The sequence below is a fragment of the Juglans regia genome, chromosome 7, assembly GCF_001411555.2.
Source record: "Juglans regia cultivar Chandler chromosome 7, Walnut 2.0, whole genome shotgun sequence".
NCBI classification, from domain to species: domain Eukaryota; kingdom Viridiplantae; phylum Streptophyta; class Magnoliopsida; order Fagales; family Juglandaceae; genus Juglans; species Juglans regia.
In genome coordinates this window covers 50,943,491-51,004,438 of record NC_049907.1, presented here as the reverse complement: position 1 = coordinate 51,004,438, position 60,948 = coordinate 50,943,491, and the positions used below count along the sequence as shown (strand labels likewise).

The window sequence follows — 60,948 nt, the reverse complement described above, 5'->3', positions numbered from 1 at the left end:
CATGTGAAAAAGAAGATATGATCGTATGGGCGCGAGAGTTTTTAGATTGGGTTTCATTCATGTGCCAAGAGAGAGAACTAAAAGAACCTTTATTTCAAAATTAGAGCAAGTTTTAAAGGACTTTTTTTTTTTTAAGGGTCTCATCACATGTAAACGATTCCTTTGCCTTTGGGACACTCAATGCCAGGCCCAAAGTAGAAAAAAAGACGTCCTTAAGTATCTTTCACCGCCTTGGATTCTAATTAAAGTCCCTAAAAGCATGTTATTTGGGGCTCTTGACTCGGGGCCCCTCCTCCCCCCGCAGGTGTGGCAAATGCATGGCAATGCTAACCTGTTCTATAACTTTCAATATCCAAGTCCTTCGATCTAACTCCGGAAACTGTTTGGTCAACCAGAAAATAATGTCACCCTTGATGATCTGGACCGGAAACTATAAAATAATTAATGTTGGGTAGTCAATCAATTGTTATGGTTAAATCATTTCCTGGAAAAAAAGTTCCTATTCTAAAAGGTTAACTGAAGCCTATATGTAATGATAAAAAAGTTTCAAACGATGAAGTTGATTGTCAGTTAGATAGATATCTAGAAATTGAAGAAGTCTTTATTAACAGGCACTGTTTTATTTGCAATGGTTGCTAATAGCTAGCTAGCAACCACTTGGTTACGGCCTGTAGGTCATTATATTGTGAACAGAAGAAGCATCTTTCAGGTTGTGAAAACCAAAGTGCAGAGAGAATATGTGCAAATTGATCTTATGATCCCCACCCCCAACAATAATAAATATAAAAACAAAACCACTGACTGACTTAATTACATATATAAATTGAGCATTAGAATATTCTTTTCCCCTCAACTAATATGTTTGAATATATATGATCATGTGTGTCATGTTGTTACTTGCACAATTTCTATAATTTACCAGAGGCAGAACTACCTAAGCTGGAAGATTTTATATATAGGTGTTTGCATATATAGTCCTGCATATATAGCTCATGCACAAGATCCCCAACACAGTTTAATTACCAAAGCTAATGCTCATGTAGTTCTAACATATTCCCTGGAGATCTCTTAGTTCAACTACCAAAGTTATTGATGTCCCTAGCTTACACAAGTGCATATTATATATTGCATCACTAAACTCGTAAACTGTGTACTGATCTATGGAATTAATCAACTGCATGCGAAAGATCATCTCTAAGCTGCTTCGACAGAGCTAGAGAGGTTACAGTTCTTTTTCTTTTACCAAACTCATATGGTTGTGTTATTTAATTGAAAACCATATATCAATATGAATTCTTTGTTTTTTAATATTTTACTTGTGAGAAAGAGAGAAAGATTACATTCACACCCATATATACCTGTAGTACTTAAATATGTAAATACTAAGAGGCAAGAGGTGGCCTCAGCTTGGAGTTGGGAACGTTCTCGGAGCGGATCTCCGTTTTTAGGGCTGCCATATTCCTCTAAAACCAGATCCAATAATCCATTATCTCCATATATAATAGATTTTGGGTTTTGAATGACGACTTTTATCATAAGGAAATAAATATATAATGAATGATGCTTTGTTGAAAAGAATTAGAAAGGATATTTAGCATTAGATGCAACAAGATTATTGGAGATTTTTAAGAATAAAGTGGCAAAAGTAAATAAAGATCTAGAAAACAAAGTTTGTCATAGTAAAAATTGTGGAATTGATTGCAAAGGTGAGCTCTTGGTGATTAGTACTAAGAAAGATAGACAGAAGGCTAATGTGAGCAAGTGGGCTGTAGAGTTATCGGTGACTTACTTGATTCGGCCGGAGAGGGTTTGCATCTAATTAATATTTGTCTTGAAGTTGAATACATGGTGAGCTTTTCTCCATGGAGTTTTGCGAGGGTACTACTGGCCAGATAGATAGGTCTAGTACTACTCATGCATGACAAGAGGCTGTGCAGCACAGTGCACTGGACAAGTTAATTAAAAGCTACCAAAGGAGGAATCCAAAGGGATAGCATGATCCAAAATTCTGCGAGATCATTACCGCAAGCTTGGGATCAATGCGATCCCTTTGGATGCCTCCTCTAGTACTTGCAGTAGAAAACCCACAAACTTCCTTCAACCTCTCTCTCTCTCTCTCTCTCTCTCTCTCTCTTGTAGGGGAAAGTGGTTTGAGGGAGCCTTCAATATAAAAGAGGAGGCTGAAGTGCTCTAACAGTGACTAGCTAAAATTTCCTCTTTATTTTTCTTTTTGAAGAAAAAAAATAAAATCCATAGAATTCTTTAAATTTACCAAATCATCACAAATTTTTCAAAAGATATTTATATGCATGTAGACCCCATTCTCTAACAAAACCAGGCACATGGAGAAGGTTTTAGGAGCAGCGGGTCAGCAATCGTTTCTTAGAATTTCCCAACAAGGTGGGTACCGATATTAATAGTTTTCTTTCTTATATATTTTCCTTTTTTCTAATGAAGGCTTGTGGTCCAGTCCATGTTCCTCTTTTGACACCAGGCTTTTCGTTTCACAAGGAATAAATTCTCATAATAATATATAATCATATCTTTTAATTGTATATTTAATTACATTTATATCTTAAATATTTATGTATATATTTATATATATTCATAATATTGGCCAATGCTGCGACCATATATATGAATGACCCGGAAATACATATTATATATATATATATATATATTTATTGCTAATGTCTTGTTTCTCATGTATTTGGACCGAATTTCAACAACTCAGATCTTGAGTCTTTCACCTACACACTTAAGAAAACACGGAGAGTGGGTAGCCTTAGTAGTGGCCGGGAGTCTCCGATACTAAAATCAGTATATCTTCTTAGTTGTTCATACGAAAGCTTAGAGGAATCAGAGAGATTTCTTCGTACCTAGGGATCAGCTTTTATATTAGGTTTCTAGATGGGGACAACTCACACCTGGCTTTGGGAAGTTCATGTCACTTCAACTGTTTGCTTAGTCATAGTCCTTTAATGTGGCGTGGCTTATGGGCAGCATCATTAATGCAGCCTAGAATTCGGGAAGTGGTGCCATTAATGCAGTGTAGCTCCCTGACTCACTTTTCCCTGCAGACTCTCCCTGTTAAGCCCCTCTATGCTTGCTGTCAGGAGATCAAGGGTTCTCCATATTTCCCTCCCACTTACCTACGTAGGTTCTCGATAGTAGGGTGTCATCAAGGTGATGTCAGGGGCGACGAGTCTCATTTGCCTCTACCGTCAGCTTTCCCTAAACGTGGGTTGCTTCGTGGGTGTGTTTTGCTTGTGGGTCGAGTACTCTGCAGAGGTCCACTGATTCATTTTAGTGGAGGGTCGTTCATCGTTGGGCTTGACTGGGCTTGCCAGGATTCTCTAACTTGCTTCCCCTGTGATCCCTTTTGGGCTTGCTATACGGGTCAATAAGGGGGGAAACTCCCTTAGAGTCATCCCACCAATTCTCATTAGATTATTTCGATGGGAATTCCTTCTTGTCTTAGTCTTTATGCTATATATTTTCTTGCAGTCAATGTAGTTGATGTCCTATTCCCTAGAAATGGACTCTTATTACTCTCCCAACTCTTCTACTTGTCAGGTTTCGACCTCTAGATTATGCCCGTATGGCTTTTTCGTTATTTTAAAGATGTCAAGTGATGGTTCTCCTCCCGACTTTATTAGCATGTTTTCTAATAGTTGGATTTTTCACTTGATTGTGCATTTCCAATTTCCTCAATATCGATGGTGTCAGACAACTCCTTCTATCCACGTCGCATCTTTTAGTATGTGCCACGGGATGTATGCACTTCTTGTTAGCTTCGTGGGGCACTTGTGGTTTCCACGACTTTAGGATGCTAATCGTTATCAGGGTCTATTTGAATTCCCCTATTCGTCGTTGGAACCCATGTCGCACGTTTTACAAGATTCGAACCCTTTTGCATCCCCCGTCTGACACATGGGTACGATAGGCCAACCGTCACCTCCCTTTTATATAAACACTGTTATGCCCTCTTTTTAGTCCCCTTTACTACATCCTTGCCTCTTTATGCTCTAATCTTCTCATTATCTTTGCTCGACTCCTTTTCATCTCCGTTGTTTTTCTTAACTTCAATCTTAATGACTCCCAAGAAGACCGTTCAACCCAAGATTCCCGGGGAACTGGACTAGCTGGAGGTTCGCACCGCAAAGCAATTCTATATTGGCCATAACTGACATTCAAACATCACCTTAGAGTTCTTGTCGTCACTAGCTTCCACCTTCCATGTCCTGAAGAATGTGGTTTTTGAGGTATTTGGACCACGAGAGGGGGTTGTTGCCGATGAGGGTTATGTCTCAAAGGTTGCCCTCTTCACCAGCATGTTCTTCCCTTTTCTTGTACCTCTCTAATGCTGAGGTTGCCCGTCCCTCATCTTGTCCGCGACCTATTAGATCGTCTCGCATTGGCCCCCTCTCAACTCTACCCAAATGCTTGGAGGATCTTGATGTGTTGTTGTGTCCTCTGGCGGCAAGCTTTCTTGAAGTCAAACTTGGATCATGCTAACCTTACTGGCAGCGAGTTTCTCTTGACCCACAACCTCATAAAACGTGAGGGAAACATTTGCAGTTTTAGGGCAATGCACGCCCTCGTTTCTTTGAAACTGTGTTATCAGAAAGTCAAATATTAGACCCCTAAATTTTTCTTCGTGTTTGGCCAAGGGTGGAAATTTCTGATCGGGTAAGTAAATCGATGTGAGTTTCCCGTTAAGACCATATTGGCTCGTGGGCTAAGTATTCTGCAAAGACGCACTGATTCCTTTTAGTGGAAGGTCGTCGGACTTGATTGGGCTTAGTTGGATTCTCAGACTTGTTTCCCTTCATGTGATCTCTCGTGAGTTTGCTATACGGGCACCCCTACATATATACTATGGGAAATTAAAGGTGCATCATCTACATGATCAGTATGGTTCCCCAGTCCGGCGGAATTATTTTATCCAATAAAACTCCGGTTCTATTGGAAAATGGAACGTCTGTAGTTTTCGTTTAAAGTTTCTATATATGAATTATGAAGAGTGCAGTATTAGTACTACATGATGAGCTAGAATAAGTACAGCTTGATCATAAGTAGGCGCGTCTACAACTGAATTAATTCCCACTTCAGCAGCTTATTGGTTCCAGGCAATTAATTCATAAAAATGCATATTAATTTTACATGCTAATTATTTCACCATAAAATATAATAACCCGGCCAGGACCATTTCCTTTCCCGGTAAGACCCTATAAATGACGCACATGGATAGGCATTAAATAGGGTGCATTATATTAGTCTTACCAACAAGAATATCTTAGCTGTCCTTTCATCCAAACCAAAACATTCCTCCGATTAGCATACAAATATATAGCTTGAAAGTCTAGCGTCTAGACATCAAAATCCCAATAAAAAATTGAAGGTATAGGCTAGATCGGTTTCATGAATTTTATATATGCGAAACGGTCATTTAAATGCTGATCATCAATAAAACGTACGGTCGAGTATTTGTCCCCATTCTTTCAAATTAATGACCTTCTTATTGCATATATATATATATACTTATAATATAAAATCCATTAAAAAAAGGTAGAGTGATTCACAAGGTAGATGCCATGATTCCATCACTTGATTGAGTTTAATTCACTGTTCAAATCCCACTTCAATTATAATAAAATCCCATCGCACGAGAATTTGAAAAGGGGAGACTTCTCTGTCTCTCGACCAGAACTAACTTTTTCAGCCTTCTGGTTAGTTTCTAACAATCATGTGAGAGGGAAACTAGTTCCCTAAAGTGATCATCAGCATTGTCCACTTTGCATGTTAAATGAGTACTCCAAATGAAACTCTTTGTCACATTCTAGCTCTTACCAAACGATATACTTGAAATTGGGAGAAAATTCAGTCTAGTGTTTGGCATCACCATTTCTTCCTAGCTAACAAGTCATCTCAGCCATTGATAACCAAGGTCATCACAGGTTTCTTGATATCAGATCGTGATGGGTGGTGCTAGATCTTGTCCACACTAGTGAAGCACAGATGGACCACAAGCACAGTGCATTCTTTTTCTCTGGTGCGCATAGACCCCACCACCATATGTATTTACTCTCTAGCACATAATGCATAGTGGGGTAATTTGTGGCTGGCTGATACTGTCTGATGTGATTTGAAACTGGGGTTGGGTTCACTCCTTGGACATACATGTTCCTGATTTTTAGGACACAAATGTTATTTCCACCCAGGCCTTGTAACCCATCCAGTGGTGCACAAGGACCTTGGATGAACCTGCCATTTGCTAGCTGCGATCTTCATCTTTCACAGATGAACTAATATTATTTAATTCGCTAAGTGCCAGCTTTCAACTCACAGTTCGTTCTTGTTTGGACTCACTTTGAAGATTGGGATGGAATAGACCCATCAGTTTCTGTTGCTAGTGTCATTGTGACAATAATTTCACACGTTTAATTATTCCATTCAATTTTCATGATGCGCGCGCGCGCCCGCCCGGCCGTCCTGGTGAAGTGACCACATGCTTGACCTAGTTAATTCATGTGTTGCCGACCCAATTGTTCCCACTCTTAAAGAAATCAAGTAAATAAGTTATAATAAAACATCCAAAGGCTCTCTCTCTCTCTCTCTCTCTCTCTCTCTCTCTCTCTCTCTCTCTCTATATATATATATATATATATGTATGGATGCATGTATGTATGATATTTGTCGAGATCCAATTATTCATTGGTGAAAGCGGTTCTCAAGTATATATATAATTTCGTTTCCATTTGCCGCAGTACTCTTGGGGGGCGGAGGGTGGTAACCCTTTATGATCTCTTTATTTCCCTCCAAATTCCTCCACCCTTTTGACGTTTTTAAGTCATTTAAGATGATCAAATGGTGGTCCTAGCTAGAGTGGCTACCCTTACTTCTACACCAGATCTATATATTGAATGTTTGGAGTTTTGGACCACATGAACCGCTTGCCAAACATTTCAGTCTGTACATGTAAAATGAAAAGAATTTAGTGTGCATATCTAACTAGACAAGCTAGTGACAGAAAGAAAGAAGATAGTATTGCTATTATTATTATTATCATCATTTCCACCCGCGTAGTCTTGGAGTCGCAGACCTTTTTCCCCTGACCATGCCAGACCTTATCTTCCTGGTATTCTGAACCAAATGAATTTTCTTCTGGTACGTACTGCATGTAGTAATATAAAGTGTTGTAGTCCTCAAATCATCAGGCCGTCGACCCGGGACCGCGGTACGTACGCTACGAATTATCCATGATCTGGTGTTGTTAAAAGGCCGCAATAGCTACTAGCACTAAGCATGGTGATGTAAAGTATTGAGAGAATGACATGACTTGATATATAGGCCAGAGATCACATGTTGATTTATTGTCCAAGATAGAGAAGAAGAAAACGTACTACAGAGAGTGAAAATCATAGTACTGGCAATTTGAAATATTTAGACTTCTGTGGTGACTCGCTATAAATTGCGGGACTTGTAATTAAACTTTGAAGTTAGAAAGAAAAATCCTTCATGATTTCCTCGGTTGATTGCCTTATCTACGGCATATCGATTAATGCGACGAATGGAAATGATCTTCGTTCCTCAAAATATCAACGTACGTACGTTAACAGGATTTCAAAAGGTTCATACCCGTTGCTTTCTAACTAGTACATAATTTGCAATATCACGTGGAGTCAATTAGGAGGTTCTCCCATAAAGGACAATTCAATTAGTGCTAAGGACACCTACTGATACCCCACATATCGTCTCTACCCTACACCTATTTGTTTGGCATCAAAGTCTACAGCTTTGCAATCTGGTTTGTGTAAGAAGTGGGACACTCGGTGTCTGATAAGGAATTAGGTGTTTGGAGTTTGGACCCTCACATGATGCAGAGGATTATGTGTTTATGTATTTTCTTTAACTTGTTTTGGTTCGTTTAGTAATTTTTTTTATTTATTTATTATAAGATATAAAATAAATAATAAAATTTATATTTTTTAAAAATTTTAAAATAAATAAAAATTTCACATAATATCAGAGTAGAAGTCTTAAATTTAAATTCTGATTCTATACTCTATTATATTTAATTAAATATTTCACTTATTGAACCTATTTATTAAAGGAAAATTTAGTTTATAAATAAAAAAATATTAAGATATAAAATAAATAATAAAATTTATCTCTTTTTATTAATTTAAATTTTTTTGACAAGTGGTAATCGAGAACATAAATCACGACTTAATTTGTACGTGACTCTAGCTGTCACATTGGATCCCCTGGTACAGTTCAATACTTTCGGTAATGGGCTCTGATTTCTGCAATATGTTTCTTTCTGAAATAGGTCGACCAACGTTGACGTTTGGTGTCGAGTCTTTTCTCGATCGATCTGGTAGTCCAAGGCATCTTTGAAATAATTCCATGCTCTCTTTGATCAGTAAATATTTGACAATATACAACGATGATCTCGGATTTCTTTAGCTGGTAATCAATTATCTGATTTCTTTTTACTTCCAGTGGCCTGATGGCCGCGGCCTGCAGCTTATAAGAGCTAGGTAGGTTGAGGAAAGGGTATGTGATCTGAGCCATAATATTAAAATTACGTACGATCCATGCATCCTAGCTAGCTAACTCATGATGATCTGTGAAATATTCCTAGCTCAGATATGGGTCAATCGTGCATATAATTTTAGCTATCATATAAGTGGAGTACTACCGGAGGCCACAATATTTTACCCACCATGGGAATTCAACTTCTCACGCACATCCAAACACTTTTATAAATTTCCCACTTGGTCACAAGAACTCCATGTTACGTACGGAGCTTGTGTCGGCCGGGGAAAAAAAAGGAATAATGGTTGAGAATTTTCTATATATATGATAGCAAGAAAGAGACATGACCATTTACATGAAAAATTGATTATTTGTTACTAGTTATTTTGTTATGAAAATGATTATTTTCTATTAAAATTAGTCTATTTTTATAATAAATTATTTTTTTCATCTCAAACAATCTGTAGCAAATTCTCGTTTTTCTTGTACGTATATGTAGGTTCGGAATTGGAAGTATATCATTATTAATGTAGCTAGCTTGGCTACGAATTAACTTACTAAAACCAATTTACCATGCATATAATATGCTAGCTAGCTCCAATATGCATATAATATACCAACATGCATGTCCGCAATGAACATATATTAATCCAAAATGATCATATGATAAGAAAAATGCTAATTAATTAGCTAGACCGCGTTATTACTTAATCAACTTCATGATCACCAGATCAAACGTGCGTAGCTATATATATAGCCTTTGGTCTTTATAAAAAACCTGATATATATATATATATATATATATTATAAGTGGCTTGCTAGCAATTGCATATATACATATATATATATATATGTATGTAAGTATATGTTTGTGTTTTTATTCCCGTGCTTTCTCCATCTCAAATAAACAAACAAATAAATAATTGGAATGGGTCTTGGGACCCGTGAAAATATTGAGCATAAAGATTGTATATATGTGGCCTCGTCAAGACATTCTTCTAAGCCAATAGACACAATTGTGGAAATCCTAGTCACGTACGACGTCAGTGAGATCGCATGCCACAAATTCCAGCGCGGGAATCGCCATAACGAGCGAAATTGCTTAGCATTTGTGCCTGTCCAGTACTAAAGCTATTGGCCCTTAATTGAGCGCACCTACTTTGATGTCATGTGGTCCTTTTGAGTAGCAATATTCTGCAAAGAAATTACTTTGGTCCATCCATGCACTTTGGTTGGTTGGAAAGCATGCATGCATATATATGATCATCTATCTCCTTTTGGTGTTGTCACCTGCAGCTTCCTTCTTTTCTCGTTTTGCCTTTATCTATTATTATATCTATATATTATATAATTTAGTTTTACGAATTAAGAAGAATATATATATATATATATATTATGCTATTTTTTTTTTCCATTTTATGATGATCCACAAGATGTCAACATGTATGCTAGCTTCTCCTAATTTCCTCAAACCTTAATATATTATATTCGAGGAAGGTCGAAATTAATTAACTCATGAATTAATTAGAAGATAAGAAGCAATTAATATAATTAATTGAAAGCTAGCTAGCCTGGCCAAATAAGTTTATGCAAATTATAAATGCAGGAAGGGCTGGGACCATGTGAAGAGTCCAGAGAGCAGAGATGATGTTTGTTCTTTTAATGCATATACGTTTCATTACCTAATCTTATCTACAGTCATAAATATATATTAATATTGACATGATCAGATCATATTCCATTATGAAAAAGAATGATAGGAACACATGCTTCTTGAGCACCACCTATCTAATTAATCAGACATCATTTAACACTTTTTATCCCTTAATATACAGCAATATTATTTAAGCATTAGTACTAATTTTTCTACCTATGTACTTTTAAAATAAAATAAAAAAGACCATGACCGTACTTATTAAGTTTTAAAATTCACGTCATATATTACGTACCAAACGCAATATATATATATATATATATATATATATATATGCACTTCACACACATATATTATATAGAAATTGAGAAATTCTATTAATTGTATATATATAATGATCATGATCTCTCATATATATTCTATATATCGCGATCTAGTACTACTCATGATGATCATGACTAATATCTTTCGGACTTGATCATGAACATTTAATTTACAGATGCAAGTTGTCCTTAGTTTTCGTTTTATGTTATCTTAATTCATGTTATATAATTATTTTTAATAGAATTTAAAACATAGGGTGCAAATTCGATCGCAAGTATATATCAATTATATCCACGTCCTTTTCCATGTGTTTTGCTTTCATCTGTCACCGCAGCGATATGGGACTCGTGTGTTTCTTCAGTGGGTTCCCTCTCACTATCGTCCTAATTAACTCTCTAGATGTATGTATGTCATCATGTGTGTGTGTGTGTATATATCTTATAAATTACCGGGGATTCGATTAATAATTCTGTTTAATTTTTTAATTATATATGTATGAAAATTACCAGCAGATGAATGGGCTTGATCATCTATATTACACACAAAAGTGAATTAATGAGAATTTCCGTCTGAAACAATATTCATGCATGGGATAATCGAAACCACCTTCGTTTAGATATAGGAAAGACGAACCAGCAAGCTGCTTACCCTATTATTACAGGTTTAACAGTTTTTTACTTGTATTTTAATGACGTACGTTTTCCCTCACTAAATTGAAAGGGACTCGGAATTTTATGTCTGCCACGAAGACAAGTGACTTGAGTTACTCAGCAAGTTGCAACTTGTACCATTGCTTACTGTAGAGAAAGCAGCTCAATTACCTAAAATCTCTGGCCCGTTAATGATTTAATTGGGCCTCTCAACATGCAATTTAACAGCGGTAAACAAGTCATACAGCTAGTGGACTTGGCCCAATTTAGAAATGGCTTTTTTTCAAAACTAACACACACAGCATGGGACTTGGGCCTATCCATTTCACATACAGTGAGTTGGAGACTTAACTCAGGGGTAAATGAAATGATACCGCTACTAAAAAGTTATCAGCTTTTGGGAAGTTCTTCGCCGGAGGCGGTTTCGTCAGCTTTTACCCAAAAGCGTAGGACCCCTCAGAGTTTAAATTATGAAACAGGACTCGTTTGTTACCCAACACAAACTATCTTATTTTATTTAATTATTATAATTTTTTTAAATTTTTATACAAAATATAATAAATAATTTAATTTTTTAAAATTTTAAAACAAAATTATATTATAAGATTATAAGATTATATTCTAACAATATTTTATTTAATTTTTAATTTTCAGATTTCATCGGATGTCATCTATATTTTACTAAGCGAGGGGTCTAGATCTTTCAACCATAGTACAGTTCACATTGCATAATTTGCATCTTCCATAAAACGACGGCGTCTAGATCTTTCAACCATCGAACAGTCCATATTGCCATAGGGTCATGTCTGACAATGTCACAAACCGCCTACGAAAAGTCGAAAACCGAAAAAAAAAAAAAAAAAACAAAAGAAGAGAGAAAGGAGAATGCGGAACATTTGGGCCCTCAGAAATCGCTTAGTTTTTCGCGTGCCATTTTGTAGTTAAGAAGGTAGGTAAAGGTAACTGCGACGCAACGAGGGAGACCAAAACTGACTAATAAGTACCAAATTCAAAACCGCCATGATCGAAGAACAGCAAGGCACCGGCTCTCCCGCCGCCAATTGCATCTCCGACTCCGGGGTCTGTGTTGCTGATGATATCGAGTCCGTGGGACGCGCAGATGGAGAGGTTAGTGGGGATATTGTTGGTAGCAAGGGAAAAGTGAAGGGCCCGTGGTCTCCCGATGAGGACACGGTGCTGGGTCGACTGGTGGGCCAGTTCGGGGCGAGGAACTGGAGCCTCATCGCCCGCGGAATTCCTGGGCGTTCCGGGAAGTCGTGCCGCCTCCGTTGGTGTAATCAGCTCGACCCCTGCCTCAAGCGCAAGCCCTTCACTGGTAACCGCCATTACTTCACCCCATCCGCACATGTATGTTTATGTATGTATGATTCATTCTCTTTATTGTGGTATGCGGAATAGATTTCCATTTTGAATTGAGGGTTGTTTCTATTTTATTTTAACTAGGCATCTCATTTAATTTGCGATTTTGCTTCAGTGTTCTGATGGCAGAACCATGAAGTCGATTGAGTTACCATAGCTTTCCATCATAGCTGTGAGTTGCTCAAAAGCACATTAAGGCACAGCTTGTTGCCGAGAAAAACTAAAATATGTCTTCTAAAGACGTGATTTTAACAGAAACTGAATTGTATGGTGGTAACTAATATTAGAATAAAGAAACGATTTAGGCATTAGGAGTTCACGTGGATTAGCTGATGTAAGGTTTTGGCGGGTGGGTCATGTAGCCGGGTTTACTTCCTAGGAGTGAATTCGAAGAACATGCTTTGAGGAGATTCCATGTCATCGAAAAAGATATATTTCTTCCAGTTTTCAATGAATAGCTGGCATTCATTATAAAAGACTTCCCATTCGTAATGGTGAGAAATGAGCAGGTTATATTTTGTACTCGGTGGCTTCAGCCGTGACTTGAACCTATAGTTTGGCAGGGGGAAAAAAAGGTTCAGCTGAGCAGTATTTGCAATGTTCTTCTCTGTTAGTATATAACCGAATGACAGGTTTTTAGGTCGTAGGATTTCATGTCGGCTAAAAAAATCCGAATACGTCTATAATTTGGTTCAGAGTAAACATAATTTTTTAATCTAAACAATGACATTCTTCTTGGTTGTTTCAGCCTCTATAGATTTTTTTCGTCTGATGTTATAATTAACTGCACTTTGCTAGGCCTTATATGAAGGCCCAAAGTTGGGCAAATTATATCCAGTTGCAAGATGTTTTACCTGGGTGCTTGTGCAAAAAATGAGATTTTGGCGATGGGCGGGGAGATTATAGTTATGTATTGGTTCGTGATGTTTGAGGTCCTGTTGGGTCCGCTTACCCAACAGCCACAACCCCCACCCCTAGGGTACTATTGTTTGTTTGCAATTTGTTTTGTGCTGTTGTCACATAATATTGCCATTGATAGAGGTTATTTGATGAATAAGCTATAGCCATAATATTTGCATAATCTTTTTCTTTCTTTTGTCATTTCCTTGTTATTACTAGGAAAATAAAAACTTGAATGACAAAGAGATCGACAGCTTGATACCTGTAGACTCTTTTGTTTTCTTCTCCTTCAATACCTTGTTAGCTTTTAGGCAAAACTACGCTCTCTACCTCCCATTTATCAGAAATTTCACACCTTGCACCCTGAACCAGCAAAATAAATAACACACTCATCCAAGTCTGACTAGTAAATAGATGAATATTAAGTGACTTGAAAAATATTGACAGTTGGAGGGTGCAATGTATTAGTTTTAGTAATTTTGGGTGCAAAGGGTAAAACGTCTGGTAGTTGGAGGGTGTGAAGTATAATTCCCTCTAGTTTTTCATGGTTTCATGTTTAATTAGTATGATTCACTTTATTTATACTGATTAAAGAAGTATGATTCACTTATAAAAGAAAAATAGTATGACTCACTTGTCATTTTTATTGTAAGTACAATGCATACTCTGCACTTCAATGAATTATTATAAAACTTGATGGCTGCAGATGAAGAGGACCGAATTATAGTTAAGGCCCATGCAATTCATGGGAACAAATGGGCGGCAATTGCTAAGCTCCTACCTGGTAGAACAGATAATGCAATCAAGAACCACTGGAATTCCACACTGAAGCGCAGATGTACAGAGCTTGGAAGGTTAAAACCGACCGGTGCTGAGAAGATGGAAGATGGCAGCTTTGACAGAACAAGGGTATCTTCAGAAGAAACTCTGTCGGTGGGGGCTGTCGATTCATTCAATGCCCCAGAAGGAAGAGACATTCCAATGGTGGATAGACCTCGCCCTTGTGGTCAAATGAAGGAGGATCATTTTGTTGCTGAAGCAAGAGAGCATCATGGAATAGACGTTCCAAAAGTGGATGGACCTCACCTATGTGGATATAAATTAGTGGAGGAAGGTCATTTTGTTGATGAAGGAAGAGAGAATCCTACTCTTTCTCGTCCAGTGGCTCGTGTTAGTGCATTCAGTATTTATAACCCTCCTAGTGGACCAAATGGTTCTGTACTTCCAAAGATAGTTCCGGCTCAAGGGCCTTTGATCCAAGCTTCTAAACCAGACTTTGGGGTCTGCAAATTTCTTGAAGATGCTTATGGTGAGCCTATGGTGCCTTCACAATGTGGCCATGGTTGTTGTGCAGATTCTAGTGGGGGCCAATCTCGTAGTTCATTGCTGGGGCCCGAGTTCGTTGAATTCGCTGAGCAACCTTTCTCTAGTCACGAGTTGATTTCAATAGCTACAGACTTGAACAATATTGCATGGATCAAGAGTGACCATGAGAAGAATTGCGCCCAAATACCAGACAACGTGGGAAGCCAAAGAGTGTCTGAAACGGCGGGTGCAGCCTCCCTGATGGGAACATTTGAAGTGGAACAGAGTCTGAGGAATGAGCGCATCTGCGTTGAAGAGGGACAGAACAGACTGATAGACATGATGACAGAAATGGTATCTACCCAGATGCCTAGGCAAACCTTTGGTTTGCCAGCCGAAGTCAAGGGCTTGAGCTAAAAGTCATGCCTGGCTCTCTGTTTTGTTGCAGTACTGCAAAAGCAGGTGGTCAAATATTGAATCGAATTGAGTGGGTCGTGACAATTGTCTGCAAAATTATAAAAGGCATAAATTTAATATTGTGGAGAGTGGCTTTCGCATTCTAGGTGAATATATCGAAAGATTTTGGTTTACAAAAATGCTGACTTGTTTCTCAAAGTAAATATGTATTTTGTGGAGAGACTTTCCTCATTGCAGGTGAAGAGAATCAAGACATTTTGGTTTACAGAGTTTGAACTTTTAATAATATATCTACTCAATCTTCACAATCCACGTTTTTTAAATTTTTTTGGTTTTATTTTTTTTGAATTTATTGAATTCTTCTACTTATCATCTATATGTCACACATTTTTTTATCGCTTCATTTGACTGTTCAGTGATTTTTTTTAACTTAAAGATAGAGGAAGTGATTTTAAGTATATTGATATTTTTTTTTAAAAAAAAAATATTTAAATATATTAAAAAAATGTGAATAGAAAAATAAAAAAAAGTTACAAAAAGAAATTAGCGGTACCGCTCATTGCCGGAATTAACTAGCTTAGAAAATTTTCAACGCTATGGAAAATTATTGCTGAAACAGTTTGTTTATTACTTGTAATGTGTGCGTGTGTTTTCATTAGCTGTGCAGTTGCGCGTAATTAAGAAGGTTCGCCTTCCTATTCATTTCTCCTAACGTACAAAATTAACAAGTCAAACTTACCCTTCGAATATCTGTGTCGCGCAATCATTGCAAAGGGGCAAGATTAACCTTTCACATATTGAAGTAGGGCTAACCTTAGCAGCAGCATCAGCGGCCCTTTGATTTTAGAAACCAAAAAGCAATGAAGAAGACAAGAATAATGAACAATCTGCTTTTTGACACCTAATTTCTTGCTGAGCTGTCTGACTGCAAACCAGAACGGTTTTACGGATAATGATAGCATTCCAACTTATTTACCATCAGTTTATTGTTTATAAATAAAAATAAGAATAATATTAGAGGAAAGTTATTATAATAATATATATTTTATACTTATTATGTAATTATTTTTAATTAATTATTTTTAGCATTCATTTAAAAAGATATATGATCTAAATAATATCACATCATGTATATAAAATAAATATTTTTAATAATGACTTCTATCTATATTTATTCTAAAAATAAAAAATACTATTATACCACTTAATAGTTACCACTTTATTTGACTGTTAACGAATTTTTCTTATTTAATAATAAAGGAAATGATTTTAAATATATTAATATATTTTTTTATTTTTAAAAATATTTAACTATATTAAAAAAATATGAATAAAATAATAAAAAAATTATAAAAAAAATTAATAGTAACAATTAGCGGTACTATTCTGTCGTTTAATAAAAATTACATTTTAAAATTATAAAATAATTTTTATAATACAGTATTGTCCTTCTTTTTATTATTTTTTATTATTTATTAGTTAAGTTGTAAAGAGATTGTAGGTGGACTATCATTATTCCAGTTTTATAGGGTCATCTCAACCAAATAGTTCCCTAATACCCACATTCTTTTTTCTTCTTTTAATAACGAGTCATCAACCCCATCAATAATCCATTCCCCAAAAGAAGAGAAAATCAAAGTGATAAAAAAAACTAAAAAATAAAGAGCAGCCCACGTTCTACTTAATTGTAAAAAAAACAAAAAAAAAAAAAAAAAAAACAGAGAATAGCTTCAAAAACACATTAGATCTTTCAGTTTCTCGATCTTTTTCTCTCTAGTAAACTTCCGGGTTCTGTTCAGGAATTGACACACGACAGAAAGCTCTGAGAGATCACCCACCACATACAATACCCAGTTGTCAATTTGGTTTTGGTGAGGTTGACAGAAACCAAAAGAGAACTTCTCCTTCAACCTTTGTGGGCGTTGATGAGCTCGACCTCACAGACCCATTACATGAAGATCCTCTTTCTGGTTCTTAACGATGGCAACCATAGAGAAATCCCATGTTGTCGATGTGGAGGTAACTGCTAGCCAGAGCTCCGTCGCCGGAGGGCGTGACGTGTACTTCGATACCGGAGACCGTTCAGATAATGAGCAGAGGTGTTCAAGCGGGTCTGGGACTGAGATTGTCGGGGTGTCTGATAAGGAGAGAGGGTCCTCTGCGTCGGAATGTTCTGCGGAGGTGGATCTAGAACGTGGACTGCCCGAGATTAAGGTACATTTGGCCAAAGTGGAGAGGGATTGTAGGATTTGTCATTTGAGTTGGGATGCCGCCAATCTCGAATCTGGGGTTCCCATAGAGTTGGGGTGTTCCTGTAAGGATGATCTGGCTGCTGCCCACAAGCAGTGTGCTGAGGCATGGTTCAAGATTAAGGGAAACAAGTAAGCTCCTTAAATTTACAACAACAAAAATAAAAAAAAGATAAGCGATATAAAGGAAAAACGATGTCCTATTTTTGGAGAAGATCCATATTAGTTCTTGGCAACTTGCAAATTCTAGTGCTTTTTTTTTTTTTTTGCGTGTGTAGTTGGAAAATGTGCCGTAAGCTTCGGAAATGATATGTGGATGCGCTTATAGTGAAATGTTAAATTTACTTGTTTTTTTTCGTGGATATTTGCGTATCATATCGGGATGCATACTCACGTTGGAGAGACTTGTTTGTATAAAGCTGCCATCTTTTGGTTAAGTTATGATCAAATTTAAACAAACATTTGGTTAGAATGCAGGCAAAAGGACCATGCTTAATGAAGGAACATGGTAGTGCGAACTAAATAAGAATGAAATCTCTACTTTAGAAGAATAAAGGAAAATTAATAGCAGCTGCTAATTCTTCTTCCCTCTCCTCATGGCATTTCATAAAGTTACCAGACGTTGCATCTCTCTCACCTTTTCCCGATGTTTCTTGATATGAACCGGGCAAGTTGGGTTTCGATTCTTGATGGTTTAGACATCTTCTTTGTTAGCGTTTTGCACTTGTTGGTTTTCTTGATATCCTATATTGACTAGGTGATTCTCCTTCCTGGTTTTCCGCTTTTCAAACTTGAAACATGTACCCTGCACTCAGTATTTTCATGATACGTGCATTTGGAGGCAGTCTGGTTGTATTCTTTTTTCTTCTTCTTTTTTCGGCCTAATGTGGACAGGCATCATCAATTGTCCGCCTCTTAAATGACGTTCATTAAGTCCTATGAAGAAGGATCAACAAAACAAAGTGGGTTGTCCACTCGGTGACAAAAGTAGTCGAAAGGAAACCCATGGGGGTTGGCCCAAGTAATGAAGCCCTTTGTCTTGAGGTATCACTCATTTCAATGGGTGCAAACAATCATTTGGAACCCGTTTGGTGTAACAAAACTTTTGAAAATGCGGTGTACGGGACTAGAGTTTACTCTGCAGGGATGCCTTGGAGAGGTTCCCAAAAAAATAAAAAAAGTAGTCGAAAGGAGAAGAGTCTCGATTGATAACCCGGGCTAGTTGTGGCATGTCAGTTTGGAAATGCTAGGTAGTCAGCCTATATGATGCAGTCTCTCCATAATATTGCTTATTTCACCTTTTAGAAATAGTAAGCATACCTTCTCGCCTGGTAGCATTAGTAAACTGCCATCTGCACTCAAACTACTCTGCATCCGATTTTGGAAACTCAAAATAGGAATAAGGACCTAGAATTTCCCCCACTGCATCAACAGTTGAAATAGCTAAATGTCCTGCATCAAAACCTGCACGAGCTACCTTAGGGCAAAAGAAACTTAGGGATTAAATCCATATACAATCATTGGCTTTCTCATGTTTATCCCACCGGGTTTCCAACTGGAAATTCAGATTTGGTAAGATCATGAATCAGATAACTCACATTTTCTTTTTGCAATATAAAAGATTTAAGCACCTTGCATGATCTTTTGAACTTTTCATTTTTAAATGGGAGCTATGAAATCCTATCTATCGCATCTTATCGATCTCATTTACTGCTATTCTGGTGTCTGTGTGTGTGTGTGTTTTTTTTTTCAAAAACTATATACAATCTGACTGAGTTGGTAAAACACAAACGTGATAAGTATGTCGAGGTGTTTGTTGCTCAATTAAAAGAAAAGTTTTCTAATGTGTTCACATTACCCTTGTGATTGCACGATTATTTCTACCTTTAGTTGTTATATAAGCATTAATTGTGAAATATATATACATATATATGAGCATTCTCAACGAGATTGGACATATGTCTCTTTATATTGTTTCCCCCATAAGGATAAAGGGGTGGTGCTTGCTTGTGTGAGCGGGAGGGGGGATTCACCATGTCAAGAGGTCTTTTGAAACGGTTGGCGGCGTTAGGGAGGGTTTCCACGTTTTTCAGAAAATAGCAATGCTTATAGCATCATGTTCTGAAACAAAATGTGTAACTTTCTTTTACACATAGTGCAGGACCTGTGAGATCTGTGGATCTATTGCACACAATGTTTCTGGTGCAAATGAGGCCGAGGTGACGGAGCAGTGGAATGAGACAAATGATGCAGTAGCAATAGCACCTACGCACTCAACAGAGACTCCACGCTTCTGGCAGGGTCACCGATTCCTGAATTTCCTGCTTGCTTGTATGGTCTTTGCATTTGTCATCTCTTGGCTCTTTCACTTCAATGTACCCTCATGAAAACCTGTGACAAAAAATATGACATTTCTCTTGCGTTGATAATTGAGAAGCAGCAACAAGGTTTATGGCTGGCCCTTAGTAACCCATCTCCTGTCTTGCTTTGAGGTGGTATTTGTGTATCTGCTTGATGTTTATATACCCAGTAGCAGAGCTTCCTCGGACTGCAGTGTAATCTATGTCGTATTCCCCAAAATTGTTATCATGTCATATCATTTAATGCAAACCTTATTTGCTTTGTTAAACTTATAAAATTTATATATACATATATACCAATAAAGATTTAAGTAACATATTTAATATTAAAACCATAATTCTCTCTTAAACTAAGCTTGTCGAATAGTCTTTGTTAATTAACCCTTGCTTCATTGAATTTCTAGCCTCATTAAATTTCATTTCATTTTGAAGGAATCGGGCATGTTCTAAACTTCCAGGTTTGAGTCGATTAGCAGGGACTTATTTAAAGAGTATTTCCTTTGTATTAGTTGCCGTCGAAAAGAAGATAAACCTGTAAGATATAGTCAATTCTATTTTTGTTCACGGATAATTGAGTGGTCAAATCTATCAGTTTATCGTGAAAAACCATCGGAAAGAAATCTAGTTCTGCATATATAGAATACCAATGTTGCAGCCTTGGGTTAACTAGGCTACTTTTAACATCTGGATGCGGTTGGGATCCTCGAGGGTTCAAAATTAAGTAGGAGAAAGAAAATCTCTGAATTTCGATTCTTACGGCTACTTCTACCTGCGTCAATGAGACGGAATCTTGCATCGACTTGAAAAATGTAAAGGGAAGTTCAGGTGGCGCGATTTGCAATGCTTCAGGTTCCAGCATTGTTTCACTACATGAATGATTGCCTCGTGTTAGATGAGCGATTAACCTAAAATGTCCTGAATTTTCAGACGTTTGATCACTTTCCAATCTTTTACAAGACCCCCCTGCCGCTTAGAAGAAACCATCGACATATGTTTATATACTAACAAAAACCATTACAATACTTGAGAGAAACAGACTAGACTTTGGGATACACACACAACACGTGACGCTCCGCTTGAGAAAGCAAAACACGGTTATATTCCCGTACTCGTCTTTTATTTGACACACACTGAACCAGAGGCACCAGAAAGGATCAAGTTCGTAGTTTAATTAGCCCGATATCTGAACAGGCTTGACCTCGGGCTTCTTCTCCTCCTCTTTGGGAACAATAATGGTGAGCACTCCATTCTCCATGGTAGCCTTCACCTGATCCATTGTCGCATTCTCTGGCAACCTGAACCTCCTCAAGAACTTGCCCGTCACTCTCTCAACCCTATGCCACTTGTCGTTCTTTTCCTCGTGCTCTCTGTTTCTCTCTCCGCTTATCTGCAGCACCCTACCGTCCTCGATCTCCACCTTCACCTCTTCCTTGTTCAGCCCCGGAAGATCGGCCCTGATAATATGAGTTTCCGGGGTTTCTTTCCAGTCGATCCGAGGGTTGACAACAGCAGCAGTTTCGCGGCCTGCAGAGGAAGGAACGTTGGCGACAGAGCTCGAGACCATAGGGAAGCCCTCAAATGGGTCCCAGATGTCAAGAGAAAAGGGATCGAAGACATTGCTTCTTCGGCCACCGAAAAGGCTGAGCGCCATGAGCAGTGATTCGTGAATGCTTGCACAAAGCTTTATACAATTTTGGAGGACGTTGATATATAACAAAGTGAGCTGTATATATATAGTAGCACTTGAAGGAAAATTCTGGTAGACGAGATACATATATATATATATATATATATATAAGGGTAAAAAAAAGAAAGAAAGAATGAAGTAGAAGACGGAGATCGTGGCTCTTCTAGGATAGAAGAGGGAGTTCTATAAGCTTCTAAGATATTCTCCATGCATCGACATTAATGAATAATCGATTGGTCTCTTTTAAGCATATTTTTATCCGAAACTACGTGTCGCGTCCCGCTTACCAGCCACCCCAAGCTGTCAAACAAATCATGATAACACGTGTGTGTATGTCCAATAGCCCAATTGTCTACTGTGGCTGAGGCCGAGAAGGGCTTATCGTGGGGGAATAAAACGTCACTAAAGATGCAACATTGGGCTCGGCCCAAAGGCAGGCAGCCTGGCTACAAAGAACGCTACTCATTTTTCTATTATTTTTCACATTACATTCACCTGCTCGGGTTTTATACAATATTTGGCTTTCTAAAAGAAAATGGTTCTTGTTTGATGTTAATATAATTAACCAGACCACCTCGTTGATCCCTGTTTCGAAAGCGAGTGCAGAGCTTGCTGACAGTGACGGGGTTTGGCACTAATAAATAAAAAACGATAGAATACAAAAGATGAGACGAAATTTTTTTATTATCAATACAATTTTTTCGGAAGTCAAAGCAAAAACAATATTAAACCATTTATCTCTCCTTTCCAAAAACAATGCTGAAACATTTTTTTCTCAGTTCAATAAAATATTTTAATTTAAATTATTTTGTTATTATTATTATTCGATCATTTTACTATTTTCATATAATTATGGCCATAGTCTTTGTCCTCGAAACTGGCAAAACTAAAAGGTAAAGGTAAAGGTAAAACGAATCTATTCCCTCCTGTCCCTCCTGTCGTGTATGCGCTGTCTAAGTACGGATCAGATTCTTCTTTTATAGATAGATTAATGATTTGGACGAGAGATATGTTGAAATGGCCATGATAATTTATGAATAATAAAATAAAAATTAAATTATTTATTATATTTTGTAAAAAATTTAAAAAAGTTATTTTAAAATTTAAAAAAATAAATTATTTATTATATTTTATGTGAAAATTTAAAAAAATTATAATAATAAAATAAGATAAGTTCAAATAAGTTCAAATGAATTTTGAATGCAAACAAGTATGCATATGAAAGTTATATTTACATAATATGACTTTAAAATCTTCTACATTAGTTTATTTATATTCAAATATTTAATTACTTATGTACAGTATTTATTTAAATTTGGATAACTATTATACACTCTACAAAACATATTTTAATTATTATTTATCTCTCCTTTCACTCTCTCTTACAATATTTTTCTTTTCTCCCTCCTTTAACAACACAACAAACTTTCACCTCCACATTTATTTTATTATTGTAATATATTATCTATATATTTTATTATATTTTTAATATAATATATAAAAAAATTATATTTTTTATTATTAGATTTGTATTATTAATGTTAAATGTATGTAATAGATACTAATTACAAAATATATATAAAAAAATTGATTTTAGTAAAAAATTAATAATAATAAAATATTATTATTATTATTATATCTTAAATATGATGAGTTAATGTGAAAATTTTTCTTAAATGACAAAATAATTATATAAAAAAAATAATTTTACATATGCATACGTACGTACCAATACTAATGTTCTATCGATCCACAAATTTTGTTACAAAAGGCAACAATTTTATATATATTCAGCACTTCTGTACTGTTGTCTTTCACGAGAAAAAACCAGAGCACCTTGGTATGGAAGAAGACACGAAAGCTGGTCCTCCCCACGTTCTAATCTTTCCCTTTCCGGTACAAGGACATGTCAACTCCATGCTCAAGCTAGCGGAGCTTCTTGCCCATGCCGGTCTTCACATCACCTTTCTCAACACCGATCACAACCACGATCGTCTCGTTCGTTACAGTCCCGATAACCTTGCCCGTTTCTCAGGCTTTCCTGGATTCCAATTCAAGATCATCCCTGACGGCCTTCCAGCCGATCACCCACGAGCCGGTGAGCGCGTCATGGAAATGTTCAATAGCTTGAACTCGGTAACCAAACCACTTTTTAAAGAGATGCTGTTTACGGATCATGAATTGCAATCGATTCCGGGCAGTAATAGACGGGCAGTTAGTTGCATCATAGCTGATGGGATCCTGAGCTTTGCTATTGATGTTGGCAACGAGCTTGGCATTCCTGTCATTCATTTCCGTACCATCGGTGCTTGCTCCTTCTGGGCTTACTTTTGCATTCCAGATTTGGTTGAAGCGGGAGAGCTTCCCATTAGAGGTATATATTTTCCATGGCGCATGCACCCATAACTCTTCTGTTTAATTAATTTGTTGGGACTGTTTAATTGCCGAGTATTTGATGGCATACCATGTCAGGCAGTCATCCGGAGCGGTACTGTGCAAGCGGCACAGTAACGCGACCCTGATTCAAAATTGGTGAGTATATTTTAGAAGAGTGGTTTACTGGGCATCAGCCGAAAATCGCAGCACACCTCATATTTTTTATTTTTTTTCACTCAATGCATTAGTGTGCTGTGGCTTCCGGTTGATAGGAATATTTCTACTTTAGAAAAATAATCTTAGTCCCACTGCTCCCAGCAGGAGCTGGTGGCTACCGCTTACAATTTTTTTTTTTTTTTGCCGTGATTAAGAAAATATATTTTAATAATATTATTTTTTTAAAATATTTAAAAGTAATAAAAAATATATATATAAAAAAAATTTAAAAAAAAAATACTAAAATAATTTGCAGTAGCTCCCAGGAAGCTACCAGTGGTGGCTGTAGTGCCTTGTTTTTCTGTAATCTTTTAAGAAAAATGATACTCTCACTATTAGTTTTTACTGCTCGGTGTTATTGTTGGAATTGTTTAATTTTTATTTTATTTTATTTTTATTTAATGATTAAAGAAATATTTTTTTAATAACATTGTGATTTTTTTATTTTTTTAAAAAAATATTTAAAAATGTTAAAAAATACATATACAAAGACAGCTAAAAATACTTTTTTTAATTTAAAAATTGGCCAATTAATTTAAGACAAAATTGAGAATTTTCTTAGGATGAACATTCGTTTTGCTTGTTTCTCCGCAATTAAACAAAGAAAGAAAGTTGTAACTTGTAACGATTAAAGGGGATGGTTGAGGAATGAGATAAGATGAAAAATATGTAAATAGTAGTAAAATAATTTGAGTTATGATGTTTTATTAGGTTTTGGAAAAAAAAATTGAATAAAAATATTATAAAATTAAAATATTGATAGAATATTATTTTTATTTTATAATTTGAAAAAGTTGAATGTATTTTGTCTTTTTTAAGTTTGGAAAAGTTGAAATAATTTGGTAATGATTTGATAAAAAATTTAAAGATTTAAAATTGAAAAGTGTTTATGTTTAGATAATATTTGAGAACGAAATGACATGAGATGAAATGATATGGAATGAGATAAAATATATTCCCAAATAATTAATTTAAGACAAATATTGTGAATTTTCTTACGATGAACATTCGTTTTGTTTGTTTCTCCACATGCAATTAAGTAGGGGTGTAAAAAGTGATCAGTAAACCAGACTAGACCGGATTGAACCAGTGGGTTTAGTCCGGTATCGAGTTTGATCGGTCTGGTACCGATTTTATTTTTCTTAAAATTGGTCAAAATCGGACCGATTCTGGTTTTTCTTTTTCTAAAATCAAATCGGACTGAACCGGACCGGTTTATTTATATATATTATAATTTTTTATATTGTATATAATTTTTATATATAATATATAATTATATATAAAATAATTTTGTATTATTTGTTAAATTACTAATTAATATAATTTTAAATTTTAAAATCTTATATCACTATAATTTATAATACAATTATAATATATATTATAATATACTACAATATATTATCACTATAACATCATATACTATAATTTATATACTATAATATACTATTATATATATATTATAATATATAATATAGTATATGAAACCGGACCGAAACTTGTAAAATTGGAAGTACCAGTTTACAGGAATAATCAGTACAGAATCGGTTCTTAAAAATATAAAATTGGTATATACCAATTTGGTCTCAAATTTGAATCAAACCAAACCGAACCGATTACATCCATATAATTAAGCATGCATGGAAGGAAAGTTGTAACTTGTAACGATTAAGTGCATGGTTTGTGTGAAATTGAACTCGATCTGTAGGAAACGAAGACATGGATCGCATTCTAAAGAGGGTGCCAGGAATGGAAACTTTTATCCGGTGCCGCGACCTTCCAAGTTTCTGCCGAACCAAAAATATTCTAGCTGACCCGAATCTCCAACTATTTGTGGATCAGACCAGACAGACCCCCGGAGCCCGAGCACTGATACTCAACACGTTTGAAGAGCTAGAAGGGCCTGTGCTTTCCCAAATTCGTACACAATGTCCCCAAATCTATACCATCGGACCCCTCCACGCACTCGTCAAATACAGATCAGTTGGGTCCAAAACTACCTCGTTGCAGTCTCAGTCTTTGAACAGCCTCTTCGAGGTGGACAGGAACTGCATGACGTGGCTCGACGCTCAACCATTGAAGTCGGTAATCTACGTGAGCTTTGGAAGCATTAAAAAAATGACAAATGAGGAGATGAGAGAGTTTTGGTATGGTTTGGTTAATAGCAAGAAGCGATTCCTGTGGGTCATACGACTGGACATGGTGGACGGGAAAGATGGAGGCGACGATGATCAGATTCCATCCGAGCTGGCAGAAGGGACAAGAGAGAGGGGATACATAGCGGATTGGGTCCCACAAGAGGAGGTCCTGGCCCACCAAGCCATAGGTGGGTTTTTTACCCACAGTGGGTGGAACTCGACGTTGGAGAGCATTGTGGCTGGGGTGCCAATGTTATGCTGGCCCTGCTCTGCTGATCAGCAACCGAACAGCAGGTTTGTGAGTGAGGTTTGGAAGCTTGGGATGGACATGAAGGATGTTTGCAATAGAACAGTTGTAGAGAAGATGGTGAATGATCTGATTGTCAACAGGAGGGACGAGTTTATGAAATCAACGGTGGAGATGGCTAGGTTGGCAAGAGAAAGTGCGAGTAAAGGTGGGTCTTCTTACTGCAATTTGGACCGTTTGATCAAGGATATAAGCCTGATGGGTGTTCGTTCCAAAGAATATCTTCCATCATCAATTAATTAAGTGAGATGCGTATATATAACCAATATATAAACGTAAATGTTGGATGAACAGTATTTTTATCGAATATTTTCTTTTTTAATTTTGTCCCTGCTTGTATTTCACACTACTGTTCTATTGATTTTTTCTCTTCTTTTGCCTACTACTATTTTGATCATTTTACATTTCTAACGTCTGCCTTCTCTACTTATTTCTTTCCAATTTTGTCCATAATTTTATAAGCAAATTCAACCATTTTGTTTCTCCTTTTCCTGTGTCGCCAAGCTATTATTGTATTTTTACATTTACGAAGTTATCGCTTCCACCGATTGAAACCATCGACCTTAATATTTTCATTTGCCTTCTGCTCTTCTTTGTTCCTAACTTTTTCCACACAAAATTATTCGTGCCTTTCGAATTGCTATTCGTGCTTCTCAATATGCGCATTCCTTAGATATGTTTTCCATTATTTCTTCTGTCAGCCAAATTTGTGAATTTTTACACTATCATCAGATACATCATATGCATATAGATGAGAGGAAAGAAAATTTACCCAAACAATGTTTAATACATGTGGGTTGCCACGGGTATAATCGGTAGGGTAGATCTTCCATTGTATTAAATACTGTTTGAGTAAATTTATTTCCTCTCGTCTATATGTTTTGTTCAGTGAACAAAATCTTTCGATTTTCATAACTTTAGTAAGGAAATTGCACTCATATACATAAATCATGTATACATATGTGAAGAAAATTTTCCTCAATAGGCAGAGAACTCCAGACCAAGCGCCTCAATAGACAGAGAACAGATAAGAGATTAGAACTTTTGGGAGTTAGATCTACATTAATAGATCCAAACATTCTATAAAACCGCAAAATATACGGATAAAGTTGAAAAAAAAAATCTCACATTTGGGAAGATCCGTCACTGTTCTTGTTTTGGAGGCATCTCTATTTGTCGTTCAGGTGGTGGATGAGGATTTCTCGGCGTTCATCTTCTTGGTCTTTGTCAGGTTGAGACCAAAGGCAGGCGGGGCTCAGAATAAAGGGTTTTAATCTTTTTTGTGCAAAATGGAGACAAACTGAGAGATAAAAAAAATAGAGAGAAACCGGTTGAGGCAAGGGGGGATCTCATTTAGTACTTAGTTGTCTAGGTTTCTTTTAATTTTTTAATAATTTTTTCATAATTATACCTATTTTTTGTCATTAATAAAATCTCACATTCTCTTTTTTTTATTATTTTTTTACATCTTATAAGAGGCAATAAAATATCTTGGTCTTTTTTATAAGCTATTTGGTAAATTTACAACCTCATTTTTCTTATTTATTTACAATTTTCCTTTTAAGTCTTCCAGCTAGCTTATTTGGATTAGTTTTGTTAGTAAGTACATATATACTACCATCAAGTTAACAATTAGAAGTGAATGCAACAAATCTCGCATAGCTATTTCTATCTATATTATAGAGACTTTACAATATTCAATCTTAGATTCAACAAAAAATTTATTTTTGTTTACTTACTTTTATCATTTGCTTCAAAAAATATTATATGGTTATTTTTATCTTAATTTTTATCTTTCATTTGAGTCTGATGGAGCTCAAGTGAGAGGTTTAGATGGGTGGTTTTAATAATTTAGTTTGTCCCTAGATAACAACCTTATATGGTTAATGTTAAATGTCGGTGACACACTTTGCTACTTTAAATGTCGGTTACTGTTCACCCCTACATACGTCACACTTTGCTAATCGCCCCCCACGCACCAAATCCTAGTTCCGCCCCTAAATATAGGTCTTTATTTATCATCAAAACCACAAGTATTTTCGTCATCGACCCTCTTCTTGCACCTGCAATTTCATTACATACATGATAAATCATTTGTTTAAAAGAATTTTGTCAATAATTAATTTTATAAAATCTATATTATTTATTGTTTTATTCATTATAACATATAAATATATGTCTTTAACATACATTACCCTTTTTTTACTACTTTTATGGCTTTAGTTATTAATCCAATCTTTTTAGGGTGACACAAGATGATACATTGCTAGAAGAAATTATTGTCAAGAATTTTGATACATCAAGATGTTCAACTTCAACCAATGTCTTGCATGTGATAACAAAAATTTCTAATATTGCTAAGATTATCAATTCCATAGAACCAATGGCGGTATAATTTTCTTCTTTAAAACTAAATTGTATCTTTCTATTTAAATTTACTTTACTACTACATTTATATAATTATACATTTATTTCTCCCTTCTTAATACAAAAATCAACTTTCTCAGTTAAAGGAAAATTTTCATTATTGATTTACATCAACCGTTCTACTACATGTCCTGTGCAAATTGTAATAAAATAACTGGATATGACTAAAATGAAAATTTTTTGTACTATAATTGCAAAAACATGAGCATCGCACAACCACAGTAAGCATAACGGTTGTTGTGATTAATATATGGAAGTATAGCGTAATTCCTGACATGATAAATTAGGTAATATTAATATTCTCATTAATTTTAGCTGCCGAGTCTATCTGGAAGTAAAGAACGATACTGGATGCATAATAGTTGTTGTCTTCGGATTGATAGTAGAAGAAATATTGAATTCTACAACTGTTGATCTATTCGAACACACAAACGAGATAAAATGTATATTCATAAATTTATTTAAAAAAAAAATTAATGCATTATGTTTTAATATTTTTTCATTATTACAGGAGCACTTACCATATTTAACAAATATTGTAAGTATAGTTTCAGAAAAAGAATAGATTATGTACTTGTGTGCATAAATGAATCAACATGGACAACTGCATCAAAATAAGCTCAACGTGCTCTCCGCCCATCCTATATATCAAGCTACATCATAAACACTCAAAATCTCTTCTTGTTAAACTTCTCATTGTTATAATTATATACTTAAATAGGACGCTGACTTGTATGTAAAGTCCATGTTTATTTCTTCACTTTTTATAATGTTTTGTTCAATTTTTCTTTAAATTTCTTTTCTCACCTTCCATTTACTATTTTCTACTATTTTTATTTTTTTCCTTATTTTTATCATCTGGGCATACATGCAACACATATTACCCTTACTAGTATATATATATAGCCGTGCTACATCCTCAGACGGCTATTGACAAAAACAAAATGGTTTTTTTTTTTTTTTTTTTTTTATTCATTCATTTTTTTTTTAAATAATTTTTTTTTTAAATCATTCCATCACTAAAAAATATTTCCTGAATTACTAAGTAAAAAAAAAAAAAATTATGGGGAGCCATCTCGGTGACAATAGCATTTCTGATATATATATATTGTTCAGAGGTCATAGTGACATCTTGTAAGTTCTTAGTTCCGTTTGCCAAATTCCCGACAGCTAGCTATGGTTGGCTGGCAGGTAATTAGGTCACTCCACACGTTGTAGATTAGTTTATCTTTTGTTTTTTGTGACAAAGCAATAATCTTGCGGCAGTGTCCAATTAAATTTTTGGATCATCTGGTGCATAACAATTGAAGTTAGTAAAAAATAACTCGTTTGATCAGCTTTTATTTTACTGACCTTCTAAGACGGAGCGGCTGTCTAGACGACCCAGCATCTGTCTTTACAAAGTTAAGAAACGATGTTAAGATCAAATGGCATTACGCACTATATATGCACAATTGATCATTTCGGCTGATCATGATGGTATCCTATACACCAAGATCGATGTTAATGAATGAATGGTAGAAATGATCAGAGGGTCTCCCCTTTAGAACGACAGTGACAAACCACCAAACCATGTACCAAAGCCTGGCATTATTAATGTTACAAGTTTCAACCGCACATTTTTCAAATGGAGGCCGGGTCCCAATCGCAATCATCGACAACTTGTACCATTTAAAGCATAAGAATGAAATATATGTCCTCTTCTCGAACAAAACTAATTGAGATCTCGTAAAAGAAAGAAGAAGAACAAAGAAATCCTCTATAAACTTAATATATTACTGGATATTTATTTCTCGAATGAAGTATTTTGATCAAGCACTAAACCTCAATCCTTTAATTAAACTTGACATGTAATGTGCTGATCAGACAAAAATAGGTGACATTGATCAAAGAAAAAACTATAGATACACATAATCCTATAAAGAAATCTCACATGCTGATGTGGCATACTACGTATCCTCGTTCTTCTTTTTTCCTCTCTTTCTCCCCACTCTCCCCTCCTCCCCCTTTCCCTCTCCCTTTTCCAACCCCTCCCCACCCCCTCAGCCTAATTGAGAGAGAGATCTTGTACCTGTCATTGAGGGGCGGCAATAGTGACGACAATATTCCGACGTCGATGACGGAGGCGAGGAAGATGACTGGGCTACAGTGAAAGACAACATCGATGAGGGTCGAGGAAGGTGAGGGGTGTGGCAGTGACGTCATGTGGAGCAAGAAAGATTTAGCGATGATGTTGGTGAGGGGTTGGGAAAGGCGGGAAAGGGAAGAGAGAGAGAGAGAGAGATGAATTCATACTCCAAGAGAGCAATCGATTACTCACTTGATTATAAATAAAGACTAGAATGAAGATTTTTTTTTAAGAAGAGGATAGTACCACAATTTTATTAAATATCTTCACTTGTAGTGAAGTAAAACAGTGATTACAATCAGATACCTAAGGGATACAAATAATCATAAAATACCAAAACCCATGTAACTAGAACAAAGAAATGTGACTGATCAAGCTGTCTAGGGCTTGATATGAAGAACCCCCATGCCTTAGAGAAAGATAAACTTTTTCCTTCATATTCATAATCCGGTCTCTCATCTCCTTGCCTTCAGTCCCCAGCAGGAGCCTTCTAATTGCCTTCTCTATCTCTCCTCTCTCTAGCCTATTCTCTAAATGGATCCCAATTTTCCAAACATGGCTCACGTATCTGGCATTTACCAGTTGGTCACCAAAATTAGGCAAACAAATCATGGGAACCCCTTCACATATACTCTCCAATGTCGAATTCCATCCATTGTGACTACAAAATCCTCCCGTGGCAGGATGAGACAGCACTTCCTGTTGTGGAGCCCATTTCACAATGTGTCCCCTCCCATTGATCGCCTCTAGGAACCCAGAGGGCAATGCTTCGAGCCACTCTGAGCCACGGACTAACCCCGGTCGAACCACCCACAGGAAGGGCTGCTTGCTGTTGGCTAGCCCCCAAGCTATCTCCGCAAATTGGGATCCATCAAAGGCCGCAAGACTCCCAAAGCTCGCATAGAGTACGGATCTGGGTGCTTGCGTGTTTAGCCAGGAAAGGCAACTTTGGTCTTGTGTTACCAGGCTACTTGACGAGGCTGGAAAGTACTTGTGTAATGGGCCAATGGGAAACACCGGAATGGGAAAATCCTGGCCGAATGAGATCAGCTCGGATTGTTCAAGGTCTTCAAGTGAGTTCCAAATTAGTCCCGAGGAGACCTTAGTTTCTTTCAACATGCCAGATAATACTCGATAAAAGTCCTCTGGATTGCGCGTGTTAATCGCCGGAATGTCTTTGAATTTAAGTGGTGGACGATCTGTCCACGGCGCTTCTAGTCGCGACTCTGAGAATAAGAGATCACGAAGAAATTAAATCTGGTTATCTTTTGAAAGAACTCAACCCATAAAAGGGTTCTTGCTACGACAGAGTACAAGAAGTGCGCGCGCGCAAGGACGCACGGGGACAAGCATGCACGCACATAAAACAGAGTTTACACACCTTGAATGGGGAGGTAACCCTTTTCCTGCATAAGTAGGAGGCTGCCGAAAGCAAGAAATGAAGAGACATTACTAGTCCGTAGCACGATCCTTGGGAGCTTGAAGCTGTCGGCGACTGCTTGCGTAAAGTGCCAAATGGCATCGGTAATCACGCAAGCAACGGGTTCCTCAGAAGAATCGGACAACAACTTAGCCAAGCAATCACGAAAAGGCGTGACACAGTTGGCATTAAGGAGCGTGAGGACCGCGGTGATATCTGCCGTGGATGCTTCGCTTTCCAATAAGCCGTCGGGAATTGAATGGAAGGTGAAGTTGGTGTGCTTGGAATAGTTGGGAGAATTGAAGCAGGTGTGTATTATGGTGATGGAAAAACCTCTGGAGTAGAGGATGTTTGCAAGCTGAAGCATGGGGCTTATGTGGCCCTGCAAAGGCACCGGGAAAAGAACCACCCGGCGGCCCGCCCTTTGTTGCATGGCCCCGTTGCACTTTCCTCCGACGTTCTCCATGCAGCTTCTTTTTCTTCTCTTTGCATCTCAACTCTCCACTTTAAAGGATCTAAATAGAGAGCGGAGACTGTCAATTTCTAATAATTTTGAGAACCGTACTACTTAACACTAATCATCTTAAAACAAACATTAATAAATGTAAAAACTTGTTAAGGTGAAAAAAAGAACTGTGAATTATTATCAAATAGAATCAAGGTTGGTATTCGCAACATTGACTATATTTTTACGTCCCATGTTTTGAAAATCATTTCGGTTGCGGTTTCGTTTAAAGGACTAAAATGATATATTTTAATATCGATACTAAAATATATATAATAAATTAATTATATATGTATAAATTATATTTTAAAATAATATCAATTCAACTCTTAAAAAGTTAAAACACATATTTATAAAACTTAATAATACTTCTAAATTATCAATCCAACTATTTAAAAAAATAATTATTCATCTTCATTACTGAAAGGGAAGTAAGGATTTGATTTTAGGTCTTCAAGAAAAAATGATTAAAAAAAGTTAAAAAAATAATCTTTAGATGTGAGAATTGTAATGAAAATAATGAAAAAGTCCGAATTTTTACATTAATTACCAAAAAAAAAAAATGGACGGTATACCAAAACCAATCAATACACCGAAAACCGACTTGTATTGACCGAAACGCACCAGTATGGCCGATATTTGACCAGGTACGAAGCACATACATTTCCTATGCCGATCACTACTCCGGTATGCTAAATACCAGTAGGTACGATACGAAATTTAAAATACTGATTTTATCACATGTTATTGCAACTGCCTCATCACTAAATATTCTACCTTGAAACCTTATTGAGTATGATGGTTCATCCGGGTTACTACCCAAGAATTCGGATATACTCGGACCGAAATTCGGGTCAAAATCTAGACTAAATTAATCTGATCAAATTTGAGCTAAAATACAGATGAATCCGAATTTTTTGAAACCCGAATTCCGGATTTGGAGTTGAAACCTTTTTCTTTTGGTATCTGCGTTGTTGACAAGTTTGTGTGCCCGTCGGTTAACATCATTTAATACCGATATTAATGTTATTTTAGCGTGTAATTAGTTTGCTGAGAATGGAAGACCAGTAAATGGGTTCAGATTTTCATCTCTTTGACCAAAAGGAAACTCGTGACTAGTCTTTTCATTAGGACTGTTCCCAACTAACTAGTTATGGACTCATGCGTCGGCTCCCAACTCCAACAGCTGGCCAGTATCTGACCTTCCTTCCTTATCAGTGGAAAAGAAATTACACAACCTATGTAACTTTCACATATCATATATATCATATTTTTTAAAATTTTTTAATTTTTCTTTTAAATTAATTCTTTTTAAATTAATTTAATTCTTCTATTCATTATTTATATATTAAATATTTTATAAAAAAAATAATAAAAATTAAAAAAATATGATATGTGAAGATTGTAGAAATAATTCAATTCCAGTATTTTGAAAAAAAAGTTTTATAAAGACTTTAGAGCCTACTGCGTTGAATTTCAATTTTCAATATATAATGAAAATCCAAAACAATAAACATGAGAGCTTTTTTAAATAATTAAACGTTAAACAAATGAGAGGTGTCTTTCCTAACAGAGCTTAAAATAGTTGTTGGCCAAAATCAAATGTTAGATTTAAGAAAATGATCAACTCACAATTTTTTTTTTAAATTAATGGTAAATATATAAATTAAAATTATTTTTAATAATGGATGACTGTAAAATAGTATAAATGTATCATTATCGAAGTATTTCCTAAAATATAAATCAAGAAAAAAAAATAATACCAAAACCCAAGCATTACCTAAATTGGGGAACTCGTACACCCCATAACTTTGCCAAAAGCCGCATCTAGGTCACTCGTCCCCGTAACCTTCCAAGCTTTCAAAAAGTAATTTATCTTCAGTTAAAATTAAGACTTATATAAATAAATTCTTTTGGACCTTTTAAAAAAAAAAAAAAAAGATAATAATGATGAATAAAACAACTCACCCACTCACCCATACTGTTGACGTTAACTGCCCATCAGCATATATTGGTTTCAAGAAGCATCGTAACCCAGAGTACGCCGGAAAACATTGCACGACAATATTTTAAATGTGAGGTATTTTTATAAAATATCTTATAAAAATAATATAATTTTAGAAAAATATCTTTATTTTATAATATTATTATACAATATATTAATTAATATATTGTGTATATATTATTACTCGAGTATGCCCGCAGGCACAAGAACATCATCTGAAATACAGCTGTTTGAAGGAACGCTGTGGGGCCATGAGAAATAAATGCATGCATGAAAAATGTTGTACTAAAAACGTGGGTAATCACTTGCCAGAGTATATGGATGGAGACCATGACCTCAATTAATAGCTCATTTACATGCTATATATATTGAGTTTCCATCTCTATCAAGCATATGGAGTTCAAGCATTGATAGTGGACTAAACTTGGTTAAATTTTTGTCAAAATTTAGTTAAATTATACAAAAATCTACTATAATAGACTCAATAAATAAATAATAATTTTAGTCCAAGATTTATTTACTAACCAAATCTAGCCGGTCCTTTGGACTGGTTAAATATTATAATTTTCGCCATAAACAATTTCTTTTCCACTGCCTGTTGTTCCTTCCACGCAAGAAGAAAAGATAAAGAAAATTTTTTTTTTTTTTTTCTTATTATTGGTGGCATGCGATTATAGGCTTTTCATTTAAAAAAAAAATTGATACATTATTGAATAAATAATAGAAGTAAGAAAAATTATATTAGTAAACCATAGTTAAATTTATAAAAGTGAATTTTTTAGTCAAATTTTGTTTAGTCCATGCACTACTATAGTTAAATTATATCACTAATGCTCTCATAATTTAGAGATAAGCATAACAATAAGATAATGACAGAAACCAGAGACCTAAAGGGATGTCATTGAGATTCGAAGATGAATGATTCTAATTTAGATATGTGAATAATCAAGCTGTCCAAGGATTGATTCTAATTTAGATATGTGAATAATCAAGCTGTCCAAGGATTAACTGGAGGTGCACCCTTGTTACTAACAAGGTTTAGAAAAGATATTGTTCCACAGCTCAAAAGTAGCATGTGGTTTGCACGATTTATATATAGACTTTGTCCAATAATTGACCAGTTGTACAGATCATATTACAAGGCTAACTATAAGAGTTCATTCCATATATAAACAATGAGATTTGATTTTGATATAGTTGACTTTGATTAGCCAGTTGTATCCTTGACACCCCCCTCAAGCTGACAGGGGGTGGTGATACGGTCAGCTTGGAGCGGAAGAAAATGAACTGAGGGCGAGACAAGCTTTTGGTGAAGATATTGGCACTTTGCATATGAGAAGGAATGAATTGAACAGTGATGAAGCCAGCTTGAACTCGTTCTCAAATGAAATGATAATCTAAAGCAATGTGTTTTGATCAAGGATGCGAGACAGGATTAGTGGACATAAAAATTGTATTGTGATTATCATAAAGAATAGTTGCAGGAGCTTTGACGTCAACATCAAGTTCATGCAAAAGACACATGAGCCGAGTGACTTCAACTGCAGTGAGGGCTAGAGAACAATATTCAGACTCAGCACTTGAGCGAGAAACAATTGGCTTTTTTCCTTTTTTTGCAGTCCACGAGACCAGATTTGCTCTAAGATAAATCACATAGTTGGATGTTGAGCAATGAGTGTCTGGACAACCAGCCCAGTTTGCATCCGAGTAGGCCAAAATTTGAGTTGAACTTTGGAAGAAAACCTAGAAGCCAAAGTGAAGAGTCCCTTTTACATATCGCAAAATTCTTTTGATAGCACAAAAATGTTCTTCGGTAAGGGCATGCATGTATTGGCATACGGTGATGATAGAATAAGCCAAGTTTAGCCGTGTGATTGTCAAATATTGCAGTGCACCAACAAGAGACCGATACAAAGTAGGATCTCAGAAGAGTTTTCCATCAGCTATGAGACGTTGGCCAACAACCATGGTTGTGGTAGTTGATTTACAGTCTTGTAGAGCAGCATGTTGAAGGAGATCGAGAGCATATTTGGTTTGACTAAGGAAGAGACCAGAGTTGGTTTGTTGAACTTCTAAGCCAAAAAAATAGTGAAGGGATCCAAGATCTTTCATGGCAAAAATATGGCTGAGTTGATTGATAAAATTAGCAAGCAACTTTGAGTTGTTTTCGGTAATAACAATATCATCTACATACAATAGTGAGTAGAAAACAACGGAAGAACTTTTGTAAATAAATAAGCTTTAGTCAACTTTGCTGCAAATGAAGCCAAAATCTACCAAGAATACACTAAACCGATGAAACCAAGCCCTTGGTGCTTGTTTAAGGCCATAGATGGCTCTTTGTAATCGACAAACATGATAAGAAAATCAGGAGGTTGTTCCATGTAGACTTATTCATTTAAGGAGCCGTGAAGAAATGCATTTTTAATGTCAAATTGACGGAGGGACTAGCCAACGGAGATAGCAAGAAATAGAATGATTCGAACCGTAGTAGCCTTAACAACTAGACTGAATGTTTCATGAAAGTCTAGTCCTACAATATGTGTGCATCCTTTTGCTACTAAACGTCGCTTTATAATTGTGCCATTGGGATGAATTTTGGTACGAAAGACCCATCGACAACCTACAATGTTTTTATTAGGTAGGCGTGGAACCAATGTCCATATTTGATTGTGATGTAATGCACGAATTTCCTCATCCAAGGATAAAACCCATTCTGGGTGTTTGGATGCAGAGACGAAACCTTTGGGTTCTTTAAGAGCTAATAAGGACTGAATGAATGATGAAGCTGGAACTGGAGTGATACTGTGATCAGATTTCAGTTTTGAGATTCCAACTTTGCCTCATGTAACCATGGGATGAGAGTTCACTGGTGCAGGGAGTGTCAAATGTTGTGGAGAAGTAGCTTGACCCAAATGATGTGGAGAAGGAGCAGGAGCTTCATTAAGTGACGGGGAAGTTAAAACCGAGATGGGTACATGAGAGGCAGTGGCACAAAGAGTGGGTGCTAGAATAGGTTGATCAAAGGCACATGCGATGCAGCAAGAAGGCCAAAAGACACAAGGCATTTGGGTGGATGAAGAGGATTTAGTAGGAGAAACTGCAGAATGCTTGTCAATCAAGGAGAAAGGGAAGTTTGTAGATTCATGAAAGGACACAAAATCAGTGAGGGAAGAAGATGATGGAGTAGGTGCTCCAGCAAATGGAAAAGTTTGCTCATCAAAAATTACATGGTGAGAGATATATACACGTTGAGTGCCACGATCAAGACAACGAAATCCTTTATGGAGAGAGCTGTAACCAATGAGGACACATGGAGAACTCTTTGGGGCAAGTTTATGAGCATTGTAGTCATAGAAAAAAGGAATTCACAAGCAACCAAAAGTTCTAAACATGGAGTAGGAAGATTGTTTACCATGCAAAATCTCATAAGGTGATTTACCTCTTAGAATTGATGTGGGAACACGATTAATGATAAATGTTGCAGTGGAGAATGCATCGACCCATAAAGATGTGGGTGAGTGGGAATGAAAGAGCAACTTCAGTGATATGGCGATGTTTGCGTTCCCTTCCATTGTAAGACCAACTCAACGCAATGTGTTGAGTAATTCCATGATCAACAAGATGAGTTTTAAAGTGCATATTTGTGAATTCAGTTCCACCATCACATTGAAAATATTTGATTTTGGTGGAAAATTGATTTTCAACAAGTTTTTGATATTGTAGAAAGATGTCAAAGAAGTCAGCTTTTGATTTTAAAGCGTAAAACCAAGTAAAGCGTGAATGCTCATCTATAAATATCACATAATACCTAAAGCCTGAAGGTGAAGCAGTAGGGAATGATCCCCATAAATCGCAATGTATTAAGGCTAAAGGAAAGTTGCTTCTTTTTTCATTAATAGGAAAATGAAGCCGATGGCTTTTACCAAGTGGACAACTATGACAGATAGAAGGATTGGCTAAGATAGAAGTAACAGATAAGAAACCATTTTTATTCAACGATTCAATAACATGAGAGGAAACATGTCTCAAACGGGCAAGCCATACAGTAAAAGAAGCACGGTTTTTATTAAGCCGAATGGTTGAAATGAGGGCATGATGAGCATGATCAAGCATATACAATCCATTTATGCATCTACCGGTTTCCAACACCTTTCTCGTTAGTCGATCCTAAATGGTAAAGCCAGAGTCAATGAAAGTAATGGAGCAAGAATTATCTGATGTTAACTTGCTGATGGAAAGAAGATTTTTTGTAGTTTGTGGGACAACAATAACATCAAGTAAAGATATAGAAGGATAGGGTAAGAGTGAACCAATGTGAGTAATGGGGAGAGAAGCTCCATTTCCAACCATAACATGATCAGATCCTTTGTAAATGGTTGAAGTATCAAGATTAGCAGGATCATTTGTCATATGCGAAGAAGCCCCACTGTCAGTGTACTAGTCGAAGGCAATAGTATCATGAAAGGAACATTGGGAAGATGATGCTTCAACAACATTGGCCTTCTGAGATGCTTGATTGTAGTGCTCCAAACATATTGCAGAAACATGACCTATTTTTCTGCAAATCTGGAAAGCTGGTTTGGAAGAGGCAAATGATCTCGAATCTCTAGTATTATTTCTGCCACCACAATTTCCTCAACAACCTCTATTGTTTCTGCTACCACGATGACCATGGCATCCACCCCTTTGAGTAGTAAAAGCTGTAGCATTGCTGGTTTGGTTTTCAAGAGAATTGACAAACAAATCACGATTTTTTGCTTTGCGAAATATATCTTTGAAGCTTAAGTACCAATGCACCTTGTCAGTGTCATCAATTGCAGATCCCATGGCTGCAAGTTGATTGATTACATAGGACCTTGAAGGCATGAGAATATTCTGTGACAGTCCTAGAACCATTCTCCGTGAGTTGTAGATCATCTTTTAATCTTAGTTCCCGTGCTTTGGATTTGTGAGAGAATGAATTTCCAAGAACTTTTTAGGCACCATGAGAAGTAGTTTGACCAAGGACTTCACTCATGGCTTCTTCAGAAAGAGAAGAATAAAGAAGACTAAGCACCAATTGATCAGTTTGTTTCCATGTAGTATATGCAGGATTTGGGATTGTGTTGTTGTTGGCAATAATTGTGACAGAGGGTGAAACAACAAAACCATCAAGATAACCAAATAAATTTTGAATATATTCTGTAACGTACTTGGCATTCACCTTTTGGCCAGTGAAATAGGCATCCTCGCCAATATTGAATTCCAACCACGGCGAGTCCAAAAGACACCCACGGCCTGGCCCCTTCCATCCAAAGTGTTGAGGAACCCACTTGGCTTTAATGGTTCAAGCCAATCCGAGCCGAGTGGGTTGGCCGTCGGTTAGCCTCCAAGCTATCTCCAAAAACTCTGCTTCACTTAACGCCGCTAAGCTCCCAAAGCTTGCAATAGAGATCCGGATTTCGGCCATTCAAGGGGCAGTTGATTTAAAGATCTGAGTCTTACCCAAGCAAGCCACAAATGACCTTTTCGGCCCACATACCATGCAAGGTTTCGGGCATAATGGATTGGGCCGAAGCATAAAATCAGGTCCACCAAAAATATAATTAAAATCTAAAAACAAAGGTTGTTTCTGATAACTTGACAATAACACTAAACTCACTTTTTAGCTGTAAATTAAATTTTATGTTTTGTGGTCACGAATTTCTAATAATACACCGCTATGATCAAATTGGAAACAATTGAATTGATGATCCTTTGAATCCATCATTATCCACAAATAGGCAAAGCTACCACCAGCATGATTGCTATAAGCACGCTCTGTGACAGTGGGAAGCATCATCGACGGCTTGATCATAGAAAACAAAAAGAATCATAGACGACATCATAGACGGCTTGGTTTACCCCATAGCATCGAAAATAATTTAATACAAAGCAAGTCGAGGTACTTTACGAGGTACTTTAATACAACCATCTGAGTTCATATTAACTTTACGAGCTACTTTAATTTCCCTACGAGTGCCTCCAAAAAAAAAAGAAAAAAAACAGCTCAGCGCAGCCTGTTTGATGAAACACTAGTACTGAAAAATTGCGAGAATTTTGTGAATAGTAATACAACAGTTTGAATTATAATGTTTCATTGGATTTTTAAAAATGAGAGAAAAAAAATTAAATAAAAATATTATAAAATTAAAAAATTATTTGAATATAAGTTTTTAATATTATTTTTATTTTAAAATTTATATTATTTTTTATGCTTTGTTTAGACGTTTGAAAAAATTGTATAGAATTTTGTATTTAGATAATAATTAAGTAATAATTAAATTAAAAATTATTTTATACTTGAGTAATGTTTAAAAAGAAAATTATTAGAGATTTTTTAGAATCTCATCTCCTCAGTTGCCAAATAAGACCTAAAAAGGATGAAAATAGAAAATGCAAGTATTCGACACATCTGGTGGAAGAATAAAATCTTCTTCGTAATATTAAAATTTTGATCGTTGAATTTTTGAAAATCACTAAAATGATAAAAGAATATCTCAGATTTTAGATAATATCAATACCATACACATCCGGTGGAAGCACGGTTGAGCAGTCCACAGGTTAGGTGCAAATCTATAAATTTTTGTGGAAGATCCGTAAATTCACCAAAAGAACCGCACTGGACCCACAGGAAAGGGAACGTTAATCACGGCTCGAAATGGGCCTGAAATCGAGCAAGTTTCGGCCCCTAAATCAAAAGAATCAATATTAAAAAAAAAGTAATAATACATTAATACATATAGTCGAGTTGTACAAGCACATTCCTTTTTAAAAAATAATGGAATTCACATTAAAAAAAAATTAATATTTTTATATGAATATTATATTTATTTAGAGCATTTTTAATGAGTTATGTAAAATTTATATTTTTATAAAATTTGAAGGAAATAATTTAATATAGTCCATCAAATGGATTATATATTTTATAACTAATATTCAGTTTGATATAATATTATCTCTACATCTATAAAACACTATTTAAACTTGTATAAATATTTAATTAATTTTTCTCGCTACTTTTTACTCTTTATTTATTTCTATATCTATTTGCTACTTTTTACTTTATTTAAAATGAATAAAATATATTAAAAAATATAATATTTAAATGATATGAAGTAACCATAACTCTACATTGAATTAGTCAAAATAATAATATAATTTTTTTTTATCATATTTTTCAACTACACTAACTACATGTTAATTAGTAATAATATTTGTTTCTTCACATATTTCAAAATTGAACACAAAATATGAAAGGGCATTTAAGAGAAGTGAAAACCGTAAAAAACGAAAACTGAAAAATAAAATAGTTGGGATAATCTTTATAATAAAATATTATTTTTAAAGATGAATAGCACATGTTCAAATTTAAAAATATACTTCAAATTAATGTAGCAGCTTTTACTTTTCTGAAAAAGTCAATATAAATGATTTTATCTATATTTTATTCAAATTTTAAAATGCATTATACCTACTTAAAATTTGAAGTTTCATTTTAAAGCGAATGTGAATGCTCTGACCTCATATGTTTCCTTCCCCTCCACGTGCTGGCAACTCCTCCTTCGGTTAAAAATAAAAAAACCATTGCCATGTTTTATTATTCCATAAGCGCACATCCGTAGAGAGTATTGATAAATGGTCTGGTTAAAATTAAAGTTAAAATTTATTTAAAATTACATCTTTTGTTTAAAGTCAAAATCATTCAACATATAACTCAACTCAACATTCGGTTATTTATATATTAGTCAAAATATTAATATAATAATATTTTTTAAAAAAAAATCATATTTTACAACTACACTAACTATATATTAATTAATTAAAGAAATATTAATAACCATGCACAAAATCATTTAATTAATATTATTATTGACAACATTAGTCAATAATTGAAGATAGCAACGTATTGAAATAAAATATGTGTTTTGACTATAAACAGTGTCTAGTCAAAGTTTGAGAAAGGTTTAGATTTGTTGTAACTTATATGTAGAGCTACCAAATTTTGGTTACTCCAATGCATAGAGTTTTACTAATATAAGGCCAAACTTGTTATGCACTCACATTTGACTAAGCGAATGCCCGCGCTCTCGTAGGGCAATGCTTAACTTTAAAATTTAGAATAATTCCCTACAACCACCGTCACGGTTTCATGATTTCGGTTGTACTTACCTTTTTTTTTTTTAAAGAATAAGCAACTAATATTATATAATTTAGAGGATCAGTAGCATTATGCATTATTAATTACAAGCTCATATTACAATAAATAGTGGGTCTTTTTCATTATGAAAGCTTCACAAAAAATGTGAAATTAAATTCAGTGGAATATTTTAAAAAATATTTTTGAAAACTATCCACTGCGTAATAGAATGCGCATATCGATTCGTATCTCGATTTATTTTTCAAAATTCTCAATTTTGTAATCATCGGAAAGAAATCTTTATGTCTTGAATAATGGGTTGCGCTGTCCAATCGAAAATGTAGTTCAGATCTTTAACTGCTTTTAAGATATCGAGAGAGTCACCTGCAATTACAAGTTTGTCAATGTTGGCTTCGTTGTCCTTTTGAACTCCCAATAGCATTGCTTCAGCTTCCCCTTGATTCGAATTCTTGCTTGTGATGTGTTTTGTAAGCACGAAGCGGATGGATCCAGCTGATGTCCAACATATAGCTGTTGCTGTACTTCTATTTTGTCTGACCGCTGCATCGAATGTGAGAAGGCAGTGGTCCATATGAAAGATTCTCCAAGGTTGGCTTCTTTTAATTTGTATATTACCCCGAGCATCACAATATTCTTTGAAAGTTTTCAATGTGGATGATACAAAAACAGTTAAGTCAAGGGAAAAAGCTTCAAGAACAATTTTATTTTGCAAAAATCAGGAGCTGATGTTCTTCCTCTTAAGGAATACCAATCAATCTGGATGGATCAAGAATGCATTTAATCCAAAGTCTAATGTCATAGTTAGCACAAGAGGAGATATTCAGGAGCTAGGGTGAGTGGCGCCAAAGAATCTGAGTGAAGCCGTAGTTGAAGAAGAGATGAGTTGATTTTCCTCACCTCTGTGGTAGCACGGGCAAACTATATATCTTCACTATCCAGAAGAACAAAATTCTTAATGAGAGTACAAGTTGAAATCACATTATGGAGAGTTTTTCGGGAAAAAAATTTGAGTCTATCATGAATCTTGATCCTCCATATCTTTTTCCACTCGATAACTGGAATGTTGTTATTATCAATACCATTCTGGGTCTGAGATAAGCTTATGGCGGCGTAGGCAGACTTTTTCCACCCTGTTTCAACATACGATATATGTGAAGCCATTTTATTTATTAGTATAAACAAAGACCTTAAGCTGAAATCGTACCCCAGTTAACTATAATAAAAAGAAAACCAACCGTTAAGCACTCACACTAAAGGTAATTATGCAACTATAATTTATATTAGCTATTATATAATTTTTTTTTTTTTTGGTCGAGTCAGAACAATAGCTAATACTGAGGACTAGTTTAGTTACACAAAATTAAATTATCATATAAAATGTAATATTAATTCAATTTTTTTAATTTTAAAATAAAAATAATATTTATTTTCTTCAATTTTTAACAAAATATCATATATATAATCTCATCTTAACTAATCGAAGCCTAACATAATCACATCACAAGAGATCTCCTTGCTTGCTGTATACAACCAAAATATATGCGGAATGGAAATTGTGCCTATTGTGTACGTGTGGGAATGCAAAGACAAATGTTGTTGATTCATGCAATCCATAAATCGAAACCATATATAAAATGAGATTTGAGATAACCGATAACGTCTTCAATTACAAGGGAAAACGCAAGAAAACAAACAAATAAAAAAATCTCATATGCAACGCTCATCCACACACACACAGATCATTTAAGATCAATATGAGAAAAAAATATCAGAGATGATTGAGTCAACATGGCACTGCGTCTACAGCACACCAAACACTACTACCAAAGCTGTCTCCGGTTACTTTCCTTCTCTGTTTTTTTTTTTTTTTTTTTTAACAAAATAGAGAGAAGCGGGAAACACAATGGGTACAACGCAGAATTATCCTTACGATCACTAATAAGGGTAGTGCTACAGCCCCCGCTGGGGCTGTAGTATTATTTAATATATATTTTATTTAAATAATTTTTATATAAATTTTTTAATATTTTTAAAAAATAAAATAAAATTAAAATATTATTAAGAAAATATTTTTTTAATCTAAAAATAAAAAATATATATTAAAAAATATTTTCTTAATCACGAAGTAAAATAAAAAATTATAAAAATTACTTCATGATTAAGAAAATATATTTTTTATAATTTTTTATTTTACTTCATGATTAAGAAAATATTTTTTAATAATATTATGATATTTTTTAAAAATATTTAAAATAGTCATATTACAGCCCCTGTTGGGGGCTCCCGTTGAGCTTAACATGTACTTTTTTATGTGTAATTTTTTAATTTATTTTTTATATAGATTTTTTTTACACTTATAAACATTTTTAAAAAATAAAATAAATTTAAAATATCATTAAAAAACACTTCCTTAATCAGAAAGTAAAAAAAAGAAACACTTCCTTAATCGGAAAGTAAAATACAAATCATTAAATATTAATTTTTATTCTACTTCGTAATTAAGAAAATATTTTTAAATAATATTATAATTTTTATTTTATTTTTTAAAATATTTAAAATTATTAAAAATATCTATATAAAAATAAATTTAAAAAATATATATAAAAAAAATGCTACAGAGCCCAGCGGGGCATGTAGCATTTTCCCACTAATAATGGCTACGATAATGGATTTTTTTAGATAAGTTCGTGTATCATATCGCATATTAATGATTTTTTTTATTTAAAAAAAGTGAAAATAAAAATTTTGAGAAAAGAAAAAAATCTCCTATATTATAAAAATTATTTTTATCTTTAATTCATATCGTTTTGTTAAACATATTAATTACATATCAATATTAGTGTACGAATTGGTACACAAACTTACTTACAATAAGATTTTTCCATAAATTTATACTACAAGTCTTACACTTTACACATCACTTAAAAAATATATAATTTTATTCTTTTATTTTCATATTTCACATTTTATGTTATATTTTATATTTCATAAAATATGAAGATAAAAAAAATAAATTCACATATTTTAAATGATATGCAGATTATAAAAAAATTTCATAAGATATATAGCACTGTTGGTTTGTGAGCAAAGAGAAGGAATAATGCTTGTAACTTATAAGTTTGGATTTCGATTTTCAAAGATAGCCAAAGAACTGATTAATAATTCGACAATCAAAGTGCATCCATCACCCATGTTCGGCTACCCAAAGAAAATACTTTAACTCGCCAGACAGGGGGGAGGTCATAACTTAACATAAGCACATAAGAGAGTCATAACTTAGAGCTATTCTTATTACTAAAATCTTTCCAGCTGGGGATAATACAAAAGAGGCTTGCAGTTACACCTCAAGAACAACCATTTAATCTAACCACAACCCAAATAACACATTTTCTACCCATTTATTACCAGAAGATGGCAACTCTATCTGCCTCCCCTCCAATTAATTCACCTTAAGCCTTGTACACGATAGCTGCGTCGACGTCCTCAAAAAGCTGGATCTTTTATTGCAACCAAACAACTGCACTCGGATTCTTGAATTTCCTTGTTTACAAAACCAAAATACCCATATCCTATTACAAACTTCTACACTCTTATTACTGCTCGTGTCCAACAAACATATCCTATCGGGGGCAAATATAGGACTCTCAGTACGTCCAATCTTGAGGCAGGCGTATTTCATGACTAACCGAACCCTCCGGCCGTATACTCCGTCTTTGCTGCGTCATGAGGGCATTTCCCCTGGTCAACACGAAATCTGCAATAGAAAATTACTGAGAGATTAGGACAGCCAGGGAGTAACAGATCTGTAAATTCATCGGCCCTCCTTTAGAGTGGCAAAGAAAATTGGCTCTACCGTGTTCAGGGGTGAACCCAGTGTGGTAGGGTGGCTGAGGGTGACTACTAATGTCATCAAAGTTTAAGTTGAGGGACTGAACAACCTTGGCCGGGACAATAATTGCTGGACAACCTGTGAAAGTGAAACGAATAGCCCAAAATTGATCAATTCCATGGAAGGACAGAAGAACTGGTCCATAACCAAACACCGAAATCTACTTAAGCACATACATGTTTTCTTACGAATGTCCGGAGAACTGCCATATCTACGGGGTAAGAAAACCCCAGTTCCAGCGCACTCCCTCTTCCCACTAGATCCACTGAGGGTAACAGGTCGAATACCGGGACCAGTGTGGCGTGGCGGTTGATTTTGAGGTTGAGAATGTGGTGAAGGCCACGCAGATAGGGGCATAGTACTCACAGGGCGCCCACATCTTCCACTCTGGAACCCAGTATTTCTCGCACAGTTCTGACTCTGTAGCTCTTGTTGGTTCTGCTGAGTTGACCAGCCCGCCTTCTCTTGGTGCTGTCTTCCCCAGATGGAAGCTGCGCGCTGGGGCTTCAGCACCTGGTCCTGCCTGACGTGCTGAGACTGCATAAACGAGACCCACAAAGATCAAGGCCCAGGCAAAATAAAATCTGGGACTTCAATTCGAAACATCACATAACTCGTCTTGTAAGAATCCCGAGTTTTTATACAACTCTCATAACTCACCTGAGTCGTCTGTGGAAGATTGTAAGCGAGACCGTGGTTGGAGTACAACCCAATGTTGCAGCCCTTCGCCGTGGAGGCCGGAGTTGCAAGCTTAGGAGGTGCCAGAAGTCCTCTGTTCTGGTAGTTGTACTTGGGAGACTCACCGCTCATTTTCAACCTCGCAACCTGCCCAGCAGCTGCATATATGAGATCCCAGGTGTCGTTGCTAGCACCAAACGGTGTCGTTGGCGGTGATGAGAACCGAGAGGGACCGTTAGGGCTTCCATTACTCGAAACAGCACTGCGAGCGGACCAGCTCCCGATTCCAGTCAGAGTCGATTGAGGTGACCCGGCAATTACACACTGAGGCAATTAAAGAAGCAGCATGAAAACTCGCTTCCAAAAACCCAAAAGATAAGAACAAGAAGAGAGTAAAAGATTCTCTAGAACAAGGGCTATACCTCCCGTCTGTTCCGAGAGAGACTTGGAACGGTGAGCTTCTGAGTTTCGTGTAACGAGGACTGAGCCAGGCGGCGAGTCAACCCCGCAAAAAAATCCTCCTCGTCGCTGCTTTCAGTCTCTGTCGAACTCGCCACGGACTCGACTGGCGAGCTGAGAGACGAGTTAGAACCAAACGATTCGAAATCGTACGGAAAATCGGAGGGAAACCTGAAACTCGGTGCGCTTTTGTTGAAGTTCTCCTTGTCCATGAGTATGTCTTCGTTAGTGAGAAACTTCAGCGGCAAGGGAAGCCAGGCCTCGGGGTTACCGACAGACTCGGACATGCAAAGCCCCCAAGAAGTATAAAAGAGCAACTGAAGAAGAGCGAGAGAGAGCCAGATGGGAGGTTGTGATGGTGATGAAAAAGAAAGCGATGAGTAGGTCGCTGGTTCGGGAAGATTTAATAAAAGCCCGGCAGACTGCTGTGTTTGCAGGCGGAGGGACCCAACAAAAGAAGGAAAGATAAAAGAGAAGTGAGAGAGAGAGAGAGAGAGGGGTGTGAGTATTTGTGTGCGTGTGAAGAGAGGGGGTGCGGAGTTGAGAATGTTGAATACAACTGCTTTTATTAAGGTTTCAGGGTCTCTTTGAGACAAACTTTAAAAAGGAAAATGCTAGTTTATTTTTTTATTTTATCTTTCTATTTTGATTATTTGTGTATTTAATTTATTTTTTTATTTAATAATTAAGATAATAATTTGTAATGTATTGATATATTTTTTTATTTTTAAAAATATTTAAATATGTTAAACAAAAATAAAAACAAACATTTAAACTAACGATCACAAGTCACATTAACGGTAGAGTAACTCGACTTCTTTAAAAAACGAGAGAGTAAGGTTGTGTTTAAATATTTAAGTGAGTTGAGTTAAATTGAATTGAGATGATAAAATATTATTAGAATATTATTTTTTAATATTATTATTATTTTAAGATTTAAAAATATTGAATTATTTATTATATTTTATGTTGAAATTTAAAAAAATTGTAATTATGAGTTGAGATGAATTAATCAACCAAACGAAACCTAAGTCTACGTTTGGTTATCAAACTCACCTTAATTCATCTCAACTAATTATTTTAATTTTTTTAAATCTCAACATAAAATATAATAAATAATTTAATTTTTTTAAATCTCAAAATAATAATAATATTAAAAAATAATATTTTCATAATATTTTATCATCTCAACTCAACTCAACTCATTTTAACATCCAAACACACCCTAAACGTGAAAACAACTGGAACACGGCCCAGTGGTTAGATACATTTGTCCAAATACTCACAAATACACGACGTTAGTAATGGATTATTGTACATTAATATAAAAAATGATTAGGATATAGGCTTTAAGCGTGTTTTTACTGTATAATAAGATTCTTTTTCCTTCTGCAGTCAGAGAATTGGGTTTCCAGGTAATACATGATCAGATTTCCAGCTGTAAAGGAATTTCATTTCTTCAAACTCTTGGTTTTCGATCCCGTTTGGGAAATTCTTTTCAGGACGTACTTGTTCAGACGTAACGTTGACAGAGCATGTTGCATTCTTACATATCACACAGATTAATTGGTGTTAGCGAATTGTGAGCGGGGAGCCATGATAGGATTGGACGGTAAGATGAAAATTTTTAATTTTAGATAAAATTTTAAAATATTATTTATTATTATTATTATTATTTTAAAATTTAAAATTTAAAAAAATTAATTATTTATTATATTTTATATAAAAATCTTACTGCAGAAAATGGGCATCATCATTCTAATCGATTGCATTAGGTTCAATTTTTACAATTTCATAATGTTTAACCATTTTAAATATTCCCATCGATTATTATGTGCCATGATAGTATCCATCCCGGCCCCCACAAACCACCATTTAAAATGATTGGTTCGTTTGCATTGTAAATGATCATCATATATGTAAAAGCTATAGTGTGGGACAATCTAGCATTCCTTAGACATCCTTTGATTACTTTTTTGCAATTTAATTTTAAACTGGACGTAACGTTCATTTTAAAGACGCTACCTTCATGGTTTAACCACGGTGATTGGCCAATTTCATAAATTCAAAAATGGTCAGACTTCAAATACAACATTTTTAAAGCGGTTGGTCTTGGTCTAAGGTTGGTTTAGATAGTAAGTTTAAATAAAAATTAAAAATTAAATAAAATATTATTATAATATTATTTATTACATTATATTTTATATATAAATTTTAAAAAAATTATAATAATAAGATGAGATGTAACATTTCTTATATCTAAACAATATTAAAGAGGTCAGACTTTAAAAAAATGGCATACCTTTAGGATATAATCGCAGTTAAATATAGATGGATGTGCATGCACGCATAATACTAGAACATCCAATATTTTAAATGCACGAACGTGCATTTTTTGCTCTTCTTAGAGTGCGATGTTGCAAATTAACCAAGCAATACGGAATCAGTCAGCAGTAACAAACACATCATCCGTTCATAAATAATTAATTAGGATTACCGCAAATGCAGCGCTACAGTCAATAAATGTATACGTAAATTTGATAAATGATCATTTAAATTTTACTTTCTAGAATTTTATCCTATTTATATATATCAATTTTTGAAATTTCTAAATTTATATCACTCTTTCAAATTATTTACCTATAAACTTGGGGAAAAAAAACCCTAAACCATTGACCTATAACATCGGATTCGGGAGGTTCTGTTTATGTTATGCACGAGATAATAATTAAATATATATATTAAGGCCAAATCCAACGTCTTGCATAAAGTTAAAATCAAGATACCCATCGGATGATCCGATACATATATGTTGAACGGAATAAAAATTGATCATGAAGCTCTATCATTATGTCTGAAATAGTTTCTTAAATTAATCACATCCTATGAATAGTATTCCTAAACTAGTTAAGTACTTCGTCCGTTAACGTTAACGTGATTAAATATTTCGACACTTGTGATCATAGCATATTTAGGATTGTTGCCTTGTAGACAGCACAACATTTTCACTCGCCCGACCTTCTATGCAATTAGAAAGAGTAACAGACATAATCTTTACTTTTTTTTTTTTTTGAGTAAGACATAATCTTTACCTAATTGGGTCATTACGTCTCCATTAATTAATAATTGCCCTTCTGGCTTACTATATAGTTACTAATTTGCACGGTCAAAATGTCCGCCAAAAACTTTTATTCACGGATATTTCAAGATTCACACTGTAAGTTGGTAAACCCATTGGAGGAGGATTGCTTAGGCGTGGGCGGCGAGCCTTGCATCCCGTCTGCCCGCCCTCTACTGTTTGATCCTGCTCGGGCAATCCAGCGATCTCGATTCAGCACAGGGACAGATTTGACAAGTGGAACGAGATACAAAATTATATTTTTATCTTATTTTATCATTATAATTTTTTTAAAATTTATACATAAAATATAATAAACAACTTAATTTTTTAAAATTCTAATTCAACTTTTCAAAATTTTAAAATAATAATAATATTAAAAAATAATATTTTAAACTTTCATCTAAAATAAAATAAAAAATTATATCTCACTATTCAATTCACTTGGTTGTCAAACCTCAACATTTTGTCATGATCAGTCCAATAATAGTATTTTGTTTTTGGAAATAGGGTTTTCAAACTCCTAGCACCGAAGAAAGTACGAGAGCCACAAAAATAGTTGGATGCTCTTTCTCTTGTCGGTCAACTTATATTAGTTTTAAAGTGTAAATAAATTACATCCTTTGCTTCTTGGGTTTTTTCTTGAGTTTTAAGGATGACTTGAGAAACTCTTATAAACCAATAGTCATTGGCTTGGATGCCATCATGCCAGTCTGAATATTGAAGATCATCCCCGTTTCCAAGCTCAATTATATATTCAACATTCATCATGCACGTCCATGTTCCAAGGGCACGAAACCCAAAAAGAAAACCAAGATCCTTAACACTCAAGTTGAGAAGAAAAGAAAAATTCTTAGCGACCAATGGGTACTTTTTATATATAATTTACACTTCAAAAATATTTTCGAGAGTGTAAATGATCAAATAGATTGGCATACTCAAGAAAAAAAAATTACTTGGTAGTATAATCATGAAGCTCTAATATTGGAATGGAACAATAGATCTAACATTATAATAAGGAACTATTAGTACAAATAATTATTTTTTAAAAAAAATTGGTATATAAAATAATCTATATTATTGATGTGACATGATTTCATTTATAAAATTTAAATTAATAAGTTTATTTTACTACCAGATAAAATCTATGGCATCAACAATGTATATGTATTAGGACAAAAAAAAAAAAAAAAAACAATGTAGGTGTATGATTAAGGATATAAAGTATTATCTTCTTTCTTTCAAAGCTTGGAATGTTAAAAAAATTCATTAATCAGAAAACCGATGCGCGTATAATTTGACACAATTGCAAACTCATGACAATATTCTCTTAGTCCAAATTCTTTCCTTCTTATTGACTTTTTATAGTGAGAAAGATCCTCTCATTTTATTTGTATAATTATGATACTGAGATCTAAACTCTAGTTGATGTATTATGGTTTATTGTCTTAATATAGAGCAATATTATATAACTTCTGTAATTTCTACACATAATTTTTTAAAAAATTTTAAAATTATTTTTTAAAGTTTATTTTTTAAAATTAAATTAATTATTCTATTTATTATTTATATATTAAATATTTGATAAAAAAATAAAAATTAATAATACATAAAAATTATGTAAATAATAAAAAATTGTGTAATGTAACCGGTAGTAACTTGCTCACAAAAAAAAAAAAAAGCCGTGCTGACGGGGCTTTGGCAGAGTTTATAATGAAAAGCGGCTGGCTTTGCTAAATAAAGAATGAGTGGCTGGGTAGAGAATGAGTGAGTATAGAGTCGAAGACGTCACAGAAAACCCGTGAACTCTCCAGTTATCAGAAGATAATTCCTCACTCTCTCCCTATTCTTCCTGACGTGGCAGCCTAGCAGATTCATGCGCTTAACTGTCATCTGTCTCTAACGGTTGACACACTCCACTTCCTTTCCGTCTCTTTTAACGGTTGTTCCCCCACCCCGTCGTTAACGGACCACTCTTAAATATACTTACTTTACGTTGGTTTGAAATTGAAACACCCACCTAACCACCCCCCAAGAAAAAAAAAAAAAAAAAAAAACGGATTCCAAACCTATTATCAATTGGAATTTAATTAGTTTCCCGCCAGAATAGAAAGGACTTGTTGTCTTGTTCTTTCGTTGGGAACTTGCCTGCCGAAAAAGACAGGCTTTGTTCAAACTTCATCAAAGTAAAGAGAACGGTGTGGTTCTTTTGTCTTTTTCACAAATATTTATAGAGGCAACTATTACATCACTTTTATACAATTATTTAATTATATATTATTTTAAAAAAATTACTTCACACAACGAACTGAAACTAAAATAATAATAATATTTTTTTATAAAATTGTTTGAAAATTGTATAGTAGTTTACTAGTTGGGTAGTTACGTCCATGTAAACAGTATATATATTAATATTTATAATCTTAAATTGAGTAAGTACAATATAATTATTTTTAGAAAAAATTATATTTATCATGGTTAATATTTTGACACTTAGTTTTGAATTAGTTTATAGCAGTATATCTTGTAAACCCTCAAGTATAATGATATTTTTATAGTATTATTCCGTCATAAGTGAGAGTGTATTAATAAATTTGAGACGAGATTGCTATGTGTGTGACTACTTATTAAAATCTTCAAACATTACACCAATTTTAATATTTTATTTTTATTTTTCTATAACAAACATATAGTGTATGCATGATAAATATAACACTCAATTAATTTAATAAAAATAAAATAAAAATAATAATAAATTATTTTAAAATACATAAAATGTTAGCTGTGAATGACTACATCGCATTACTCGAACTTTTACACGAGAGAGGGGAAAAGGTGAGGCGCAAGTACTGACAGGCAGGCTGATGTTACCCAAATTACTACTCTTCCTTTTTCAACAACACATTAGTTTTAGGAAAATGATATGATATTGTTATTCATTTACGGAAATATATTATATTATATTATTTTAATATAGAAGAGAAAGAGTGGAGGTGTTTGCTTCGTTTTCCCGCGAAAACATGGTTTGAATTTCCCGCCGAAAGCAAAGAGCGAGACAGTCACCCAAATCAACTCAACCGTCGCTTTCAAATGATATCTAGGACTGCGACATGTTATCATCGTCATATTTTATTTGTCATTAGTTGTATATCTCGTGCTTCTCGTCTTTCGAAATTTGAACTCAACGGTCAGATTTTTGTTTTTTGTTTTGTTTTGCAGCTATTTCCCACTCATCTGGGGGCAGCCGAAGCTTCATGCTAAAGGCCTTGTTTTTTTGTTGTTTTCTGCATCTTAGGAACTTATATCAACAACGACACATGGGAATTATTTTCTTTTTTCTTTGGTGTTTGGAAGTATGTAACGTTTCGCATTACCAAGCTGGGTTTTTTTTTTCGCGCTGTGAAGATTTTAGCAGAAGATACATACATAGGATGTATACTTGATAGTGATGATTCCTGTTTTATAAATCGTAATGGTTAGGTTTGATAGAACTTTCTTTTCTCTTTCGGCATGGAAATATTGAAAGGAAATAAGAAAAATATATTTTTGGTTGAGAAATACTTCTTACAACCGCGTGGTGAAACCGGCGCGCAACCGGCGGCTCATTTAATATAAGTTTTAATTTCTTTCTCTCTCTATTTCGTTTCCTCTCTCTCAAAGCCTCTTGCTTCCGCAGCTATTCAATTTCCTATTTCGCTAAGACATAGAACAAGCTCATGGATTTGATTTAAAATGAATTAGTTTTTGTGGATGGATCTTTAAAAGGAATTAGTTTCCATGCATTGGATTTTTATGACTCATTCCTTCTAGTTGTGATTTTGTACGTGGTCTGAGATTAGCTTAAAAAGTTTGAAGGTACCGACTTTAGTTTTGTGTTGCCTTTTTCTTTGTTTGATAGGCAATGCTTCCGCAGCAACGCCAAGAAAATTAGCTTCGGTAAAATATTATTTTTCTAATGAATTTATTATCCTACTCTAATTATTGGGTTCTAATTGTTTTCTAATCTGATATGATTTTGGGTGGATTCTATTTTTTCTTGTAGTACGCTAAAGGGTTCATCTGTTTGTTTCACAAGAGCAAAGACTTTGAAGCATGATATGATTTGTGATTTTTAAGTTTAAAGAACTTCTTGATTTTCAGTTTTAGTTATATGTAATATTTAAAGCTGAGTTCAACGACAGAAGTGTGATTTTTTTTGCTTCAAATGCTTGAAGATAATTTACAAATAGTCATTTTCTGTTTGAGAGAGTTGAGGTCGCCAGAACACTGCAAAGAAAGAATGATTGGGTGATAAAATGCAGAGATGTAGTCTATCTTGTAAGAGATAAGCATTAAATCGAGTTTTTAAATTTTTTGATTGATAGACAGACAAATGAAATGGGAGAAAAAGCGGGAGGGAGGAAGTAAGGGATAAGTGGGTCCCAATTGTGTCAGCCGGTTGCACAAAAGTGGTATATCTCGGTTGTACGTAGCATTTTTGTTTTTGGTTGGAGGTTAAAAGGTTATGTTTGTACAGTGAGATTAGATTAGATGATTTTATATAAAAATTAAAAGTTAAATAAAATATTATTATAATATTATTATTATTTTAAAATTTAAAAAAGTTAAATTATTTATTATATTTTATATAAAAATTTAAAAAAATTATAATGATGAAATGAAATCGTTTCTACATCTAAACAGAATCTTAATCCATTCTACTACTAAAGTTCACTGGAATTGAATTCATTTTTGAGCTGATCTCTTTGTTTTTTCTTTTGTTTTTTTTCCTTTAAATTGAATTCCAACTCCCATACATGTCCCACCCTGTTCGGTGGAGTAGATAATAATCTAGTTAGGAAGTGCCTTTCACGTACTTCGGTGAGGCCCAAGAATGTAACTAACATTCATTTCAAACCATATATATGCATACAGTATGATGTTTTATATTTGTATGATGATTCGGTACAAAACTTCTCTTCAAAATTCAAAATCTTCGCCAAAGTTAGGTCTCGTTTGTTTTCAGAGATGAGATGAGATGAGATGAGATGAGATGAGATTAGATTAAAGTTAAAAAGTTGAATAAAATATTATTAAAGTATATTTTTTAATATTATTTTTATTTTAGAATTTGAAAAAGTTGAATTGTTTATTTTATTTTGTATTGAAAGTTGAAAAAATTGTAATCATTAAATGAGATGAGATAAAAGTTGTAATGATTTGTTCGATTTCAAACCACTTTGTCCAATAGCATTATTTATTTACAATATGGGAAGGGATTACACAGGCGAGGAGTTAGCCAGAAATGGTAAAGAGTCAAAGTGATTGAATGGGATATGTAACATATGTTGCTAAGATCAGTCACATATTTGTCAAGTGAAAGTCTACTTTGCCTCTTCAAATTGATACCTCCATTTGATTATTGATAAATTTTTTTTTTTACTTAATGATTAAAAAAATAATTTTAAGTGTATTGGTACATTTTTATTTTTATTTTTTAAATATATTTAAATATGTTAAAAAAATATAAAAAAAAAAAAAAAATTTACGCTGGCGGTATGCCCATTTGTCAAATAAGAGCACCTATTGGTTGTACCAGTAAATATTTTGGTAGTTTTGGATGTCTGCAGTATGCACTATGCAGTCGAGTGCATGAAGCGGTAAATAGTAAATCTTTGATTGGATTAGTCTCGGTTTGGATACAAGAAGGATCTTAAATGATTTTAATTTAATTGTTATAAATTTTTAAATTTTTATATAAAATATAATAAAAAATTTAATTTTTTTTAAATTTATAAATAATAATAATATTAAAAATTAATATTTTATTTTATTTTTAATTTTCATCTCAATCTATTTCATATTAACTCTTTATATTAACGGCACCTAAATATCTTTTGTATTTGTTTCTTTGGTGGGATTAGTTAGATGTCAGAGATGAATTGAGATATATTGAAAGAGTGATGATAGAGTCACCGCTGGTGGCTCCTGCTGGAAGCTACTGTTGGCTATTTTTTTTTATATATTTTTCTTATAATTATTTTTATATAGATATTTTTAATAATTTTAAATATTTTAAAAAAATAAAAAATTTATAATATTATTAAAAAATACTTTCTTAATCATTAAGTAAAAAAAAATTATTAAAAAATACTTCTTTAATCATGAAATAAAATAAAAAAATAATTTTTTTTACTTCAAAATTAAGGAAGTATTTTTTAATAATATTATAATTTTAATTATTTATTTTTTAATATTTAAAATTGTTAAAAACATATATATAAAAATAATTATAAAAAAACACATAAAAAAACACATGATGCCACCAGCGGTAGCTCTATCATTTTTTATGTTGAAATGATTTGTAAATAGTAAAATAAAAATTAAATTATTTATTATATTTTATATAAAAATTCGAAAAAATTATTTTAAAATTTGAAAAAATTAAATTATTTATTATATTTTATATAAAAATTTTAAAAAATAATAATAATAAATTAAAATAAATTAAGATAAATTTTGAATTTAAACCTCTTCTTCCAAAGAGGGTGAAATGAATGCTGTGTCCTCACATTATTGGGCCACCTGCCTCACAAGTCACACCATCTCAAAATCCCTTAAATCTGAAGACTCTCTCTCTATACAAACTAACTCCAACCATTTCCACGCTCCCACGTGTCCTCTGCAGTTCAGAGCTGGCAAAGATTTACGGGATAGGAGCCCTACTCCATTCTGCCATGCCACCAACACCCAACTAATAGCTTTTATAAGATGTAGTGTTTTAAAGTTACTAGGTTTGTTTTTTAATTATGTCGGACCCACAAAAGGAAAGGATCACAACCCCTCGATTTGCGTACACCGCCTAAGTACTATATATATGGTACACAATATCAGGAGTGGAGTGGTACCTCATAATATTGTCTCAGATATTCCTAATTTCATTTTTTTTTTTTTAACATGGGTGGTGTGGGTCCCACCTTCACATGCATGGTGTACTCAAATTGAATAGATGAGTCAAAAGATTAGTTTGAATCTGGTGGAAAGAATAATTGTAGGAATAATGATCGTTACAGTGCTTGTATAATTATTTTAAAAAAAATATTAAATTTATATAAAAAAATTAATTTATTTTTAAATAATTATGTGATATTTACACGTCTTCTGACTATATGTAATATTATTAAATTATTATTAAATTACATTGACCAATGACAATAGAGTGGGTCACATGGGCAACATGGAACTGGAACACGTGTGGGCTGCTTCTCTTCTCTGCTTTTTGGTGTACTGGAAAATTTCCAAGGCCAGAGTCATCACATGCTCTAACAAACACCCCCTCGGGCCTCAACCAAACAAAAATCAATTGAACCATTTGTCGGCTACGAAAAACTCTGTACAGCCAAATAGTGTGTTAATAATGATATAGAAATTGTAATTAAGAGATAAATAGCTGTTAAAACACTCCTTATTCTTATAAAAAAAAAAAAAAAAAAAAAAGAAAAGGAGTAGCAGCATTGAATAGAAACGTGTATCAACATTATCTGAAATTTGACATAATAATTGTGGGCATTAAGTTGAGTGTTAATGAACCGACCGACCGCCGACAAGGGTTGGTTTCCAAGGAGTCTCCGGCAGATATCTCACACAACATACATTCATTCGCATTTCTTGTCTCGTGTTTGGTGATAATAGAGCCTTCTACGTACGTGCATGCATTGGCATTCAGCACTTACAAAATTTATACGAACACCGTATGGGGATCGATCAATGAGCTGTCCCACTCATATCAGATTCCAGACTAGAACAAGTAGGAGTAGACTTCCGCATAAATTAGAACTTTAGCATTATTGAATCCCATGTCCGTTTATGGAGTTGGGGAGTTGGTTACCTAAAAAGAAAAAGGAGACTGGCCCCCCAAAATTCTAATTACTGCCTCATACCTTCACTGCATTGACTTTAGCCCTCACATCTACCTAATTTATTGATTAGGGCCCCATCAAAATTTTAATTTATGGATCATCGACATTCTATGATGCACTGATTCTCTATTTCGAGATGGCAAAGCGCTAAACGTATCGATTATTTTATGTTCAAGTTGCATGCATCTCGATTTAGCCCATTAAAAATAAAAAGAAAAGAAGCCAATTAGAAAAAGTTGCATGCATCCAACAATATCCTCCCTTTAAAATCTGATGTTTTCATTCCACAAGATAGTGGGCTCCAACATTGTGTGGCATAAAACGTAGATCAGAAGGCATCTTGGATGAAATGTGATTTTTTTTTAATATATTTTGATGAACCAGTACAATCCGTTGAATTTGGGAGTTGCAGATCCAGAATTTGTCTCCTGTTGTGCAGACAAATGGAGCTGCATGCAGATAAATCCGACTTTGGATCTATCGATGAGGAACTTCAATACAATCTTGAACTTGGACATAAAGAACATGGTAGAAATAAACGAGGGATTGGGATATTCGTCAAAGATATAAGAAGAAAGAGAGATTGGGGTTTATAAAACTTGGCTTCTTAAAATTGCTTACATTGAATATGGTAGATCATCCATTTTCTTGGCTCTTGGACGAATCGTGTACAAAGATCGCGACAAGACAGTGAGATGGATATAATGACAGAGGTACAAAGATCTCAACCCTTTTGTAACAATTAACATGGCCTTTAATTTGTACTTCCTAGTCGTCGGTTGTAATGTATATTTCACATTAGTGTCGTATAGCGATGTGCAGCTTGCATAGGAATGGCTGTACATGCATTTTTCCTTTTTTTTTTTTTTTTTTTTTGGGTTCTCCTTTGTAAGCGCATTCCCCGTGCCAATATGATAAAATATAAGAAAATGGGCTTAATCAGGTATATATACTCTCAATCCTCAAAAGTAAATATAAGTTAGCAACAAATAGACATGCAATTAGTTAATGTTATGGTGAAACAGTTCATGCGTAAGGGGGCATATGATCTTATTTGCAGTTAAAACAGAGAGAGAGAGAGAGAGAGAGAGAGAGAGAGAGAGAGAGAGAACAGGTTTAGCTTTGTCGCGGAAATTAAACCAAAACTAAGGCAGATAATGTAAGACACTAAGAACAAAGAATCATGGGGCCTGTTTCAAGGAGCTACATGTTCCATTGTTGTAGGGAAAGAGGCATTCTAATTTATGTCGGCAGAATTGTTTTAAGAGATTGCTGGAAATGTCTTCCACTACCGCTTGCACCGTCACTTCGATCGAACTTTATCTTCCATCACTTGCTGCCTTGGCTATACCATGGCCACCCAATTAATAATAATAATAATGAATAGTAATAGAATATCTTCCCTCTATCCAATCGATTACCGGGAATATGCATCAATATGGATAAGGCTGCCATGCCACTCTGAATAATACTTGCTAATTAAAAAAAGTAGGCTTCCTATATTTGACTAACGTATTTACGCATTATTTAAGACCAAGAACAAGCCAGTTGAATGACAGGTAAAAATATAACAAAGGGTGTCCCAAAAATGTGGAGAGAAAGCCCCAAAAGAAGGGCGGCACCATGCTTGTGGGGTTTCTCCCTTTCTCTCTCTCTCACACGCGCGCGACACCGAAGTGACCAGAGTTGTAATTTTACTACTTGCAAAGAACTCAAAACGTCACAGTATCACCCA

General features: G+C 34.6%; 6 protein-coding genes across 7 annotated transcripts; 3 read left to right on the top strand and 3 right to left on the bottom strand.

Moving 5' to 3' along the window:
* The first annotated feature begins 12,059 nt into the window (after nucleotides 1–12,059).
* On the top strand, nucleotides 12,060–15,439 carry LOC108991929 (transcription factor MYB1-like). Its single transcript, XM_018966355.2, has 2 exons — nucleotides 12,060–12,508; nucleotides 14,159–15,439. Exons 1-2 carry the CDS (start codon nucleotides 12,193–12,195, stop codon nucleotides 15,172–15,174), a joined length of 1,332 nt encoding a protein of 443 aa, XP_018821900.1. The 5' UTR covers nucleotides 12,060–12,192; the 3' UTR covers nucleotides 15,175–15,439.
* A 1,313-nt stretch (nucleotides 15,440–16,752) lies between these two features.
* Nucleotides 16,753–19,888, top strand: LOC108991946. Of its 2 annotated transcripts, none has more exons than XM_018966377.2 (2): nucleotides 16,753–17,555; nucleotides 19,585–19,888. In XM_018966377.2, the coding sequence occupies exons 1-2, from the start codon at nucleotides 17,155–17,157 to the stop codon at nucleotides 19,808–19,810; spliced, it is 627 nt and encodes a 208-aa protein (XP_018821922.1). In that variant the 5' UTR covers nucleotides 16,753–17,154; the 3' UTR covers nucleotides 19,811–19,888. The 2 variants fall into 2 exon arrangements, with proteins under 2 accessions (XP_018821922.1, XP_018821923.1); XM_018966378.2 differs by having other exon boundaries at nucleotides 16,890–17,555; nucleotides 19,580–19,685.
* Nucleotides 19,889–20,683: 795 nt separating this feature from the next.
* LOC108991754 (17.8 kDa class I heat shock protein-like) lies at nucleotides 20,684–21,541 on the bottom strand. The gene has a single exon (XM_018966139.2). The coding sequence runs from the start codon at nucleotides 21,432–21,434 to the stop codon at nucleotides 20,955–20,957; it is 480 nt and encodes a 159-aa protein (XP_018821684.1). The 5' UTR covers nucleotides 21,435–21,541; the 3' UTR covers nucleotides 20,684–20,954.
* Nucleotides 21,542–23,287: 1,746 nt separating this feature from the next.
* On the top strand, nucleotides 23,288–26,915 carry LOC108991776 (7-deoxyloganetic acid glucosyl transferase-like). Its single transcript, XM_018966162.2, has 2 exons — nucleotides 23,288–23,844; nucleotides 25,768–26,915. The coding sequence occupies exons 1-2, from the start codon at nucleotides 23,313–23,315 to the stop codon at nucleotides 26,745–26,747; spliced, it is 1,512 nt and encodes a 503-aa protein (XP_018821707.1). The 5' UTR covers nucleotides 23,288–23,312; the 3' UTR covers nucleotides 26,748–26,915.
* A 4,417-nt stretch (nucleotides 26,916–31,332) lies between these two features.
* On the bottom strand, nucleotides 31,333–32,953 carry LOC108991777 (UDP-glycosyltransferase 76B1-like). Its single transcript, XM_018966163.2, has 2 exons — nucleotides 32,441–32,953; nucleotides 31,333–32,285 (listed from the first exon to the last, which is right to left on the bottom strand). The coding sequence occupies exons 1-2, from the start codon at nucleotides 32,943–32,945 to the stop codon at nucleotides 31,408–31,410; spliced, it is 1,383 nt and encodes a 460-aa protein (XP_018821708.1). The 5' UTR covers nucleotides 32,946–32,953; the 3' UTR covers nucleotides 31,333–31,407.
* Nucleotides 32,954–46,424: 13,471 nt separating this feature from the next.
* Nucleotides 46,425–48,742, bottom strand: LOC108991912. The gene is made up of 5 exons (XM_018966333.2): nucleotides 48,161–48,742; nucleotides 47,721–48,062; nucleotides 47,237–47,597; nucleotides 47,025–47,138; nucleotides 46,425–46,925 (listed from the first exon to the last, which is right to left on the bottom strand). The coding sequence occupies exons 1-5, from the start codon at nucleotides 48,482–48,484 to the stop codon at nucleotides 46,816–46,818; spliced, it is 1,251 nt and encodes a 416-aa protein (XP_018821878.1). The 5' UTR covers nucleotides 48,485–48,742; the 3' UTR covers nucleotides 46,425–46,815.
* Between the last annotated feature and the right edge of the window lie 12,206 nt (nucleotides 48,743–60,948).

What these genes read in the sequence shown, in the direction of transcription:
- LOC108991929 (XM_018966355.2), top strand. Translation starts at nt 12,193, where the DNA reads ATGATCGAAGAACAGCAAGGCACCGGCTCTCCCGCCGCCAATTGCATC. An exon ending in CAAGCGCAAGCCCTTCACTG is followed by an intron (nt 12,509 to 14,158) that starts GTAACCGCCATT and finishes TGATGGCTGCAG; the next exon opens with ATGAAGAGGACCGAATTATA.
- LOC108991754 (XM_018966139.2), bottom strand. Translation starts at nt 21,434, where the DNA reads ATGGCGCTCAGCCTTTTCGGTGGCCGAAGAAGCAATGTCTTCGATCCC.
- LOC108991776 (XM_018966162.2), top strand. Translation starts at nt 23,313, where the DNA reads ATGGAAGAAGACACGAAAGCTGGTCCTCCCCACGTTCTAATCTTTCCC. An exon ending in GGGAGAGCTTCCCATTAGAG is followed by an intron (nt 23,845 to 25,767) that starts GTATATATTTTC and finishes CTCGATCTGTAG; the next exon opens with GAAACGAAGACATGGATCGC.
- LOC108991946 (XM_018966377.2), top strand. Translation starts at nt 17,155, where the DNA reads ATGGCAACCATAGAGAAATCCCATGTTGTCGATGTGGAGGTAACTGCT. An exon ending in TTCAAGATTAAGGGAAACAA is followed by an intron (nt 17,556 to 19,584) that starts GTAAGCTCCTTA and finishes CACATAGTGCAG; the next exon opens with GACCTGTGAGATCTGTGGAT.
- LOC108991912 (XM_018966333.2), bottom strand. Translation starts at nt 48,484, where the DNA reads ATGTCCGAGTCTGTCGGTAACCCCGAGGCCTGGCTTCCCTTGCCGCTG. An exon ending in TCTCTCGGAACAGACGGGAG is followed by an intron (nt 48,063 to 48,160) that starts GTATAGCCCTTG and finishes TAATTGCCTCAG; the next exon opens with TGTGTAATTGCCGGGTCACC. An exon ending in GGACATTCGTAAGAAAACAT is followed by an intron (nt 47,139 to 47,236) that starts GTATGTGCTTAA and finishes TCACTTTCACAG; the next exon opens with GTTGTCCAGCAATTATTGTC.
- LOC108991777 (XM_018966163.2), bottom strand. Translation starts at nt 32,945, where the DNA reads ATGGAGAACGTCGGAGGAAAGTGCAACGGGGCCATGCAACAAAGGGCG. An exon ending in GGGTTACCTCCCCATTCAAG is followed by an intron (nt 32,286 to 32,440) that starts GTGTGTAAACTC and finishes TCTTATTCTCAG; the next exon opens with AGTCGCGACTAGAAGCGCCG.